At 45.8% G+C, this 72,089-nt stretch overlaps 1 protein-coding gene and 1 long non-coding RNA gene across 4 annotated transcripts; both read left to right on the top strand.

The window, feature by feature from the left end:
- Positions 1-23,969: 23,969 nt before the first annotated feature.
- Positions 23,970-37,710, top strand: LOC122228209. 3 transcript variants are annotated; one of them, XR_006206474.1, is made up of 3 exons: positions 23,970-24,150; positions 25,219-25,329; positions 37,506-37,710. It is a non-coding gene; the product is annotated as an uncharacterized LOC122228209 (long non-coding RNA). The 3 variants fall into 3 exon arrangements; XR_006206475.1 differs by having other exon boundaries at positions 37,503-37,710; XR_006206473.1 differs by lacking the exon at positions 37,506-37,710 and adding an exon at positions 27,803-27,860.
- A 9,649-nt stretch (positions 37,711-47,359) lies between these two features.
- Positions 47,360-50,441, top strand: LOC122225881 (basic proline-rich protein-like). The gene is given in 6 exon segments (XM_042948602.1): positions 47,360-47,814; positions 48,148-48,298; positions 48,482-48,607; positions 48,791-48,916; positions 49,100-49,225; positions 49,409-50,441. Coding segments are annotated over 6 exon segments (2,016 nt in total). The 5' UTR covers position 47,360.
- Positions 50,442-72,089: the final 21,648 nt, after the last annotated feature.

Below are 72,089 nucleotides of genomic sequence, written 5' to 3'. Positions count from 1 at the left end.
TCTCCAGAATTTCTGTCATAGTATTTCTCCCCCAGTAACTATCGGGGTTATAGCGGTCACGTATAGGACGTATAGGCTCATGTGCAGACATATGTAACTATAGAAAGGTAGGCACAACAAAAGCGATCATTGCCCAAGTGTATATTTCCAACATAATGCCAGGAGTATTCAGAGGCAGTGTCCTGCCAGCACATAGCAAACAGGATGACCTTTCCATTCTAGGAAAATATTTCGATGTTTAACCTCACTGCACTCAACCAGACGTTTCCTTGCACAAATTTTCAAGTGAAATATTTCAATCCTGCATTCATCTTGGGGGCCACATGTCTTATCCAAGTTAAATATTTCCAGAAAATAAATGTCTAGACACCGTCTCATATAAATTAAGCACCGGTTTTTAAAAGATTTCTAGCAGACCTCCTTTTTGGTGTGTGGGTGAGTATAATTTTACTCCTGTGAAAAATTCTGGATAAAATCTGATGTGCCTAAGTCAGTGCACCTGCAGGTGGCTCATGAGTGCTGCTTCGTCATTAGTGGGCAGTTACATGGGTTGGCGGGGAGGAGGGACTGGATGGGAAGGACAAGACTTGGGAGTGTATTTCAGAGAAGGGCGAAGATCTCCCTTTTCTTTGCGATCCTCCTTTATCAAAACCTTGGAGGAGGAAGTGCATGAATGTTGACATCTTCCTCGGGGAGACTTACCGTAGGTGTTGAATTCTCCCATCAAAGAATAGAGAATATGTGAGTTACAGTACATGAAAGCAAAATTTTGCCGTATCTCTTAGACTTTCCATTTTATTCATTTGTTTGAGGTTTTTCGAACCGTGGGTATTGTTTAATTCAAGTATACTATTTTTAGTGCTTTCGATAGTTATGTGTTCTTTGATATATACTTCCGTACCACTGTGTTGTAACTTAGTTTTTTCACTAAAAATAAAATCTTTTTTAAAATTTTATTTATTTGAGAGAGAGAGAAAGTGAGTGAGTGAGTGGAGGAGGGGCAGAGAGAGAGAGAGAGAGAATCCGGGGCAGGTTCCTTGCACTGTCAGGGTGGAACCCAATGCCAGGGCTCCATCTCATGGTTGCTGAGATCGCAGTTCTCAGGAACCCTGAGATCATGACTTGAGCTGAAGTCCAGAGTGCCCTCAAAATAAAATCTTTATGAAAGAAAGATCAAATACTTAAAAGAAAGACCAAAAATTGTTTCTTAGACTACTCTTATTAGATCTTATAATGTATGTTTATATTTTACATAACTATTATATTGACATAAATATACATTTTATATTATATAAATATTATAATTATAAACATTATAAAATGTTTTATAAAATATAAATATAATAAATATAAACTTAAATATTTATATTTCATATAAATAATACAAATGTATATAATACATTAAACAAATGTAGATATTTTATATATAAATGAATTACATATTATATTATTTATATTCTTATATATTTTTAGCTACACTTCATGTTATAAAGACAAGAAGTCCATGAGGGAATTTATAGTGGAATATATTTAACTGCCAGAAATTCTATGGAGAGGCAATTCAAGAAGTAGTCACTATATTTTCCTTTTCTAAATTGTTGCAAAATCATGCACAGCACTCTTCTGTGCACCATACTGTTTTTTTTAAAAAAAGAAGAAAATTTGGGAGAGGATTCAAGAAGTGGAGAGGAGAAGGAAAGGAAGTTTACGCTTTATTGGGATCTATGTAAAAACCCTTTATTCTCCTTACTCCAAATCCCACAGATGAGAAATAAAAAGATTTCTGGATATGGCATCATTTTCCACTTATTCATTCAAGGACTGTTTGATGGATGTCTCCTGCATGCCAGGCACTGGGCTGGGTGCCAGGGAGCCAAAAGAGCAAGGTCTGTCTTCGCATGGGCGTTACCACACAGAAGGAGTGAGGTGGAAAAAACAAATAAATAAACTAGATAATTTCAGGTAGTGGGAATATTAGGGCTAGAACAATACCAGATGAGGTACTGGAAAGAGGGGACACTTGAGCATAGGTAATCTGGGAGGGCTGCTCCACAGAAGTGATGTTTGAATCCAGCCCCAGATGGGGAGCAACCCAGCCTTGGAAAGACCTGAGGGAAGGTGGTTGAAAGCAGAGAGAAGAGCTGGTGCAAATGTCCTGAGAAGGGATTTGGGAAAGAACTCATTCTGAGGTCCCATCTTGTGTGAATAGTCTCTGGATAAGGGTTTGGAGGTCAAATGACTGTGGAAATTGGGTGAGGCTGATGATGATGTCTTTTTGCTGGGCTGGCATTTTGTAGCAAGCTCTCTGATAAAAAAGTAGGTGGCCTCAAATGTTGGGGGGCCTCTGAATTCTGAATATGAGATTCTGTGGGAAATTTATTTTTCAGAGATGGCCACAGCAATCTCTCCCATCCTATGTGCTCTTCTAACAATATCATGTTGACATTCATGATTTTAATTGTGGGAGTCCAATTGCCTCCCCTTGGATCTGAATGGGCTTGTGACTCTACTAGAAGTGACCCTATGTGACTCACTTCCATCTGGTTCTGTTGGGTGTTAACTCTTGGAGTCCAGCCACCATGCTGTGCGGAAGCCCAGGCAGCCACTCGGAGTGGCTTCCTGTAGGTGTTCTGATTGGCAGCCTCTGCAGAGTTCTCAGCAGTAGCATCAACCTCAGATTTGTTGAGTAAAGGAGCCTCCAGGCGATCCCTGCTCCCACCTGTCAAGTCACGCCAACCTAGCTCTTCCAGATGAGGCCCCAGACTTTGTAGAACAGACAACAGTGGTACCTGCTCCGCCCTTTCCCAGTTCCCAACACACGGTCTGTGAGCACAACAAAATGATTGCTGTTTTACACTCTCAGGTCTAGGGTGGTTTATTTCACAGCATAGACAGCAGGGCAGCTCCTTAGTGGCTTTGTTGTCAGCTGGGACAGCTGGGAGTGTCTTCAGGCGAGAAGTCATACTGGGAGTCATACTGGGAGTGTCTTCAGGCGAGAGAAGATGCTTCTCAGGTTCTAGTGCCATTCTACTCAAAAGTCAACCTAGTGGAATCCCGGAGCTCAAGTGTTTCACCACCAAGATGGCAGGTCGCTAGACTCTTCGAACAGGCTAAGCTGGGCAGAAAAGAGGAGCTGCTTCACTCCTGGGCACCCTTGCAGGTAGAAAGCTGGTCACCGTCTGTATGCCTGCACCTTGTACCCACTGTCTATTGTGCTGCCCTCTGGAGTGTGGCCCTTCATCCACATGACCCCTTGACTTTAATCTTAAACTAAATTACTTGCCATCCTTTGAGAGTGGTCTGCAGTGTCCCACCCCAAAGGTTTGTTGCAACTCTTCCTCCCATGCCTCCAGGTCCATATGCTGATGCATCGTAGCCTCTGGGGGTATTCTGCCTGGTTCACATCCTTGCTCAACAACGCATTAGATCATGAGCACACTTCTTCAATGTCTAAGCCTCAGTTTTCTCATCTGTAAAATATGGACGATGGCGACACTGCCTATTTCATGGAGATTGCGTGAGGGCTAAAGTTAGTGAGTTTATTTGTGAAAACACTTTATAAAGCATCTGGCTCACAGTAAGCACTAGAGTAAATCTATACATATGCAACATATGTTTATAATATATGTAGAAATGTATAGGATATACATAGGATAGGTATACATAGCTTTGTAAACCTACATAGTTAGTTATACCTAAGATACGCATCTCTCATACATATGTATGTGGAGAGAGAATAAATGTGTATTTATATATTTTAAATATATCTATTTCCTTAAAGTCCTTGCTACCCTCAATGTTATATTAACTGTGTCCTAGCCACATCATTACGTGCATTCCGTATCCACCTACCCTGTAAACTCATTGGTGTGAATGAGCAGGTCCCAGTCATGTTGTTTCATCTAGAACCAGCATCATGCTCTGTTTCCTGCAGGCAGGTTATATGCCTTCCTCAGCACCGTGGCCTCAGAATCCAGCACAGGCTTACTCACTGTCAGATCCCTATACACGTGGCTTAAATCAATGAATGGCTAAGTGATCCATTTGGGATATGTCAGTAGTTTGTGCAGCCTAACACCGTGATGTGAAAAATCAGTGTCCGGGTGCCTGGGTGGCTCAGTTGGTTGAGCATCCCACTCTAGATTTTGGCTCAGGTCATGATCTCACAGTCCATGGGTTCAAGCCCTGTGTCGGGCTCTGGCTGACAGTACGCCGCCTGCTTGGGATTCTCTTTCTCCCCTCTCTCTCTCTGCCCGTATCCTGCTTGCTCTCTCCCTCAAAATAAATAGATAAGCTTAAAAAAAATAATTAAAAGGGGCACCTGGGTGGCTCAGTCGGTCGAGCGTCCGACTTCGGCTCAGGTCATGATCTCACAGTTCGTGAGTTCGAGCCCCGCACCGGGCTCTGTGTTGACAGCTCAGAGCCTGGAGCCTGCTTTGGATTCTGTGTCTCCCTCTCTCTCTGCCCCTTCTCCGCTCATGCTCTGTCTCTCTCTGTCTCTCAAAGATGAATAAACGTTAAAAAAATAAAAAATAAAGGAAAATCAGTGTCTTGTTCCATGAGCTCTCTATCCGTTGTCTCAAATGGCAGAAGGCCTGAGACATCCCAGTGATCTGATAATGTCGGTCTTGGAGAGGGAGCCAAGATCAGAGAAATCTGAGTCCATCATTAACCATGAAAGGGAAGGCAAAGGCAGCGAGAGCTTTTATTGTGCTGTGACATCATCCCCCGTCCATTTATATGGGTGAAAAGGGTTTGCCAGTGGTCCAGGGAATTCAAAAAGAAAAAGTACCTCAACCTTCTTTGTACATTAAAGAATGTAAACGGCCCCAGGAAATGGCTTGGGTGCTGAGGTAATTTCCTAGGTTTGTTGCAAAATTCATTTGTCATCAATTTCGAGGCAAGTGCAGAGAAAGTGGAAACTTGAATGTGGATGGGTCTGGACCATGAAGGGGACGTAGACACCATCCTTAACCACCCTTGGTCTGAGCCGGAACTTTTAAAACATGACATCATAAGCCTTGGACCAGGTCAGGCTGCAATGACAAGGCACTTGAACGTGGAATATGGAAGGAGGAAACGTCTCCCAGGTGGGGTGGAGACCAGTTGCAGTGGCAGGTGGTTATGTGGACTCACGTTCATTTAAAATTATTTTAGTACACACTCTATGCCAGGCGGTGCTGAGGACCCAAAGATCAATGCAATCGCTGTCTCTCAAGAAACTCGTCATCTAACGTGAGCGCCCAGCATGTAAGCAGATAGGTGTGCACTAAGTGTGGTGGGAGAGGAAACAGTCGTTCTGCAGAAGCACAGGGGAGGATCCAAGATCTCACCTGCCAGCCAAGTACGTACAGCCAGTGGTGGCAGGGAACTCTCCACTTACGACATCCCCCATGCCTGCCGGGGTGGGGGGTGGGGGGGGAGCATTCTAAATTGCAAATGTGATCGCATTGTTTCCTTCTTATAACACCTTGTTAGGTTAATTTCTATGGATTGCATGTTTGTGTCTCCCTAAATTCCTATGTTGAAGCCCTAATTCCCAATGTGATGGTATTAGAGGAGGGGCCCTTGGGAGGTAATTAGGGTTTGCTGAGGTCATGAGGATGGGGGTCCCATAATGGGATTAGTGCCCTTGTAAAAAGAGACTAGAGAGCTGGCTCTCTGGCTCTCTGTCCTGTGAGGATACGATAAGGAGGCACGATCTGTAAGCCAGGGAGAGAGTTTTCACCAGAACCCGAGCCTGTTGGCGCCCTGATCTCAGACTTTCAGCCCCCAAACTGTGACAGATTTCTGCTGTTTATGCCACCCAGTCTATGGTATTTAATGTAGCAACCATAGCTAAGACAATAATTAAAAATAATAGCCAACATTTGTTGAAGTTACTATGTGTCAAGCTCTTTTTCTAAGCATTTAAAAAAAAAATTGTACTGACATGACATCTGTAGCTCTGTTTTGCGCATAAGAGATCCTTCAGTTTTCTTTGCAAACCATTCAAGGCTCTTGACGATCTGCCTCTGGCCCTTGTTGTCCAGTTTCATTTTCTGCTACTCCCCTGTGTGAACCTCGAACCCCAGGCATGCTCAGATGCATGCAGTGTCTTCCAGCGAAGCCTCCCTGCTTTGGCATCTGCTGTTCTGTCTGCCCTGGCCGTGCCGTCTCTGCACCTTGTCAGTGGGGCCAATAGTGGACTGGTTGCTTCCTCTGGGAAGCTGTCCCTCATTCTCCAGGGCAGAATTCACAGCCCTGCCCTGTACATCTTTGCTTATGCTGCTCTAGTGGCCTGGAACACTCTTCTTTTAGTGGTTATCACCTTATCAACCTATGTTTCTAAAAACATCTACAGAATGACTGCAGGTATGAAGTCTTTGCTGACTCACCCAAGGGAACTGGCCATGCCCTCCTTCGTGCTCCCGCTTGACAAACTCCTGTTGTTTCACGGTGACACTGGACTGTGAGCTCCTTGAAGACAGGGACTGTGATCCTAGCTGCAAATCTTCAGCTGTTCGTAAATGCTTGCCAAGTGAATGAATGGACGCATTCATCACATCACAGTGTAATTAATCTGCCTGCCTGTCATTGTGTACCACTATATATCACGAGCCCTTTGAGGGCAAGGATTTCTTCTTCTTCTTCTTCTCCTTCTCCTTCTTCTTCTTCTTCTTCTTCTTCTTCTTCTTCTTCTTCTTCTTCTTCTTCTCCTCCTCCTCCTCCTCCTCCTCCTCCTCCTCCTCCTCCTTCTTTTTCCTCTTCTTCTCTCCTCCTCCTCCTTCTTCTTCTTTTTCCTCTTCTTCCCTCCTCCTCCTCCTCCTCCTTCTTCTTCTTCTTTTTCCTCTTCTTTCTTCCTCCTCCTTCTTCTTCTTCTCCTTCTCCTTCTATCTTACCCCTCTCTGTTTTTTCCCCGCTCTGGCACTGCCACTCACACTGAGTGACTAGGAGGCAAGTGCTTGTTAGACAAGTGAATCAAGGCTCAGAATACTCATCTGCCTGTGTTTGGTTTACTGTTTAATCTTTGAGGGCAGTGACACAATTCAGAGTCAAGGGTAGAGTGTAAAGAACCTTTTACCAGAAGCCTGAGGCTCTGGGCTTTAGACCCAGAGTCTTTCCTGTGACCTTGGCCAGTCACTTACTCAATTTGAATCTTTTTTGGGAATGACTTGTCAGCTAGACTAATTATATCTAACACACAGGGTGGTTTTGAAGACTGAACAAGACAGTACACATAAAATGCCTGGCACTTGAAGGTGCTCAGCCAGTGTTAATTTCCTTTTACTCAGTGTCATGACATGACTTCGGTGTGGTCAGTTCCTTAGAAGTAAAGGTCTGTAGGTCTCTAAGCGTAACAGACTAGCCAGGTTATGTCCCTCAGTCAGCTGGCTATCAAACGGTGCGGTGCCCTTGAAACCTGACACTGGACTTTGCCTGAAAGATATTAGCCTGCTCCCAACTTAGACTATTTTGGGATTTGGTGGCTTTGGAAAGAAGATAACAGCTGACTTGCACAGATAGACGGTGGCTGGGCTCTGGAAGAAAGTGCCAGCAGCAACACATGCCACTTGGAAAGAACTCAGAACACTCTGAAGTTAGGCATTCAAAGGCTATTATTTTTATGCCAACGCAAGGGTTTATGCAGGAAGTTGCAAGAAAAAATTAAATTTCATAGTGGGCTCCAGCGGAACTGGAAAATTCTCTCACCTTCCTGTTGATGCCTGTTCAGCCGTCAGAAAGATGGAAAGAAAGGTGTATTTGTCGGGATAGTCTTGGTGATGCTGTAGTTACAAGTAACTTCAACATTTCAGTGACTTAAAAGAAGAAAGATTTGTTTCTGTGAACACTACATGTTGATTATCTGTAAGCAGGGTTTTGTTGTTCTCGCTCGAGAATCGAGGCTGGTGGAGCCCCTCCCAGATGTGATGTTACCCATCATTGTGGCAGGGGTTTCGGGTTATGGTAAATTATGCACTGAGCTTTGCACCTTCTGCCTGGGAGTGACATAGGTCACATCTGCACACACTTCTTTGGCCAAGCACGTCATATGGCCTTCCTAACTTCAGAGAACGAGGAAGAACAATCTTACCACGAGCCCAGACATAGTAGCAAACCACAATAAGAGAGGGAAAAGATTCTCAAGGGACATTTGAGTAGTACAATTGACAAGATGGGGAGGTAGGACTAAAAGGGAAAGAAGACACTTACGGTAATGTCCTGGTTTCTGCTTTGGGTGACCGAGTAAAGCTGGTGCAGTGTAAACATGCCATGTGTAAAGGGTATGCTCGGTTGGGGACATGTAACATTTGCTCAGGCTGCAAACTAGGAGACGTTAGATAAGGAGTTGAATATATGATCTGGAGCTTGGGAGAAAGGTACAAGCTGGAGGTAAACCTTTGGTGGCCGTCAGCTCATCAGTGGTGCCTGAAGCCAAGGGAGAGCAGATAGAGGGACAACCAACTCAGGAAAGTGTGACAGCATCAGTGTTGGTAATTGAAACATTCATGCCGTGATGATGGGAGTGCAGATCGATACAAATCATTTTGAAAAGAAGTTTTCGGTGACCTACTAAAGACGTGCGAAGCCTCTCACCCAGCAATGCTGACCCTGATTATATATCCTAGACATTTTCAGAGGAGATGTATAGAAGTGCATAGCAGCATTATTGTAGTCACCAAATATTGGAAACAACCCAAATATCCATCAACAGTAGCAAGGCAAAATAAATTGTGGAGTATTCATACAGTGGAGTGATGCAGCAATAAAAAATAATGAAACAGAGTCTCAGAAACAATGTGGACGAGCCTCTATCTTGTCCCTCTATCTGCTCTCCCTTGGCTTCAGGCACCACTGATGAGCTGACAGCCACCAAACGTTTACCTCCAGCTTGTATCTTTCTCCTAAGCTCCAGATCATATATTCAACTCCTTATCTAACGTCTCCCAGTTTGCAGCCTGAGCAAATGTTACATGTCCCAAACCAAGCATACCCTTTACACGTGGCATGTTTACACTACACTGAGAACATGTTAAGTAGAAAAAGAAGGTTGCAGAAGAGAGCGTCTAGCATGTTTCTTTTTATGTGAAGTTCAAGTGTTTGCAAACCTACACACATGTGGTAAAATTTAGAAAATAAGTGAGGGAATGGTGAACATGATAATCAGGATCGTGGTGGTCTCTGTAGGGTAAGGGGAGGGGATCCACCTGGTGAACTTGGATGAGAACTTTTGCCTCCCTTGGCTTAAATTTATGCATCTAAATTACGGGAATGATAAAATTGACCACATAGGATTCTTTTGAGAATTAAATGATATGTCATCTAGTTCAAGAACCATTTGTTGCCCTTGACATTGTCAAGCAGGTCTTTCCCAAAAGTTGATAGCCACAGTTAACCAGAAGGGCTCAGTCAGGATAACCTGGGGATGCTGTTTCAGAAAGGTTTAGGGTATAGAACAGTTTTGAGGCCTATGGCTGGTAGATAATCTTGAAAAAACAGAATGGGTTATCGCATAGCGGGGAGAGACCGCATCTTTCCCCCAACTCTGTCTTCCCTCTGAGACTTCTGTCCACATCTGGCTTAGGTCATCAGGCAAAATTAATTTGTTGGTTTCACCCTGTTGACATCTGTCTCTGTCAGTGCAGCCCCAGGCAACGTGGGTGCAAATCAGCATGAGTTCTCCCCGCAGAGACCCGGACAGTATGCCTGGATCAGGAAGGGGATTTGGGGGGGTCAGGGAAAAGCAGTTTCATGATGTCGTCTGGGAATATTTTGCATGTGCTAAGTGGCAAAACTTAGTCAAGGGCTGCCTCTGGATTTTATGATGGAGGTCAACCCTCTCACTTGCAAGTAGTAAGAAAACAAAACAACTGCTTTGTTTCCTTTCTTGTTTAAAGTAGTAAAGTTGGATAAGAAAGTATCAATGATAATAACTACTGTATTTTATTTTATTTTTAAATAACTGTTATATTTTAAATGCACACAGTCTTTTTCTCTGTAAAAGGAACCGTTCATCGTCTCATTTGATATTCACAGCAAATTCTTGGGGTAGATAGGACAGGTATTACTGCCTATTTTACAGCCAAGGAAAGAAACATTCAAGTCCACAAAGGTTAAATGATCTGTCTGACGTCACCAGCTAAGAAGTAGGAGGCGTAGGACTTGACTTCTTGTGTTCTGATTCCAAATCCTCATTGAATGTACAGGGCTGTTTCTGTCTTCCATGTTTTTGCTAGTGTTGTGCCCAAAATAATGTAAAGGGAGAGAGTAACTTCCCTCGGTCAATATCCTCTCTAACAGCCACGTTATCCAATGAAGGAATGAGATACTGAACTCCTCGTTGCTGGAGAAGGGTAAGCAGCAATGTTATAGATGAGGCCCAAGTATCAAATGGTATATTGGATATAGCCCTTCCAAATCTGTGATTCAATATCATTAGCATGAAAGCTAACAATATAATCCTTGGTTGTGGAAACAAGACTGGGAAGGCGGAAGTGTGGGATGGGGATTCTGAACCAGAGGATACCCCCAACTCACAGAATCCCAGAGCACTGTAACCAAAGGAGACATTGGCCCAGCTCTCTGTACCAACTGTGAAACTCTCCTCTCTCCTCTACCACCTGCTAATTAGGACAGCCCCAGGAATTTGAAAGAAGAGAATCTCTGTGTCTGTCGTGGCTCTGACAACCTTTGAAAAGGGTGCCTCTTGGTGGGTTCTAGAGGGGCCCAGGCCTGGGGTAGGAAGCACTCTTTTAGATTCCTTGCCGGACTGAAGACAACTGACGTAAAGTTTTAGGCAGGGAACTTAACAGGGTTCTAGCTAAAATGCATAGAGAGAAAGAATTCACTTCAAAAATTAACCAGTGAAAAGGATATAAATGTTCTCAACAAGAGAGCAACAGGCGAAGCCAACTTATTTATTGGTTCTGGAGCAGAGGTGAAGTGGGTTGGGCGTGGGAGGACTGCACTTTGGAGGTGAATAGATCTGAGTGGAAATTTTGGTTCTGTCACTGTCTCTAGGTGGCCTGGCAAGCTAGTCACCTGTCTTTTTTTCCTGTTTCCTTACCTATAACTTGGGAGATACTCATGTCTCCCTCTCAGAGCAATGCAATGACAAATGGACATGTACATACAAGGCACATAATAGGTGTTCAATAAATTCCAAGTTCTTTTCCCCTTCCCAGATAGGAACAGAATGTCTAATTCTTAAGGAGCAAAATGTACGACATCAAGAGTATCTAAAAACATGAGGCACAACATTTAGGAAATTGTTTACTGCTTTTCTTAGACCAAGTAGTCGAGTGACGACCAAGAGCTGACATTGATCATCCATCATTTAGTGCAATTTGAAACAAAAAATGGGAATCTGTGGGTCATTCCTCTGGCTCAGGGGGTCACCATGCCCAAGGCCAAACCAGTTGCTCTTCACAGCTTTGCCCTCCACTGGGTTTTCCCCTGCGCTCTGGGAGCTCCGTCCCCCTCCCACATCCTCTGTCAACAAGACTGATGAATTCAATATCCCCCTCTCCCCAGCTGACAGCCCAGAGAGCTGACTCCAATCAGCAGGCCCCCCTAGTCGCCTGACTCAGGCCTCCCCAATCAGAGGCGGGGTCTGCCGAGGACAGACAGACAGGTCTGGAGAGGCTAGTAAGTGAGAACTCCCCAAGTGCCTCCGCCAAGAACCGATTTGATGAGGCTGCCAGTCACCCTGTCAGGCCATGTGTGGGATTCATCAGAACCTAACCCGTCTCTCCTCCACCCCCTGTCAATGTGCTCTAAAGGGTTTTTCTTTAAACGTGATTTCTCTGAGGGCATTGGTAAACCCACCGGTTTGTGATCCATCAATGCCTGACAGCCTGTTATTCCAGAAGCGTTTATGCCCCTGAACCAGGAGAGTGGGAAAGGCTTCCTGGTGCCATCATAGGACAGATTTTCACTGGTTTATTGATTCATCGCACAAATATTTACTCAGCCTGCTGTTTGACTGTGGAGATGAAACAGGGAGGAGAATGTTTGCTGGTGGGCCTCCCTATAAGGAAATCCCACTCAATGGAATGGTATCGGGACATTTAGACTGCAGGGCTGTGAATATTGAACTATTAATGAGTATATGAGTCGGCATTTTCAATAAATCATGTAAGTGTCTCTGGGATGTGCCTGTGTGTAATAATACCATCTTTGTTTTATAGATGAGGAAACTGAGGCTCAAGGGGGCTCAATGACTTAATTTAAGTTCCATAGATAGAAAGTGTCGGAAACGGGATCCGATCTGGTCTGGCTCCAGATCCCATGATCCTAATCATTTTTGCTACATTGCCTGTTCCCACATCTCTTTTTTGTGGCTAGGATAAAAGGAAGATAAAGCTGTTTATGGAAGCTCTTTGAAAACCATAAAGCCCTCTGCTAAAAGAGATTAATACTGCGTTGGGTGTAACTTTCAGTGGACAATGGAGCATTTGGTTGACTGCCCTCTCCCTCCAAGTTCAAGAGGCCTCTCGGGTTTCAGTCTTGGCTGCCTCGGGTCACTGCTACTCTGAGCCCTGCCCTTGTGTGCTTCTCCTGGGCTGAGGCTCCCGAGTGTGGCTAGAACCTTGGTGGTACTCTGCTGTCCTCAGAGAGCTGAGGTCAACCCAGACACTGCCCTGGGGTTTCGATCTCAATAACCACTGAAATAGGCTACATTCAGCCTGGTAAAACTGTTTATTTCTTACATGTGTTTGCAGTAAGCTTCCTTTCCAACCTCCTGCTAACATAAGTGGAAAGGGCTTTTCCACGTTCAGAGAGATTTCTCTTGCATTTCTCAGCTAGTCACTGTAGAGGTTGACTTGTTCAGATCTAGAAGGACATGGAGACGGAGGATTAGGGAACCATGGGCAGTAGCAGGAAACGCTCTGAGCTGAGGGTCAGAGTCCAGTGTCCTCATCGATCCACTCACTGTATGACTTGGGGCGAAGTGCTTAGCTTCTGTTTCCATTTCTCCATCTGTGAATTGGGGATGGTAATACTTTTTCATCTTACAGAGTTATTGCCCAGGTCAAATGTGATAATAAATTTCAGTTATTCACTTTGTCATTCATTCAGTAACTGCTGGACAGTTGAGATGGAGAGATGAACCAAAGCCACGGCCTGTGCTTATGGAGCTTCCGGTCCAGTGGGAGAGATAGACATAAATCAACCTTGTTGGAAATAATCACTGACAGGGAAGGTGTGGGAGGAGGGATGAAGAGTTTAGGGTTCCGTGAAGGCTGCGGCTGAGCCTGAGTCTGGAAGAGTGAGCGGTAGGTGGCCAAGTGAAGAGGGAGGGGAAGGGCGTTTGGTTAGGTAAAGCATTATGCCTGAAGTCGCAAAGGAGTTTGGCACAAATGAGAAATGGAGAGGTCACTGTGTAGGGTCCTATGTCCCTGGTTGCTGGGGGCAGTCCCTGTTCCAGAATAGTCATTCCTAGAGCCTTCTCGCACTCGAAAGCATCTCTGTTTGGAGGAGAAATTATAAAGTCATCTCACTAACGTAGCTGGCACGGGGTGAGCAAAGGTGAGCGTTAGACTAGACGGGCACATAGGGACAGACTCAGGCTCCGTAGGCCATATTAGTGGGCTTGGTCTTTACTCCAAGAGGAGGAAGTACCACTCGGAGGGTGAAAAATGGATAATAATAATTAGAGCTTCTGCGTGCCTGCGTCATGCTCCATGCTTTAGAAGAGGCAGTAGGTACTCCCGCCATCCCTGTGTTATATATGAGGAAATGGACCTTTTTAGGCATCAAGGGACTTTGTACAGGGCCATGTAGCTGCTTAGTAGCAGAACACTGATTTAAAGCCAGGCCTCATCCCAGAGCTTGGGACTTTGACCACTCTGACACTGCCTCCTAAAAGGAGAGTCTTTGGGGGCGTCTGGGTGGCTTGGTCGGTTAAGCGTCCGACTTCGGCTCAGGTCATGATCTCACAGTCCGTGAGTTCGAGCCCCGAGTCGGGCTCTGTGCTGACAGCTCAGAGCCTGGAGCCTACTTCAGATTCTGTGTCTCCCTCTCTCTCTGACCCTCCCCCATTCATGCTCTGTCTCTCTCTGTCTCAAAAATAAATAAACATTAAACAAAATTAAAAAAAAAAGAGAGAGTCTTTGGCTTTCCATGTGTTCTGTTCAGGGGCCCTCGCTGCTCTGAATGCTTCTCTGACTTCAGTACCTGCCTGTTGGAATGAGCCGAAGCCTCCCTAGCACCGTTTCCCTGCTCTTCTCTAGGAACTGTGGAGCTGGGTGTTGGGATGGGCACCGAAATACTAGCAGTAATCTGTACTGTGGCATTAGGGTTCGGGATTAAGGCCTCATTCCTGCCAGCTGTGACCTGAGCAAAGCCATTTCATTTCTTAGAGCCCAGCCCTCAGGCCTCCAACAGCGACAAACCTGGTCCTTCACCAGGCTGTGTCCTGTGTGGACAACACAACAGTGGTAACAGTAACCAAGAACATGGCAAACATTTGTTGAGAACTTTCTTCTTACCAACAGACTTATGTTAAATGACTTATGTAATTTTGTTTTCATTGACAATCCCCTGAGGTAGGTGCTATTATCATTGCCATTTAATGCCTGTGTAAATGGAGGCAGAGAGAATTCAATAACTCATCCAAAGTCACAAGGCTGGTATTTGGAGTTGGCCAGGGCTCTTAGTCATTATTTTTTTATTTTTTATTATTTTTTTTTACATTTATTCACTTTTGAGAGACAGAGCACAAGTGTGGGGGGGGGGGGCAGGCAGAGAGAGAGAGGGTGACACAGAATCCGAAGCAGGCTCCAGGCTCCGAGCTGTTGGCACAGAGCCGGACGTGGGGCTCGAACTCACAAACCGCGAGATCATGACCTGAGCCAAAGTCGGACGCCCAACCGACTGAGCCACCCAGGCGCCCCATCATTATTTAAGTAATTAAACAGTTTTATTCACTCCAAAGAGGACAAGGTACCATAAATGGCTCTGAACCTTTTCTCCTAAGAGCGCTTAACAGCCCCAAGATAGGCCAAGGGTATTCAGCAGGAGATGAGCTGGAAGGTGGTGGGGCAGTGGCTGGTGGGGTTCTGTCCAGGAAGAGGCGAGTGACCTTGGGTCAAGGTTTGCCCACAGGGCTCTGAGGGGGTTTTGAGATGGCCCGACAGGGCTGGAGAGGAATCAGTGATGAGACCCAAATCTCTTAGGATGCAATTAGGTCTCTTTCTTCATCCCAATGGCATGGTGAATGGGACATGACTGTCACCGGGGGGACTTCCCAGGTGGACTGTATCAGGGGGGCGTCAGCACTGTCACATGCTTTCTGTTACCGGTCAATCCACAAACACTGCAAAGCTAGGCCTCAGCTGACATTGACTGTCACCTTTGAGATGTTATTACATAACAGCCACTGTTTCATGTTCTTCATGCCCATGACTCAAGGGAGCTTCAAAGCCTGTTTGAAGGATTTATATTCCTGTTTTGCAGTTGAGGAAACTGAGCAGAGAGGGGAGGTCTCAAGCCCAAGGCCCCATGGCTGGCAAGCGGGTTTGAACCCGAGTTGCTCTGTCCTCAGCGTTTGTATGCTCAGTTGCTGGGCAAGGTTGTCTTTGCCGACAGAACACTGTATAGGTACTCCCACCATCCCTGGTCTCCTAGAACCTGGTCTCTGTTCCTTCATCTTGGCCGGAAGTAGAAATAGCCAGAGATTGTTTGGTCATAGAGAACCCTTACAGGCTCTTGTCAATAATATGACAACACTGTATATAACAATAATAACAATACTTACCTCAGAGGGCTGATCTGAAGTAGCACTACCAAGCACTTATTTATTCCTGTTCTAGCCAGGGGTTGGGTACCCTAAAGAAGGCAGAAGACAGGGGGGCCTGGGTGGCTCAGCCGGTTGAGCCTCTGACTCTTAATTTCAGTTCAGGTCACGATCCCCGGGTCATGGGATCGAGCCCTGTGAGGATGAGTACTAGAGCCTGCTTGAGATTCTCTCTCTCTCTCTCTCTCTCTCTCTCTCTCTCTCTCTCTCTCTTTCCCTCCCCCTCTGCTCTTTCCCCCTACTTCTGCTCTCTCTCCCCCTCTTTCTTTCTCAAATAAAAGAAAAATGACTTTTTCAGCATAATTATTTGCAGATTTGCCATTTCATTTCAATCATTCCTTTGTATTGCAGAGTGTTGGTCTGTCGTAAATATTGACCATAATTTATCCATTGACCTGTTGATGAACATTTTGTTTATTTCCAGTTGTTGGCTATTAGAAATAAAGCTGCCAAGAACATTAGTCTTGTTAAACTCTTAAAGGTCACATGGGTGGGTCATATGATAGATGGGTGGGTAACTTTTCCATTAAAAAATTTTTTCTTTTCCAATGTTTATTTATTTTTTGAGAGACAGATAGAGAGTCAGAGCTTGAGTAGGGAAGGGGCAGACAGAGAGGGAGACACAGAATGTGAAGGAGGCTCCAGGCTGTGAGCTGTCAGCACAGAGCCCAATGCGGGGCTCGAACCCATGAACCGTGAGATCATGACCTGGGCCGAAGTCAGACGCCCAACCGACTGAGCCACCCAGGCACCCCTGGGTGTGTAACTTTTTAAAAAACTGGCTGTTTGGCAGAGTGGTTGCAACATTTTCCCATCTCCACCAGCAACCTGTGAGCGTTCAACTTGGTCCTCAGCCTCCCCAACACTCAGTATATCAGTCTTTCAGAATTTTAACATCTAATAGGCAAGTCGCGTGTCTTAGCATGGTTTGATTTTGCATTTCTCCAATGACTAATGAGGGGTGAGCATCTTTTCACATGCTTCTTTAGTACCCACCTTTCCTGGTAAAGTGTTCAAATCTTTCATCCAGTTTTTAAATTGAGGCTGGTTTTTTTTGTTTGTTTGTTTGCTTGCTGTTTTTAAAAAAAAATTTTTTTTAATGTTTATTTTTGAGAGACAGAGACAGCATGAGTGGGAGAGGACAGAGACAGAGAGATGGAGACCCAGAATCGGAAGCAGGCTCCAGGCTCTGAGCTGTCAGCACAAAGCCCGACGCAGGGCTTGAACCCACAAACCGTGAGATCATGATCTGAGCCGAAGCCGGTTGCTCAACTGACTGAGCCACCCAGGAGCCCCTGTTTTTTTTTTTTTTTTAAATTACTGAGTTTTGAGAATTCTTTATGCCTTCTGGATACAAATCCTTTTTCAAATGTATGATGTGAAAATCTATTCTCCCAGTGTGTGGTTTGCTTTTTTTTCATGCTCTAAATAGTATTCTCCCAAAGCTTATTGATGTTCATTGTTTTTCCATTTTTTTTTCTCTCTCTCTCTCTGCTTGATTTCGGATAGTCTTCGTGTTCATTGTCTTTTGCAATGTTGACCCTGCCTTTAATCCCACACTGTTTACTTCTCATCTCAGATGTGATCATTCGCTTTAGGTCTTTTCTACATTTTTTGTGTCTGTGTTCGGTCTTTTCCTCTAGCTTCTTGAATACGGAGGATATATTTGTAATCACTGTTTTAATGGAGTTGTCTACCAATTTTATCATATGGGTTAGTGCCAATTGGTTGATTCTTCTCCTATCAGGCCGGTCCCCCTTCCTGCCTTGGGTAGTTTTCCACCATGCACACTCTGCTGCATGGTTAAGGGGACCATCCGCAGATCTCTGGAGTCCTGTCTCTGTGTGTTGCTCCTTCCTGCACATTGCCCCACGAACTCTGCTCATCTTGGTCTTGCCAGACTTCCAGCCCTGTCTCCACAGATCAGGGAGTCTGCTTGCCTCCACCTGGGTCCCCGTGCTGTGCTGTGGCCCAGAAACTCACTCAGGCTGTAAATGGGATCCGTTCGAAGATTTCCCTCATTGTGTTCCTATCTCTCAGAAATCATGGTTCTTCTTTGCCTAAATGTCCAATGCCTTGAGAACCGTTGTGTTTTCATTAGGCTTTTCAGTTGTTTCAGGTGGTAGGGTAAACCTGGTCTCTGTTCCTTCATCTTGGCCGGAAGTAGAAATAGCCAGAGATTGTTTGGCCATAGAGAACCCTTACAGGCTCTTGTCAAAACCCTCCTTATTAGACATTAGGAAGCTGAGGAATTGCCCTGTATTATCTGCAGTACAGTTTGGGGGTTAAAGGATGTAATGTGCAGTATTTGGTATTGGGGTTGGGGACATGAATGCTTTTGAGGCAGAAGCGAGGTTGTAAAGGATACTGAGTGCTGTGCTTGGAGAAGGGACTGTCCCGTGGTTGGTAGAGGGGGAACTGAAGAATCATTGTAAGTCTATGAATGGTGTTCTCAGGCTGGATAGCCTAATCAGTATTTACACATTCTTTTCTTCCCATAGTTGGGTTACACTCACCTCTCCTCCTGTCAGGGAGTTGGCAGAGGGTGAAACGTCGAGCTTGTGGAGCTCTGGACCACAGTCTGCCCCTATCTGTGTGGCTCTGGACCCATCAGTTCATCACTCTTGGGCCTCAGTTTGTGCACAGCTGTAAAATGAGGATCCTGGTACCCCTGTGCACATCCGCTGGTGGCCTTGAGGATTCGTTGAGATGGCATAGGTCTGACAGGGGACTGACTGTAGGTGCCTGGTGCAGCGCCTGGCAAATAGCCCTCGGTGAAAATGAGCGATTACTAATCGAGAAAGTGAGACCGTTTGGACGTGGTGACAGAGCCAGCAAGGAGCAGCACTAAGCTTCCACTTCGGCTCTCTGATAGCTTGCCATGTCTATGATCCTTTAAAGCACGATGTAATCCAAAAGATGTACTAATGATTGGTTGCGGCAAATACCATCAGGGCCACAAAGATGCACATAGTGGTGACAGAGGACTATCCCCTGCCCTCGGCGTCCCCTGACCCAGCACTTCTAGCCCAACGTGACGCAACTTTTCTGAGTGCTGCATACTGGAAGCCTTTGGATTTCTGCCACACACAGGGTCACGTTTAACCAGCTGGAATGAAAAGCCAGAGCTAGACTGTGGTGTGCAATGGCTCGTGGTCCTATGTTTTAATATAACTTTGGGACAAAATTAAACTGTAAGAGGCTCTATCACAAAATGAAAGCTTTTCTTTGTGTATGGTGTCCCATGGTGCCAGACCTTTGTGGAGGCTGTTCTCACCGCCTAAGGTGCAGTGGCCCATTGATTCCATATTCCCTGCATGTCTGATTGTGGAGCATGTCCTCTTCCTTCAATTCTCAAATACTACTGTTACACCTTTTTTGGACTCCCCCAGACAGACTATATTTTCTTTCTTTTTTAGATCCCTCTGCATGTTGCAAATACTGCCGTTTTTCATAATTGCCTTCTTTTCTCTTCTCTCTTTCTCTCTCTCTCTCTGTGTCTCCCACTGGACTGCAAACCCTCTGTATCAGCAGAACTATACCTCCTTTGTTTATTGTGGTACCCGTGGAACCTAGGGCAATGCCTGGAACTGTCCGTGCTCAACACGTATATTTGGATGAATGAATGAATGGATGGACAGTGGGAGTATAAGGTGAAGTGATGTACGTAAAGAGACTTGCACATAGTAGGAGCTTTATTTTTCCCTCTCTCTGTCTTGTATTAGCCTGAGCTTTTAGGGGCATACGTGATCTTGGTTATCTCTCTATATTTACCCTTATTTATTGTCACAGAATATACTAGGGGCTCAGCAGATGCTGGCCGAATGAACGAACAAATGTCTTTAGCCTTCGGTGCTTTGTCTCTTGCACGAAATGGTTGGATTAGATTTCATATCACTCAACCAGTATTTCCTGCCCCTCTGCCATGTTCCAGGCAGAGACTGCATCAGTCATGAACAATATCCTTAAGAAGCCTACAGATTAGTAGAATCAAGACAGGGACTGTAATGCCAGTAGAAAGTGAGAGGTCACATCTTGGGATGTAGCTGAGACTGATGGGGTTGTCTGAGACTAAACCCAAACCTGTCCTATGGGATGGGCCTGGTGCTCAGGGGTTGGTGTCGCGATAGTTATGAAGAGAAGATCCAGATCTCATCTCTTCCACACCTCTCAGTCAGAAGTAAGCTTTTTCTCATTCATTCTGACTCTAGCTCTTGATCTAACCCCTTTAAAACACCAGTTCCTTCTTGGGAGGGTTAATGGTGATGGTTAATCTTATGTGTCAGCTTGACCCAGCCACGGGCTGCCCTGACATTTGATCAGACATCATTCTGGTTGAGTCTTTGTAAGGGTGTTTCTGGATGACGTTAACATTCTTGAATTGGTAAATTGAGCCCAACAGATTGCCCTCTCTCTTGTGGGGAGGCCTCATCCAGTCAATTCAACAACAAGGTGGGGGGGGACTCCTGCCTGAGGGCTGATGTGGGACATCATGTTTCACCTGCCTTTTCACACAAACTTGAAGAATCAACCTTCCTGGTTCTCAAGCCTCTGGCTTTTGGACTGAAACTTTGCCATGAGCTCTCCTAGTGTTCAGACTTTCAGACTCAGACTGGAACAATATCATTGGCTTTTCTGGGTCTCTAGCTTTCTGACTACAAATCTTGGGATTTCTCAGCCTCCATAATTGTGTGAGCAAATTCCTTATTATCTATCTATCTATGTATGTATCTATTATCATCTACAATATATATGTATTGAGAGAGTCTCTCTCTCTCTTTCTTCCTCATCTCTTACCGGTTCTGCTTTTGTGGGGAACCCTAACACGGAAGGTAAGAAGGTACCTACACGTTCCTGGGTGTGTCTGTAACAGTAACTGGACTAGGTGGCTTTATATCCATTAGCTGCTTATTCATTAAACATAACACCCCTCTGAGGGTGAGTGTAATTTCCAGCTTACGGATGAGAACCTCGAGGCTCAGAGAGGTGAAGCAACATCCCCAAGGACACACGACCAGCAAATGACAAGATCGGTTTAAAATCTCACTCCCTTTGGCACCATAGCTCATGCTTTTTCTCCCCCACTCAACTCCTCCTTCCTTCCCTGTATGTTTTCTCTCTCTAGTATATAGTAAGTTTTTTGTGGACAGAAACCAGGTCCAGTTATTTTCCCTCTGCGTGTCCACCTTTCATTTTTGTGCTTAATGCAGGATCTGGCACATGCGGTGAGGGTGGGGGTGACCCCAGGAATTGTGGAGTGATCTGTCTCGCTCATGGGCCTGCTTTTGCAGGACAGGACTTTAGAGAACGCATAGCTCTACCCATCCCTCCTTCTTCTGCCCTTGTTCCATGGTGCTGTTAATTATCATATGGCCATTCATTCCCCCATGGCAATTCCAGGGTGTTCTCAAGTTTGTGCTGAAAAGCTGAGGATCACGCTCCCCCAGGAAACACTTCCCCAAGCCCCTTCTGGCGCTTTGACTTGCCTGTGCCGCCTGGGCCTGCAGCCAGCTCTGCCTTGGGGCTGGGAGGAGAGAGTGTGGGCTGAAGAGGACAGGGAGACCCTGACAGGCCTGATGGGCCCCTGCTGGGTGAACTCTGGCTATAAATAGAAGGAATACGAAGCTGAGTGTTTTTAATATGCACATTGAATTCATTTATTTAATGAAGAATTTTCCTGGAAAAGAGAGCTGAGCTGTCAGAGCCGAGCTATTTTTGAGTAGGATGTAAAAGAAAAACTCAAGAGAATTATTTGCTGTTTGGATTTAGGCTTTTAAAATAGGTCACGATAAAAAACAACACTGTAGGGGCAAAAAGAAGATCGGTGTTCACCAGGGGCTAGAGGTAGGGGTGAGGGATGGACTGGAAAGAGGCATGAAGGAACTTTCTGGGTTGAGGGTAGCATTTTATGTCCCACTGAGGCAGTAGTTACACACGGCTGTTCTGTTCGTGGAGCTGTTCATTGGAAATAAATGAATTTTACTGTATGCAAATTATACCTCAACAAGCCTGATCTTCAAGGGAGGAAGGGAAGGAATGGGGAATGAAACTTTTCAAGGATCTACTTTGAGGGGTGGAGTTCTCTGGAGCTTCTTTAGATACTTTATCTTCTTACAAAACCATGGAGAGAGATCATTCTGTGCCCTTTGCAGATGAACCCCGGAGATTGGGAGAGCCTAGGTTAGTTGCCTCGGGTCACACATAAGCTGCCGCTGGACCTCTTGAGGAGGTTTCAGAATTCCATGGCGCCCTCCCTCCACCTATCCCGATGTTTGGAGAGAAGGAGGCAAGAAGTCTGGGAACAGACAGAACTGGGTTTGTGCTCCTCATGTTAAATGCTTCAGACAACTCTATGCTCTTTATCCAAAATGTTCCCCCATTCTGTATTCTTTGGCTGTTTCTGGCTGCATCTGGGAAAAGGTCTTAATAAGGTGCTAATGGTCTTTAACAGCTTTATTTAGTACCCTTGGACCTCCCTTTTTATCAAGTGTGCTTGACTTTGGGCAGACTTTGAAACCTGAAAGGGGGTGCGGTGTGCTCCTTAGGGCCTGCCATCATTCCTGGATCCCATTCCCGTGGCTGACATCATTAATCAATCACGATACTCTATGTACTCTGACTTGCTCTTGCAATCCTTCGTGACATGGTCTTCTGAGCAGTAATTACTAACCCATTCGAGTTGGCCCTCAAAGTTGAAAGGCTATGTGCCATTATACCTGTGTTATGAGCCTAATGGAGGTGCATTTGTAAACTGAGGGTGAAATCTTATCCTTTCCTCTCCTCAGACCTGGAACCCTGAGAAGAGCTGATGTGTGGATCTAGTGGCAAGAGTAGAAAAAGCACGGATTAGACAGCTAGAGTTGGATTTGGACATCAGCCCCGTACCACTGCCTTCCCATCCCAACATTCATTTTACTCATTTTCGAGATGAGGATATCAATAACAGCTCTCCAGAGGGGTCATGGTGAAGTTGAAATCAAATGAGATCGCCCGTAGGAAATAGAACTCACCAGGTCCTCAGCTCCATGCTAAGGACCATTGCATGTGTTATCTTGTTCAACCCTTGCAACAAAGTTGTGCATGAGAAACTTTTCAACCTGCATCAAATAGTACTTTATTCAGGTCACACACGAAAGAGTGAACTCAGATCTGAGTTGAAGACTCCTACAGTTAGTTACAAGCTACAGTTTGTCTCGTTCTAGGCAAGGGACAGCAGTACTTGGGGTGCTGCGTCCTGTTTTGGAGGACTGAGTTGACTGGCAAGGACTCACACAGGAAGTGGCTCATACACCAGCCTGGTAGAGGGCCTGAAGAAATAAAGAAGGCCTCTGCAGCAGGGAATTCTGGGAGTGGTCAATGGTACCAGTACTGTTTTCAGGATCCTGCTGGTCTGTTTGGGGTCTTTGCACAAATTAGGAAAAAGTACCTTATCTGGGCTGAAGAATTACGAAAGTCACTCCCTTTGGGAAGACACAGTTCAACAGGAGGCAAAGCTAAGAGTGTTTGGATGAAAAAAAATGGGGTCCCTTCCTCTGGGTGGAGGAATTAGTACAAGGTGGGATCTCAGCAAACATTCAATCTTTTGACTGGTATCTTTTTGCAGTACACAACCTGTACAACAATATAAGATGGACTGTATCTTGACAGCTGGAAAAGGCAGTCTTAGGAACTTGGAAGCAGGTGAGAGGTGAATGTCCCGATAGGTAATTTCATCAGGCAGGTAACATCATTGGCCTGAGTCAGAATTAGAATCCAGCTCTGAATGTTTCCAAAGCCAGACTGACTGATCATAAGAATTACTGGGGTCGGCGGGGCACGGGGAGGGACTTTTAGTAAAAATGCAGATTATCAGCCCCTGAATAATCAAACTTAGTAAATCTGGGATGGGCAATTCTTTTTTTTTTTTTTTTAAGTTTATTAAAAAGAGAGAGGGAGAGAGAGAATCCTAAGCAAGCTCTGTGCCATCAGCTTAGAGCCCGATGCAGAGCTTGATCCCATGAATCATGAGATCGCGACCTGAGCCGAAATCAAGAGTCAGATGCATAACTGACTGAGCCACCCGTGTGCCCCTGGGATGGGAATTCTTATGGCCAGAAAAGTTTAGGAAATACTGCTCTATTCCATGCTCATCACAATGTGTTGCAACTGTCTCTGTTGGTGGCCATGGTAACCAGCTGGCCTGCTGGTCTGTCTCTTGAGGGCAGTACCACATCTACGTCCATAGCACATAGAGCAATGTCTGGCACGTACATTGAATAAAAGAGTCAATCAACGGAGAAACCATGCATCATTTGAATGACTTCACAGTCCAGAGAGTTCTGGCTTACTCATCATGCTATTACTTCCTGCCAAGGTAGCTTCACCTACATGTATGTATTCCTTCCCTACTTCCTCCCTTCTTCCTAGTCGCCTAATCACCACCTGTTTCTCAACCTAACCCCACAGGACAGGATCTATCATTCTGGGAGACCCTTTCAGACTTATCTAGAGCATGGCATGTTTCCTGATAGCCATACCTACTTTTGGGTCTGGCTGCTGCTTTTAACTCGTTGTGTGTGTCTTTAAGCCTCATTTCTTCCTTGATAAGAGGAACGGTTTTTACTGTATGATTTCTGAAGTCTCTTCTAACTCTGGATTGCTGGAATCCTGTGACTGGAATCTAAAATTTCTGGTAAATTCTGGGGGCACCCGGGTGGCTCAGTTGGTTAAGCATCTGACTTCAGCTCAGGTCATGATCTCACAGTTTGTGGGTTTGAGCCCTGCACTGGACTCTGTGCTGACAGCTCAGAGCCCTGAGCCTGTTTCAGATTCTGTGTCTCCCTCTCTCAGTGCCCCTCCCCTGCTCACGCTCTGTCTCTCTCTGTCTCTCAAAAGTGAATAAACATTAAAAAAAATTAAAATTTCTGGTAAATTCTGTAAGATGAGAAGGATGTATTAGAGACCTTCAAATTGACATCATATAGTCTGTTGGTCGGAGCCTGGGTGATGAGCAGCTGTAGTCTGGGAATTTCTGGAGATCTTGCTTTGCTGGTGGGAGGCTTTCTATCATGGGCATGCTCCAGCAGATTCTGGCCACCCCCATGGGCGACTCAGTAAATACTGGCTGCCTAATGGATGTGTTGGATGGGAAGCCAACTGGATGCGTGAAGGGCCCTGGAAAACATGGCAGTTCAAAGGCAGGCGGCTGTGCTGAGTAGGTTTCCAAGTGCGCTTACCCTCCGAGGCTTTGAATGTGAGCTCCATCGGAAAATCACAAGTGTCTGCTTCCAAGGGAATGGCTTCTAGTAATAATAATAATAAAAAGGGGCTTTGAAGGCTTCTTGGAAATCAGCTTCTATAAAATAGTGTGTTGAGAAATTGAGTTGCAAGTCAAGCAGAAACACGGGTTGAAATTCTCCCTCTGCATCCTCATTCTTTTAAAATGTTTTCTTTTTAAGTATGAAAATAATGTGTGCATCTGGCTAAAGAATCCAAACAGCTCAGAAAAGTGCAAAACACAAAGCAGAAATCTCCTTTCCCCGCTCTGTCCTCATCTTCCATCCCGCGAGGTAACAATTTATTTCTCTTTTTGTGTGTGCTTGCTCTGTGAGTTTATAAAAATTTAAAAAAATGTGTTGTGGTAAAATGCTCAGAAGATTTACCATTTTAACCATTTTTAAGAAATTTTTATTTAAACTTGAGAGAGAGAGAGGGAGAGGGAGAGAAAGTGGGGAGGGGCAGGGAGAGAGGGAGACAGAGGATCTGAAGCAGGCTCCACATTCACAGCAGACACCCGGATATGGGGCTCAAATCCACAAACTTGCACGACCGTGACCGGAGCCAAAGTCAGACATTTAACCGGCTGAGCCACCCAGGTGGCCCACATTGTAACCATTTTTAAATGTACAGTTCCGTGGCATGAAGTACACTCCCGTGGATGTGCAGCCGTCACCCTCTCCTGTCTCTACAACGTTTTTCATCTTCCCCCGAGTGAAACTCTGTACCCATGAAACAGTAACTCCTCATTCCCCCTCCCTCCGCCTCTGGCCACAGCCCTTTACTTCCGGTCTCTATCCATTTGTCTGCTCTGGGTAGGGGGAGTCAGGCAGGGTTTGTCCTTTTGTGACTGGCTCATTTCCCTTAATGTAAACGAGCTCTTTTCGACTGGTTTTTATTTCAGGCCGGGCACTACTATAACTCTTAACTCAAATGCTTGTATGGTGTTATTTAATCTCTCAAACTTCAATAGTATTTGTTGATTCCTGCAGTGAAAGATTTAGGTCATTGCTCTACTTCCAGAATCCCTTCTTGCTCTGCATCTCTCATGCTATCAGTTTTAGTTCTTGAAGTGATTTTTAGCATTTCAAGTAAGTGGCCCTTCTCTACTGAACCCCAGACTCGTACATCCAACTGCTTGCTTGAGATCTCCACCTGGGTGTCTAACAGACATCTCAAACTTGAAATTCTCTCCTGTGAAACCCATGGTCTTGGGCCCCACCCCTCCCTGCCCCCTCCAACCCACTCCCCTGCCCAGTCTTCCCCACTCAGTAAATGCCAGATTCGTCTTTGCAGTTGCTAAGTGCTCAAATCTTACAGTCATCTCCCTTTCCTCACTCCTTTGTGACCCCCTCATGCCTCAAGCCCCAAATGATGGAAAATCCTATTGACTTTACCTCAAACTATACCCAGACCCCAGCCACTTCTCATTACCTCCCCTTGTCCAACTCATGGTTGTCTCTCACTTGAATTATTGAGATATTTTAACTTGTCTCCCTGCTTCCTCCCCTGCCCTCCTGTAGTGTAAGCACAAAATACTAGTCAGAGAAGTTCTTTTAACATGGGTATCAGATCAGGTTACTCCTCTGTTCAGCCAGTGGTTGATTCTTTTTTTTTTTTTATGTTTATTTATTTTTGAGACCGAGAGAGAGCATGAACGGGGGAGGGTCAGAGAGAGGGAGACACAGAATCTGAAACAGGCTCCAGGCTCTGAGCTGTCAGCACAGAGCCCGACGCGGGGCTCGAACTCACGGACCGTGAGATCATGACCTGAGCCGAAGTCGGCCGCTTAACCGACTGAGCCACCCAGGCGCCCCAAGCCAGTGGTTGATTCTTATTCAGAATAAAGGCCGGAGTCCTTAAGATGGCCAAGGAGGCTCCATAGGGTGCTTTTCAAACTTTAAGGTGCATAGGGTTCACCTGTGGGTCTTGTTAAAGTGCAGATTCTGGGGGCGCCTGGGTGGCTCAGTCGGTTAAGCGTCTGACTTCAACTCAGGTCACGATCTCGCGGATCCATGAGTTCGAGCCCCGCGTCGGGCTCTGGGCTGATGGCTCAGAGCCTGGAGCCTGCTTCCGATTCTGTGTCTCCCTCTTTCTCTGCCCCTCCCCCATTCATGCTCTGTCTCTCTCTGTCTCAAAAAATAAATAAACGTTAAAAAAAAAATTTAAAAATAAAAAAAATGCAGATTCTGATCCTGGGTAATGAGTCCTGCTGGCTGACGACTACACTTTTACTGCAGGATTGTCCCCACAACCCACATACTCATCCTCCCTCGCTTCTGGGGCCTGTGTCTTATACTCCACTTCCCTCCTCTTGTTCCCAGCCTCAGGGTCTCTGGTCTCTAGGTTGCATGCTCCCACCTCCTTCTTTGTACTTGCAGTTCCTTCTGTCTAGAACACTCCCCAGGTATTTGTAAGGCTCACTCTCTTCCGTCCTTCAGATAATTTCCCGAGTATCATTTCTCCGGAGACTTTCTCTCCTCTCTGTATTTTAAATGGCAGCCCATCTGTCTATGGCTTTCCCTAGCGCCTGTCCCTCTTTGCTTTTTCTGTATAGAAAAGATATACAAAGTATGGCCTCTAGGCCATGGATCAAATCCGGCCCACTGCTTACTATTATAAATAAAGTTTTATTGGAACAAAGCCACATACATTTATTTATGTATTGCTTACAGCTGCTTTCCTGCTATAATGACAAAGTATTTGTAACAGAGAATTTCTGGCCTGCAAACCTAAAATATTTATTCTGTATCTGACTTTTGACAGAAAAAGTTCACTGACTCCTGCTTTGCAGCATTGATCGCCATCTAACTCACTAGATAAGTCATGCATTTATTTATAATCTATCTCTCCTCACTAGAATGTAAACTGTGATAAAAAGGGTTTTATCTATTTTGTTCGCTGTTAGATTCCTCATGCACAGGAAGGTGACTAGCGGAGTCACTCAATGAATGTTCGTTAAATGAATGGTTATGAGTTAAAAATATATATACTTATGTATATACAATTATACATACAAGCTGGGGGTTGTCAGAGGTGGGGGTGAGGGTGGGTAGGTGAAATAGGTGAAGGGGATTAAGAGGTACAAACTTCCAGTTATAAAATAGATAAGTCATGAGGATGAAAAGTACAGCATAGGGAATACAGTCAATAGTATAGTAAAAACTTTGTATGGTGACCGTAGCTACACTTATCTTGGAGAGTGTTTTGTAATGTATATAGTCGTTGAATCACTATGTTGTATACCTGAGACTAATTTAATATGGGATGCCAACTGTATTTTGCTTAAAAAAATCTATCCATCCTTAAACTTTTATTTTATCAGTCATTTAGATAGTACTCCTGACTTCCCATCATGTAACAGGAGGACACTATTGGACCTATACTTTCTGCCCCCTCACCTCCCCCCTGCCCTAACTCCCGATGGCCAACATTATTTTCATCTTGTCAGTGTTGATACCGATTGTGTTTGGTACTATAATTATAACTAAATCTCACCTGCTTTGTCTGTAGGTTAATTCTAATCACCCCCGCCAAAAGCATCTCAAGTATTGTAATTGGGTAAATAGTAGTTGATATAGAATATAGAAGTGTTATTGAGCCCATGGAGAAGAAATGGTAATTCTAAGCTATGGTGCATGAAAAGAAATATTCCTGTCCTATTGGGTAAATAGATGATCTTTTCTTACTCTCTTTCGGTTATTTAATTTGTGTGTATTTGGATCATGACTTCTGTACAACTTTTGATTCTTCCCAAAGTTCCTAGTGCATCTTTTAAAAAAAATTTGTAGAATATGCAAATGTAGTCATCACATATTTGAGGTCGTTGGGCCTCTTCGTCTGTGATTTTGCTGTGGAGTTCACTCTCTCCTTAAGATATTTTTTTCGCAGAGCCTTCTGGCTTTCTCGTCTAATTTTGATAAAATGCTTGCTGGATTTATTGCACAGCTGTAAATCCACCTTGTCCATTTTACTTCTGGATTAGTTCCACTGTTTCTTGCATCATATTTGTTTATATTTCTTAGCTTCCTTTTTCATTCTGCTATAGTATATTCCTAAGTAATTGTTTTCAGAAGAGGAGTGTGGGAGGGAACTGTACAGTTTCCTGTTGCTGCTGTAACACATCACTGCAAACTTAGTGACTTAAAACAACACACATTTATTATCTTAACACTTCTGTAGGTTAGATGTCTGACATAGGTCTCACTAGGCTAAAATCAAAATATTGGCAGAGCTGGATTCATTTTTGGAGACACTCAGGGAAAATCTGTTTCCTTGCCTTTTCTGGATTCTAGATGTTTCTTGCATCCTTTGGCCCTGGGCTGCATTCCTCCGTCTTCAAAGCCAGCATTGTGACATCTCTCTGACCATTCTTCTCCAGTCACATCTCTCTCTGACCACGAAGGAAAAGGTTTCCCACTTGCAGTGACCCCTGTCAGGGTCCTTAATTTGTTTATATCTGCAAGTCCGTGTGGGGTGACATAGTCATAGGTTTCCGGAATTAGGATGTGGACACCTAATTGTGGGGAGAGTCATTCTTCGCCTGGTATATAATCTTTTGGATTCCCTCCCCCCACATTTTGGAAATTCTCAAATTAGTTTCACACTGCTTATAAAGTTCTAGATTCAAAAGCATGTTCTCTCATAACTTCATAGACACTCCTCCATGTCCTCTGGGGCCAATAACTATTGACACAAGATCTGTACGCAGTCTGATCCTTTGTCCTTTTAGGGTGCATTTACTGCCAGATCCCCTGGCATCTTTTAGAAGTCTCTTGCTTGAAATTTCATCAGATCATGATTGGGAGTGCATTTTCATTTTTGTTGTTTGCTTTGTTTATATCTATCATGCTGATATGATCCTGAAATGATCCTTTCAACCTAAGACTCAAATCTCTTTTTAAGGACAAGGAGTATGTTTTCTTTCTTTATTTCTTTTTTTTTTTTTTCCTATTTTTTTTCTTCAATATCAGCACCACTCCGTGGCTTTCACTAACATCTCCTTAGAGGAATTCTGAGTCTTCTGGACCCATTCTCCATTTAGTTTAACTTGTAATTTTCTCATATTTCCCTCCTCCTTGTCTTCTGGTACCTGTGTCATGGGATTGCCTTGACTTCATCTCCCAGAGGACTCATTTGGTCTCTAGCCATTACCAACCTATTGTTTGGCCCCACTGCTAAATTTTTGGCATGTTGATGAACATAGTTCACATTTCCAATGACGCTTCACTGCCTGTTTCTCATGGTGGCACTAACTTTTCAAATTCCTGTGAGCTTTCTGATGAAATGTGCTTTGAAAATTCTCTTCTGTTTCTTGCTTATATCTGTTGCCTCCAGGATCCACTCTGTGCATTTTTTCAGTCTTGGGATTTCTCTTTCTCATCAGTTTTCCTCAAATGTTGACCTAGTTGGCTTACATTTTTTTAATTATTATTTTTAGAGGCGGGGGGACAGAGAGTGTGTGTGGGGGGGGCGGAGAGGGGCAAAAGGTAGAGAGAGAGAGAGAGAGAGAGAGAGAGAGAGAGAGAGAGAGAATCCCAAGCAGGCTCTGTGCCCAGTGCTGAGCCTGATGTGGGGCTCAATCTCATGACCCTGGGATCATGATCTAAGCCTAAATCAAGAATCGGACGCTTAACCAACTGAGCCGTCCTGGCACCCCCAGTTGGCTTACTTTTATTTGTGACTCTCATAGGCAGCTGGATGGCACAGTTTCCCTTAGTGATCGTGGTCCATTTATCCAAAAAGCTCTGCGTAGATGAGCAGGTCCCCTTGAATGGCAGGCTGGTCCTTATTGGGCATGGTGGGGAGCAGAGCAGGTTGCTTGAGCTCCCACAATTTCTGTGGTGAAAGGGAGTGCGCTGTGGGGTTTGAGCACCGCAGCACATTTCTGACTTGGGTAGAACATCTTTCTTCTTTTTCTTCAGCTCAAGATGGGCTTGTGGATTTACCCTGAACTCTTCCCTGCCCTCATCCCCAGCCCTCATGCAGACTGTTGGCCCTTCCCTGGGTAGTCTTGATTCTTTCATCATGGCCATCCCACAGCCCTCTCTGGTTCCCCAGGCCTGCTCACTTCTGTTCTAAAGCCTTTCTAGGGCTCTACTAGGTTACACTGGGTCACACACTCACTCCAGTCTTCTGTCTGTGTCTGTCACAGACCTCTTGTGCTCTAGCTTATGCCTTAGTAATTCCATTTGCTTTCTACCCTTCAGAGATTTGTGTGTGGATTGTACCTGCTTGTTTTGTTTTGTTTTGTTTGTTAATCAGTACTTCCAAGGATTTATGTATTCTATTTTGTACATCTTTGTTAGCTGTTCAATGGGGTCTTGTCTGGGAGCCATGTCCAGTCTGACATCTTGAACCGTAGACCTGAAATTCTAAAAGTCCAAATGCAATTCATAAAGGAAATAACTTATATAATCTCCTCTTGGAAGTGTTTTTTGCCCCTCTCTCCCAACTGAGATTATTTAGGGCCTCTCCTTGGGACTCTAGAGTCACATGTCACATTGTGTTATTATTTGCCTCTGTATATTGGCTGTGCCTCCAGGCTGTAGGGGCTTTGAGTACAGCCTATCTGTTCATCTCCAGATTCCTAGTTACGTACATGGTAGGGAGTCTGAATATTTATAGACTGTGAGTGCATATACACCTACTCTGTGAACATGGGAGTCCGAGGTACTACTGCATGGCTTTAGCGTTCGAGGGATTCAAAGCATAGTGGGGACAACAGACATGTGCACTGATAATTCTAAAACAGTGTAAACAGAGTGGATGCCAAGTGTGTGGGGACACGGACAGGAGAGCAGATAACTGTGCTTGGGGGTGGAGAGAAGTCAAGAAAGGCCTTCAGAAGGAGATTATATTTATGTAGTTGTGAAGAGCACATAGGGCTCTCAGGTAGTTCCAGGTGTATTAAGGCATTCCAGGAGCAAAACAGTCATTCAAAGTGAATTATGGCTGGGGTACAAAGTGTAAGTGGGGGGGGCAGTGGCAGAGGAGGGATCTGAAGAGATAGATGGGGGCCAGAACATGCCCGTTGTCCGCGGTGAAGGTGGGCATTTTGTACTCGATCCCGAAGGGAGCCACTGGGAGCTTGTAAACAAGGGGTAGTATGGTCACGTTGGTGTATCGTAAAGATGTTGACTGCAGTATAGAGGATGGACGAGCAGAGTCCAGAAGATTTGGGACTTGACTGCAGTAGTCTAAGTGAGAAGTGTTGACCAAGGGAGCAAAAGCTGGAGTAAAGTTGGAGAGATGGGTTTGGGAAACGGCAGGAGGACAGGATGGTGGACTTTGGTGACTATTAGATGTGAGGGGTTGATGGGGAAGGAAGAGGCAAGCTTTCGGAGGCGCTTCTGGCGCTGGGGCTCTCGGATCCAGTGATTACAGGAAAGGACGTGAGTGCTTTTGTTTTTTGGTAAATCTCAACTGAAAGGCAACGAGGCCATGGCAGCAGTGATTTATGAGACTCAACCCGGCTGTTTCAGTCCTTTCTGAAATGCGTATTTCAGCTGAAATGAGGGAAAGGCGTGTCTTCAGCTCTGGCTTTGACAGCCAGGCTCCCTGTTTCCTTCCCAGGAAACCGAATGGGAGTGGGATGTCCTGATGAGCTACATGAGATCAGCTTCTTGTCAAGTTTGGATTAATTTTTAAAATGGAATTAGCATCCAGCTGAAATGGATGTCAACTGCTTGGAATGCATCTTTGGATCTGAGTGATTTTGATATGAACCAAATGTGATCGCCTCGTAAGGTTTTTGTCTATGCAGAACCATCTTGATATTTGAACCCCGCCCCAAGTTTAACTCTTAGGAACCCTCCAAAAGAAGGATACATGTCACTTGTTTGGCCTTTGTGCATCTCTACCTCATTCTCTGTCTCTCTCTTTAACATACTCTTTAGCTCTTCTTAACCATGACAACACAATTCAGAAGCATTCGGGAAAAGTGGGGGAAGAAGTCTTACCAGATACGAACACTTTCTGGGTGTTGGGCATACCCACCAGCGGTACTGCATGGACCTGTGCAACCACATTAAACATAAGAATCACAATCCCCTTTTGGTAGATGTTGAAATCAGACCTCAAAGGGGCCTTCAAGTTAGTAACTAGCAGAGGGGATTCAAATACAGTGCTATCTGGTGTGCCGTATGAACTACCTGCTGTGGCCCAGTGTTATACCTGCAGTACTCCATTTAATCCTCACAGCCATGGAAAACTGTAGAAACTTAGAGAAGACTAATAAAAAGAGGCTTAGCAAGATTAAAAAACCTTTCCATGGTCACTCCCCATCAGGGAGACCTGAGATTTTGTTTTCCTTCTTTATTTGTAGGCCAGCGGTACGCATTATAGGTCTAAGAGGTGTTAAGAGACGTATAGGCAATATTATATGGCATTGCAGGAAAACTTCCCATAATGCTATTCAGATAAAGAGAGAACCTCTTTCGAAAGCTGTTTTCTGGATGGCCATACTCAAAACCTTAGTGATGGGGAAGATGGGAGGGGAGTAACTTGTTCTGCGCCCTGGATTGGACCGTTCCGTATTCCACCCTTAATTCTAATACTTCAAACAGCCCTTTGAGGTGGGTGTAATGATTCCTGTTTCCTAGATGAAGGAACTGAAGTCCAGAAAGGTTAGGTAAAGGTTAAGTAATTCACAAGCTTTCTGCCCAAGTCCAGCCGACCCAAAGCTACAGGTTTTCGGAATAGCGCTAACCCACTTGGAGGGCCGTTATTTAGAGAAACACGTAAGGAGGAAGAAAGTGATGAGGACACAAGCCCTGCCATTGGTATTTCACTTGGCCCATTAAGTTTCCCTAGGTGGTGAAGAGACACCCTTTGATGAAATTTGCAGATGATGCTAAATCAGGCCCTCTGTAAACATGAGTAACACAAAAAAGCAATACAAATGATCCCAAATGAAGGAGGTTAGTAGTGCAGGCAGGAAATAACAAGATGAGATTGATTACCACAAGGGAAATTCTGAATTAAAACATCTGTGCCAGCCAATGTGACTAACATAAGCACCTTTCAGTAGCTCAGAGCTCTGCAAGTTGGAAGGGCAGGAGTGGTCACTGTATCCGGCTCCTTCACCTACAGATAAGGAGACTCAGGCTCAGACAGGAGATGGAAATGATCCAAGGCCACAGTCAAATTAATGACAGAGTTGGGATGAACCCCACGTCTCCTGTCTTGTGACTGACTTCTCCTTTCATTATGGCCCATGGGTTTTGGAGTCAAAGTTACTTAAACTTAACTCCACCGTTTAGATGCTGTGTGTCTTCAGGCGGGTTAGTTAACCTGCTTGAATCTGAGTTTTCCTATCTGGAAGAATGGTAAAGTGATACATATTCCTGAGGGTTATTTTGGGAAGTAAGTGAAATGGTCGGTACCTGACATATCGAGGATTAAGACAGATTAATTCCCTCTATTTGCAGGAGAGGAACCCCTTAAGGGCAAAATAGCTATGGTGCAGGGTACGTGGTCTCCACTGCTCCATGCATGAATGGATGCTAAATGAGCATCTTCCAGGAAGATGGGCAGTGGATACAGTGGGAGCAGCTAATGCCATATGGCTGCAGTCAACAGTGTCTTCAAGTTGACCGATCAAAAATTAATCACGCAGGGCCTGTTACACGCAAGGGAGATTTGGTGCCACCTCGCAGGATGCAGGAGAGTAGTGGGGCGGAATGTCACCGACTGCTGAGACCGTTGGGAGAGACAGCCTGAGGAGGTGGGACTAGAGCCAGAAAGAATTGTTTTCAGAGGAACGAGCCCACGTGAGCGCCGACTTGGAACATGATTGCCACACAGGGTGCTGCCTAACGTGAAAAGTGGGGGCACACGTGCCTTGTTTATAGGAGAGGGTGTTCAGGTGGAAATGGGCCATGGCACCACGACACGTTAAAGGCTGCATTCACCAAGTGTGGAGTTTCCAAAGGAGACAGCCGTCAATCAGTTCTTTGGCTCTTGGATCCTGCGTCACACTGGGGACATAGAAGATTGGAGATGAAGATTGCAGGCTAAAAGAGGATTTGTGAGGAAAACGTCTTTGGTGTGAGGGGTGCCCTGAATCCCAATCCCGCAGGGGTAGGGTCAGGGAAGGGCACATCACCCTTCCTTCAAAACCAGTGTGAGGGCTTCTGTGGGGCCATCTGGAGTGATTGGTAAGAGTCCTCTGAAGTGACAGTGACAGAGGGGGCTGGCTCTGCCTCCTGCCTGGGATAGCTAGCCGCTAGTGGCCATGGCCATGGAGAGTAGGGCTGGTGGCCCTGGATTGGCCTGCCTCTCCGATTCTTTCAGGTCAGAGCTGCTGGGTATTTCTGGAAGAATATATATAGACCATGTGGGAGAGAATGCAGGCCTGGAGCCATGCAAAGTTCTACGCAAACCACCTACTAGGGAGGGAGAACTAACTAGGGAGTCCGCATGAACCGGATTGCTGGAACAAGGGGACGGGGTGTGGGAAGGGGACAGCCAGCTGAGGGGAACCTATCACAAGGGTCACCTAGTGCTCCCAGTGAGGGTCTAAAAAAAGGTTGCAAATCCCAGTTCTTCTCCCAGCTTTAATCATCTTTTTTTTTAATTGTTTTTAAAATTTATTTATTTTGAGGGAGAGAAAAAGAGCAAGCAGGGGAGGGGCAGAGAGGGAGGGAGAGGGAGAATCCCAAGCAGGCTCCACGCTGTCCACGCAAAGCCCGACAAGGGGCTCGAATCCATGAACTGTGAGATCATGATCTGAGCCAAAATCAAGAGTCAGATGCTTAGCCAACTGAACCACCCAGGCGGCCCCCAGCTTTAATCGTCTTTAATGAGGCACCAGGAGCAGAGAGTGAGCACTGGTTTATGACAATACTTGTGAAGTGGAAGTTCTCCGGTGCTGCCCTTTACCATGTTCTCTTCTCTCTTTGTCCCTCTACCAGTCCAACCCCAGGATGTGTCCGCAGACCAGAGGTAGCAGAGTTATGGGAGGAGGAGCTGGGATATGAAAGGGTACAGTCCCCTGGACTGCAGTAAACCAGAGACAGAGGAGGAGAAAGTATTCATGTTCTACAAAGTTGGAAGCTTTGCCTATTACATTGACTTTACTGAAATGAGATTTTACTTAAGGATTTGTAAAACCCAGTTTATTATTCTTTTTTTTTAGTATTCTTTACACCCAACATGGGGCTCACCAAGATCAAGAGTCACATGCTCGTCCGACTGAGCCAGCCAGGCATCCCTTATTTAAGGATTTTAAAGGACTACTGAACATTCGATTATCTAAGAGTGAACAAGGGAGTCAGGGGCCTGCCTCAGCTTTCATCCGGGAGTATATAGGAAGGATTACCCCATGAGCAGGGGAGAGATATACAAAGTTCCTTTTTCAAATGCAGCTCTCGAGTCCCCTATGTGCTCTGGTCACATTTACATATTTGATTCATTGGAGTGTAGTCTTTACATTGGCTTGTTTGATTTCTTACCAGATGGTGAGTTCTTTGATGCACTAGGACTTATGCTTATAAAAATAGTACTAAGCACAGAGTAGGTCCTCAACACATAGTGTGGACTGAGATGCCTAGAGGAAAAGTTACTTGAGTGGCTGGTAGAACAGAGACTTCTTCCCACATGCTGACCTCTCTGTTTGGTTGTCCAGGTTCCATCCGTTCAGGGAGCACTTGCTGAGTGCCTCTTATGTCCTTCCCCACATAGTCTTTTCTCGTGTCACAAGCGAGTGTGACACCATTCTAATGGTCTCACCTTCGGGACTCCTGATAAACAACACACTTTTATTTTCTCCTCTTCTATCATTATTTGTCTTTGTTCTCTCTGAGGGCCAGACAATGTCGTTCACATCTCTGAATCCCTAGCACAGGACTGGCACCTCACAGCTGCTCCATAAGAGTGCAGTGAAGAGCTGGACAGAGCAAATCCGAAATCCTTATAGATGATGTGGGGGTTTGAGTAGGAGCTGTGACTCAGGAGGGGCCTGGGTCCCGGACCCACCAGCTACCTGGGAAATATATGGTCTTTTCTAAGAATTGGTTTTAAGCGTAATAATTAGGGCAGTAATACTCATCATAAGTGGGACCTGTGAAGGTATCTAGTAAAAGGATCTCTAGTTCGGTGCCTTGTAAACAACAGGTGCCTTGTAAACAACAGACTTTCTCTTTCATGTATGTAAATGTGTGTGTGTGTGTGTGTGTGTGTGTGTATGTATATATATGTACAAAATTATATTTATATAATTATATATAATGTATATATAACTTATATTTAGAAATACATAATGTATAAAAAGGTATATATTGTAGTAATAATATAATAATATAAACATAGTATGTATTTATAAATTATGCATTTTATAACACATAATTATATATAATTATATATGTTTGTATAAAAATACATAATGTTATATAATTATACATTTTATACATATATATAATTTTTTAAACCCTCTTTCTCTTTATCTCCATCCTTGAAACCCAAGCAGCATCTGGAGGCAGGAGTCATGGAAATGGTTGGTAGTAAAGGTCAAGATCACATTGGGGGAGAGCTGAAATCGAATAACATTATCTGATACTGTGGTGCGAGAACACGGACATCCGAGGGAGAGAATGTTTGGGTTTGGGTTGGAGTCCTTTCCCTGTCATGTATCCACTCACAACCTTAGCGAGTAAATGACTTTTCTGAGTTTCCTTTCGTGTGTCTTTAAAGGATGTCAGTAAGATGGCTCGGCCCTTCTAGAGGGCAAAATCTGTGTCTGTTCATCTCCATGTTCTTAGCAGCTAACAAAGCACATGGTGTTCAATCATCATGATCATATAATAACTGGTAAATAATAATAAATAACTCTTCTAAACCTTTGAATGTATTAATTCGCTTAATCCCAACAGCAACACAATGAGGTAGGTACTCTTAAATTTTCGTAAATACTTGGGGAATGGAGTTTCACTCACATATCAGTAAACCAAATCAAATGCGACAATGTCCAGAAACACTAATGTATGCTATGAAAATATAAAGTAGCATTTGGGTTTTTCTATTTCTCTACTTTGATGTAGGGGACGTGCTGCTCGAGCTTATCATAAAAAAAGGGAGGGCATCTTTTAAAGAGATTTTACAAGCATTGCCCTTTGTGCGATTTCATTTAACCTTGAGTATAGCTCTTTGAGGAAGATAATAATTATCTCATTTTGTAGATTTGGAAGCTGAAGCACAGAATAATAATTAGGTAGCTTAGTGACTTGCGCAGTGGCTGTGCAACTATTCTGTGGAAAAGCTATGATCCAGATCAGAGTTGACTGTCTGCAAAACCCAGGCACTGGGAGAGATGGCTAGGTAAGGGAAGAGGGGGGAAATTCAGAGGGAGAGGAGGCATCCGCTGAGTTTGCAGTGGGTTAAAACCATCAAAAGAACTGAAGTCCTGTCCCCTGTCCCCTCCAATGACATCCAAATGTTTTTCTCATTTTGACAGTCAGAAGTAGATGTCCCTGAAGTACCGCTGTTCCCAGGGAAAGGCCAAATGATACGTCTGCTGGGAACTGCACAGGATGAAGAGAGTCTGTTATTTCCAGAGAAATCTGAGAGGTCCAGTGGAGGTCAGGTGTTGAGAGGTGTGCCTTCGGGCTCTCTTACACGTGAACACGCTTATTGCCCTGGCTGGGTTATACTTTTTTTACTCTTTTCCCAAATGCTAGGAAGGCAGCACCGAGGTGGGGGAGGCAGAGCTAGGAGGTAGGTAGGAACCCCTGGGATGGGAGCTTGGCCACCTTGCTTTAGTGTTCTGTCCAAGTCCTCCCCTCTGGATCTCAACCCAATAAGAATGGGCTGGGGCAGCTGACATGGGGAAGCCCTTCCTGTTCTATAGTCTAGGGTCTGAATTTACTCTTTTTTAGTCTGACTTCCCACATCCTAGGGAGGGTGATTCGGTTCTAACTTTGGGAGAGGATGTGCATGACAGACTACTATTTTTGAACTTTACATTTAATCGTGTCACTTCTACACTTAGCCCTCTTGTTTGGCACGTTTGCAGGTTTCCCAATTAAGGTGCCCACTTGTTCTAAATATATCAGATGCTTATGCTAATTAATTAGGTGGTTAGGTGGTGTGTGTGTGTGTGTGTGTGTGTGTGTGTGGCTGGCAGGGAGTGGATTACCTGACTGACAGGTGGAGTCCCTGTGATTCAAGTCTACCCAGAACTGTGAAATCTTGAACCAGTTATTAACCTCTCTGGGCTTTGATTTCATGCTCAGATAAAGAGAGTCCTAATAGTGCCTACATGATTGGGTTGTTCCTAGTGTTGAGTCCATTTCTGAAAGGCACTTAGGAGAGTGCTGGAACTACAGTGAACACTCAGTGTTAGAAGTTATTTTTGTGAGTTCTCACTGACTCTCTCTTTTTACACATGAGAAAATGGACCCTGAGTAAGTTTAAGCAACTTGCTCAAGGTCCTACAATAAGCACTTGTTAGGAAGAGGGGTAAGAATTTGAGGATGTTAGGATTGTGTCTCCACCTGGGACTCAGAATGGGCTGGGTTCTGCACTGCTGTTCACTGGCCCTTCCTAACGGTGGTCAGTGGCAGCCTCGCACCTGAGGCACGTGGTTACAGAAGGAAGCAGAACACACAGGTATGTGCCTGCCCTTTGAGGCACAGCTCTCAACCCAAGAGCAGCACACTCCACGAGTAGCCTCGGACCAGCCTGATGATTCCTTTCAGGAGCCGGGAAACTGGTGGGCAGAGAGGGGGAGGCCTGGGAAAAGGTGGTCTTTCCTCAACAGCTGTTGTAATCGAACTTCATCTTGGCCGTGTTCAAGGCCATTCACAAACTGTCCGCATTCTCGCTCATCAACCTCATTTCCAAGCTGTTTGTATTCCAGCCCCGTCTGGATATTCTGTATCCTGGGTCCTCTATACGCCAATCTGCTCCAGCAGGAAACGAGTGGCTTGACATTGCCCCCCCCCCCCCGCCACCTCCTTTCTAATCCTTCCTGTTGTGACCAACAAAATCCTGATTAAAATTTTCCATCTTATTTTTAGTTTAGATTAAGCCTGACCAAACGATCACAATGTGTTGGTGCCATTTGCAACTGCAAAATCTTTCCCAGGGCACATTGAGCTTAGATAAGCAGTCGACCCAAAATGGAACCGGAAGTAATTCAACCTACATATGCAAATCTTTGTTATTGAACCAAACGCCAAAAACTATATATGGAATAATCGTGGTTTCTTGTCAAAGTTAGATCTGCACTATATAATGTGAGAAATTGGATTTGGGAGGAATTATAGCCACAAAATAAAATTCACAATGACCGAAGCTATAATTAATTAAATGAGGTACAGACAATACACTGATTCAGGAAATCGAACCTGTATAGGATTGAAATGAAAATTTCATTTTGAAGAACGTACAGTGAAAGTGAAAATGTAGAAATTAAACACTGTCTACCTGTGGTGCAATAACGATTTAAGTGTCTGTACCCTTGAAGTAGATGGGGTCAGAATAACTGATGAATCCAAACGACAAAATCAGTATCTAAAGGGTCAAAATGAATTCCACTTAGCCCGGCACAGTGACATGTTTGTGTGACATGTTTGATGACACATTTCCCTAGAAGCTAAGACAGCCCTGGCTGGGTGATGAATCTCCCCTTTGCTACCTGCAATGACCTGTATTTTCTGAAATGATCAAGATCTTTTTCAGTGCTGTTAGCAACAAATGAATAGAATGCAAACACCAAATGAACATAGGTTTTGCCATGTGCTTCACCTCCTGTGGGGCATCCCCAAAGTGTGCTGGTCAAGCCATTCTTCCTGGGCACTGTATATCTTAGGCGTATACAAAACTTTAGGGGCCAAAGTAAGTAGCTTTCAAAAACTGACTTTAAAAAGTACCTAAATTGGCCCATAAAACTTCTTTCTAGAAAACACCTCCTTTGTCCTTTTGTGATGTTAGTCATCTCCCAGTCATTGACTACATGGGACACTGGATGCTTAGATATGGTTCGTGCCTCCAAAGGAGGCAAGACATAGTCACTCCCACACATATGTACAGCACAGTGTGCTAAGTTTAATAATAGACTCTATCTACTATGCAGAGGATATGATAATCAGCTTTGCTAGGCCAGTGTCAGAGGGGCTGATACTTAAGTAAAATCATCAAAGTCCAAGGAATGAATGCATCTAGTTGGAGGTGCAGCATGGATAACGTGGTGGGGAAAGTATTTCAGGCAGCTGGGCGTTGGCAGATGGAGAGCAGGGTCTGGAGGTGAGGGCTCGTGGGAACTCTAGTGGTGACCACGGCGGCCTCTTCTTCCCACATCACAGTAAGCTCCTGTGTCCAGGCATGGGTGCTCTCCCCAACTGGATATCCACTGCTTCCCATAGGGCTAATGGGTGTTCTGAGACGTTGCAGAGTTATCTGAATAGCCTCTCAGGGTCGCTGCGCGATTTTGGTTTGAACTTACGGCACAGGTGGTTGTAGATCACATTCATTCCGTGACTGTCTAGCAGTTTGCAAGCTGCTCGTGAGGGGCCTGGGGGCAGGAGGACATGACCTTAACTCAGACGTCAGGCTGATGGTCTTCATTCTGAGGTATATGCCCCCTTAGAGGTGCCTAAAGACTTTCAAGAAATGTGCAGCATAGTTTTAGCGGAATCGATTTCTAGCACCTTAACTTCCATGTATGTTCTTTCCTACCATTGATCTCCCCAACAGCTTTCCTGCTGGCAAATTCTCTCCTTCACAGTCTCCCTTCCTCTCCCTCTTTTAAATAACTGTCGCTTTATCAATTTTAAAATTTACACACACTCACACATGCACACACACTTCACAGAAGTACTGGATGATCAATGAATGACTAGGTTCTAGCATAAAAATCGAACACATTAGGATAAAATCCTGTGGGAGAAGTGACCTAGACACAGGAGCTCAAGGGGTTTCTGGAAAATAAAAAAGAATAATGTAAAATTTCCAACTGCTAAGGAAGAACTTGTTTCTACATTTTTCAGATGGATTGTGGTGGGTTTTAAGTAACTGGTATTTAGATCAAATTGGGTACATGCAAAAGAGCAATGTCACAATTTTATTTTAAAATGTCAATATTTACAACATGTTGTTTAAAGTTTCCATGAAGACTTTCAGATGTCAACTTAAAATGTGTGAGGGGGTACAGAGCTTTTTGAAAACCGTTTTAAGGGTATATGAGGAAAAAGTGAGCATGCCTGGCAAGGCATTCCTGGCCCGGGTACTGGATTCTGTTCTTGGGACCAGCACCTATCCCACCCCGCTATCTGTTACCCTCAGGAGTGGGGTCCAGAGTCTAGGACCCAGAGCCCCATTTCAGGGTCCCTGGAGCCTGGGGAGTCTCCTTCCTGGGGACTTGTTACCAGTTCTCAGGGAACCTCACACACAAAAGCCTTCATTCTGCCTATTTTCTCCCATTATTATGTTCAGTGGTCCACTAGTAAGAGATTAGTTCCTTTGAATAGAACCCAAACCCTTAGGAAAACAAGCTTTAGATAAGGAAAGCCACACCTTTAGAAATAAAACTATAGTAGTCTTGATTCTCTCTTTGGAGAGAGAAGTGTTAACCATCTTCCCAGACCAGACCCTGCAGAAGCACGCAGGCCAGTGTTGGGTGGAGAAGGAGCGTGCTCTTTTAGCCTGATGATCCCACCCACCACTTCTGGGCTGTGAGACCTTGGGCAAATTCCTCACCCTCTCTGAGCCTGACTGTGGTACTCATGGAATGAATGTGATCTACTCCCACCTGTGCCTTCAGGTCAAACCAAAATCGCTCAGCGACTCTGAGAGGCTACACAGCTCTGCAACGTCTCAAAACACCCACATCTGGAAGGGGAGATCAAAATGTGATCCTCTTACACTTTTCATAGATTAGAGGAGCTATTTATGAAAGTGCCTAACCTAGAGTGCGAAATGTAGTAGACAGCCCATGAGTAATTATTCTGAGCGCTGACTAATAAGTGCTATTTCTTTTACTGCATGTGGGGAAACGAAGGTGAAGAGGTTGGCCATATATCTGGGTGAAGTTTGCAAGCTCCCGAGAGCCAGGCAAATGGAGCAGGCAGCCAGAGTGGTGCAGCAGGGGACGCTTACAAGGACAGAGGGGAAGGCAGGCTAAACGACCGGATATGCAGAAGACTGGAGGACCCGATCTGGTGTTGGTGTTGGGGATAGCTTCTTTGAGACCACAACATCTAAGAGAGGAAATGAAGGCCCAGAAGGAGTTGGGTGGGCACAGAAGGGGAAATACCATTGTGGGCACGGGGGAAGTCCGAAGCAAAGGCCTGGAGGCAGAGATCTCGGGGTGGGGTGGGCTGGGAGTACCACAGTCAGGCTGGAGAGGTAGAGAGGGGCTGTGTGCCAGGCTAAAGGGCTGAGGCTTACTTCCTTTCTTTAAGGGGTTGCCGCTATAGGGTTTAGTCTGGGAATGCCCTGGCCTGCTTCTCAGTTTAAAAATCTCCCAGGGCGCCTGAGTGGCTTAGTCAGTTAAGCGTTCTACTCTTGATCTCAGCTCAGTTCATGATCTCATGGTTCCTGGGATGGAGCCCCACATGGGGCTCTGTGCTGACAGTGTTGGAGTCTGCTCGGGAATCTCTCTCTCCCTCTCCCCGTTCTGGTGTTCTCTTTCTCTTTCTCTCTTTCTCTCTGTCAAAATAAATAAATAAGCATAAAAAAAAAAAAAAAAAAGAAATTTCCTGCTGTAGTAAGGAGCAGATAGCAGGTGCACATCTGGAGATCAGGAAGACCAGTCACTCTTCTAGTCCAGGAGCTCTCAAGTGCACAGAGAAATGTTTGTAAATTCAGGGCCCAGGACAGTGGCTGTTACAGAGTAAGAGTTTGATGCAGTGTTTGTTGAATGAACTGGCCAGTGACTCGGCAAACTAATTTTGCCAAATTTTACATTAACCAGGGTAAAAATGACTGCCGAATGTAGTTTCTCATCAATGTCCCCTTCCATTGTCCCCTCAATGCTCTCAGCAGATCCATGCCTGCAGACAAAGCAGCTGAAAAAGCGATTGCCTGCTAGTGAGCGCAGGAATTGCCCTACGCGTCCCTCCTCACATCCACTTGAACCCCGAACCTTCTGTCTCACCACTGCCCTGCTCCCTGTCTTATTTGTCCTCATAAGTTCCTTGCTGAGCCCTGTTCAGTCTGACAAGTCCCCTTTTATGGTGTGATTTACCTGCCTCCAACCTGGTTTTCTCAGAAGGCGCTTTTCCCTTCTCCGGAGAGGCCGTTCCCACTTGCCCCGGGTAGGTGATCAGACAAGCAGCATGCGGTTGGTTTGTAACAGAACCGCCCAATGGCAACAACAAAAATCCCTTTTCAGTTCACCTCGCCTGGTGGCCCTATCATAGGTACAGTGCGATTTCCCTGAAGCTTTGTGCAATTTTGAGAGTTAGGACCCCATGAGCTATTCCACTTTGGGGCATTTTCTCTAAGACTTGCTTCACAAGTCTGGACCTCAGGGCTTGTCATTATGCTGAGGGACAGCAGGAAAGCAGTTGAGGAGGAGAAATCAATGAAAAGGATTCTTATCATAAGCTCCTTCTCTAATTTGGGGAAACAGAAATCTCTGCATGTTTTCTCAATAAGCACTTCATCAGAAGCCTTCTTATCCTGACAGGCTTCACTCTTTCATAAACACAGCAAGAATAACCTCTGGACGCTGGCCTACCATAGTCAAGTATGAAAATGTGAATTCCACGGGTCACTGTTTGTGCAGCCGCCAGATGTGGATGAAAGGAGAAGGGTGTTTTATTGTGTTTTCTTAAGAAACAGAGAAAGGTCTGTCCTGAGATGGGCCTGCTTCCCTCCCACACAAGTGGCCACCATGTGGCCAGAGGACAGCTAGCTAATTTGCAAGATTAAGCTTTTCCAAATATTTAGAATTGGTCTATTCTGTCTTCAGCTAATAAAATGGATTTCTGCTCCAAAATGGATTTAGGAAGCAGACACAAGAGCTCCTAAGGGCTTGTTGGCAAGTTACCTGTTAACAAGGTCCATCTGTCAAATGGATGTCCAATGGGTAAGCTCTACGTGGATCTCCTCCTTGTCCTCCCAAGGACGCCTACATTCGTGCCTAGGTTCTGCTGAGGACAGATGGAGGCCAGTGCCAGCTGAGGCCGAAAGATGTTCAGGACGTAAGCTTCTGTCCTCTGTCACACGTTCATCCCCTACAAGTGCATAAAGAACAACCATATGTTGAAAAACAAACCCACGCACCAAATGAAAAATCTACATTAATTGCAAATGTCTTTATTCAATTCAATGTTTCATTCACTAATCTAATGTTGAGTGTTTACAATGTGCCAGAGGCTTTAGGTACTAGGGAAATAGATGAAGTAAAATGTAGTCTCTGCCTTAAAGGAGCTTGCAATTTATGTGGGGACACAGAGTTAAAAATCTATAATGTAAAGTACTGTAAAACATGAGCTATAAAAGGAACTTAGGAGAAGGTGGCCCAGAGTCTCTCTGGGGGGAGGGATCAGGGAGTTTCACAGTGGAAGTTACTCTTGAGCGGAGCCTTAGAGAATGAGTAGGAGGTTTCCAATGGGGGAAGTGTTCTCAGGACAAAAGAATAGACCCTTTATGGACAATGCTGTATTCCTGGAGTGACATGTGTTCATGTGGCTGGATTGTGAAGTAGGAGGAAAGGGAGAGGTGGCCCTAAGGAAGTGAGGCAGGCAAGAGCCCAGTCACAGGGGCATTATTCATGCCAATACATTTATATTTATCTGTAGGCAACGAGGGGGGGACACACTGGGGCCATGAAGAATGTTGATTGAAAGCAAAGTGGCCATGTCATAGTGCAAAAGATGGTTTGGAAGTGAGTGAGACAATACATATTTAGTCTAGAAGGTGAAACATACCTGCTGATAATTAACCATAATAAAGGGTAATGAGCTTTAATAGGGTGAGATGGGGCTCTCTCTTTGCCCTTTCAGGTCTGCTCTCCACCCTTCTCTACCACACCCTGCACCATAGGATGCCGATCTGTATGAACTGAGTCCGTGGGTTTCCTAGTCCCTGGATTTAGCTGAGTTCTGCTAATGGAAGCCTGGGTAGGAGATGGAAAAGACAAAGACGAATAAAGTCAAGGTATTATTCTTCAGGGGTTACCTTGACCTTGAGAGAAGTCACAGCTCCTCTCCACACGACCCTTTCCTGCTGAGTTCCAGTAACCTCGCCCTGTCCTCACTCTTTCACACATAGGGGTGTCAAAAGCCTTGCTGACCCATGGACACTGGCTATTTCTTAGAGTTTCCTTACATCCTGCCCACGGATTCCCAAAGAATCCCTTTATTCAATACTTCTGAGTCATGCAGATATGAGCAGGCCGTCTGTTTCGTGCTGGGGCTCTCTACTATTCCAGGTGGCACAGGGGTGGAGTGGGCAGAGCACTTTGGTTCTGCCTGGGGCAGGGAGAAGGAGTCAAGAGCCTTCAGGGCAGGGGCGGCATTTGAGCCCTGTCTTGACCAATGAGATTGAGTGTCCCAGGCATCAAAAGTGTGAAAGGCATTCTGGACTGAAGGAGTAGAATCCACAGATGAATAGCAGAATGCAGGAACTGTGCGTATGCAGGGTGCTGCGGTTGACTGGAGGGGAGGGTGCCTGGAAAGTGAGGTGCGATGCGGTAGACGAGGGGCAGAGATAAAGTAGGTCAGAGGGGAAGAATCTGGAGTGCCAGCTTAAGAGTTGTCCCCAGAAAAGGGGCAAGAGTGGTGGCAGCACTGGGAATTGAATTATATGAGGAAGGTGGAAGGGTCTGGGAGTGTTTAGCTTATAGAAAAGACAGCATGATCATTGTCTTCAGATATGTGAAGGATCTGGATAACAATATGGCAATATGTATTGTGAGTTCATATTTTTTGGCCCAGTAATTCTGTGTCTAGGAATTTAGCCGAAGGAAGTAATCCAAAATGCAGACAGAAATGTTCACTGCTACATTATTTGTAATAGTCAAGAATTGGAAACAACCTAAATGCCTGGTAAAAAGAGAGTTGTTAAATAAATTATGGCAGATCTTTACAATATCATGTGGTTGTTAAAATAAAGTGTATACAAAATTTAAAGGCATGGGAATATACTTTTAATATCATGTTAAGTAAAGAGGATACAGAATGTCTGTACAGAATGATGTCAGGGACGTAAAAATATACGGACAAAATAAAGTTGTGAAACTCTTATTCATAGTTATTGCTATTGATGAGTTTGTGGGGGAGGGACATTCTCAGGATGTTTCAAAGATCATTTGTAAATAGGAGTTGGGAGGTGGTATATTGTGGAGATGAGTACACAGCCTCTCAAGTGAAAAACAATGAAGGAGCCCGCCCCATTTCAAGATACAGGTTGTGCTGTTTGTTTACCTTCTCCACCTCCTCCACCTCTACCACTTCCTTCACCTCCATCACCACCACCTCTGTGACCTCCACCTCCTCCACCTCTACCACTGCCACCTCCACCATCTTCACCTCCATTACCCCCACCTCCACGACCTCCTCCACCTCCTGCACCTCCACCACCACCTCCATCACCTCCACCTCCTCCACCTCCACCACCTCCTTCACCTCCATCACCACCACCATCACCCCCACCTCCTCCACCTCTACCACCTCCTTCACCTCCATCACCACCTCCATCACCCCCACCTCCTCCACCTCTACCACCTCCTGCACCTCCATCACCACCTCCATCACCCCCACCTCTGCCACCTCCTCCACCTCCACCACCTCCTCCACCACCACCTCCATCACCTCCACCTCCTCCACCTCTACCACCTCCTTCACCTCCATCACCACCACCATCACCCCCACCTCCTCCACCTCTACCACCTCCTTCACCTCCATCACCACCTCCATCACCCCCACCTCCTCCACCTCTACCACCTCCTGCACCTCCATCACCACCTCCATCACCCCCACCTCTGCCACCTCCTCCACCACCACCTGCATCACCTCCATCTCCTCCACCTCTACCACCTCCTTCACCTCCATCACCACCACCTCTGTGACCTCCACCTCCTCCACCTCTACCACTGCCACCTCCACCATCTTCACCTCCATTACCCCCGCCTCCACGACCTCCTCCACCTCCTGCACCTCCATCACCACCTCCATCACCCCCACCTCTGCCACCTCCTCCACCTCCACCACCTCCTCCACCACCACCTCCGTCACCTCCACCTCCTCCACCTCCACCACCTCCTCCACCATCACCTCCACCTCCTCCACCTCCACCACCTCCTCCACCACCACCTGCATCACCTCCACCTCCTCCACCTCTACCACCTCCTTCGCCTCCATCACCACCACCTCTGTGACCTCCACCTCCTCCACCTCTACCACTGCCACCTCCACCATCTTCACCTCCATTACCCCCGCCTCCATGACCTCCTCCACCTCCTGCACCTCCATCACCACCTCCATCACCCCCACCTCTGCCACCTCCTCCACCTCCACCACCTCCTCCACCACCACCTCCGTCACCTCCACCTCCTCCACCTCCACCACCTCCTCCACCATCACCTCCACCTCCTCCACCTCCACCACCTCCTCCACCACCACCTGCATCACCTCCACCTCCTCCACCTCTACCACCTCCTTCGCCTCCATCACCACCACCTCTGTGACCTCCACCTCCTCCACCTCTACCACTGCCACCTCCACCATCTTCACCTCCATTACCCCTGCCTCCACGACCTCCTCCACCTCCTGCACCTCCATCACCACCTCCATCACCCCCACCTCTGCCACCTCCTCCACCTCCACCACCTCCTCCACCACCACCTCCGTCACCTCCACCTCCTCCACCTCCACCACCTCCTCCACCATCACCTCCACCTCCTCCACCTCCACCACCTCCTCCACCACCACCTGCATCACCTCCACCTCCTCCACCTCTACCACCTCCTTCGCCTCCATCACCACCACCTCTGTGACCTCCACCTCCTCCACCTCTACCACTGCCACCTCCACCATCTTCACCTCCATTACCCCTGCCTCCACGACCTCCTCCACCTCCTGCACCTCCATCACCACCTCCATCACCCCCACCTCTGCCACCTCCTCCACCTCCACCACCTCCTCCACCACCACCTCCGTCACCTCCACCTCCTCCACCTCCACCACCTCCTCCACCATCACCTCCACCTCCTCCACCTCCACCACCTCCTCCACCACCACCTGCATCACCTCCACCTCCTCCACCTCTACCACCTCCTTCGCCTCCATCACCACCACCTCTGTGACCTCCACCTCCTCCACCTCTACCACTGCCACCTCCACCATCTTCACCTCCATTACCCCCGCCTCCATGACCTCCTCCACCTCCTGCACCTCCATCACCACCTCCATCACCCCCACCTCTGCCACCTCCTCCACCTCCACCACCTCCTCCACCACCACCTCCGTCACCTCCACCTCCTCCACCTCCACCACCTCCTCCACCATCACCTCCACCTCCTCCACCTCCACCACCTCCTCCACCACCACCTGCATCACCTCCACCTCCTCCACCTCTACCACCTCCTTCGCCTCCATCACCACCACCTCTGTGACCTCCACCTCCTCCACCTCTACCACTGCCACCTCCACCATCTTCACCTCCATTACCCCCGCCTCCATGACCTCCTCCACCTCCTGCACCTCCATCACCACCTCCATCACCCCCACCTCTGCCACCTCCTCCACCTCCACCACCTCCTCCACCACCACCTCCGTCACCTCCACCTCCTCCACCTCCACCACCTCCTCCACCATCACCTCCACCTCCTCCACCTCCACCACCTCCTCCACCACCACCTGCATCACCTCCACCTCCTCCACCTCTACCACCTCCTTCGCCTCCATCACCACCACCTCTGTGACCTCCACCTCCTCCACCTCTACCACTGCCACCTCCACCATCTTCACCTCCATTACCCCTGCCTCCACGACCTCCTCCACCTCCTGCACCTCCATCACCACCTCCATCACCCCCACCTCCACCATCTCCTCCACCTCCACCACCTCCTCCACCTCCACCACCTCCTCCATCACCTCAACCTCCTCCACCTCCTCTACTTCCACCTCTTCCACCTCCATCTCCTCCACCTCCTCCGTGTCTATCATCACCACCTCCTCTACCTCTACTATCTCTATCACCTCCACCTCCACCACTTCCACCTCTGCTACCTCCACCACCACCACCTCCACCTCCACCATCTCCACCATCACCTCCGCCTGCATCGCCACTGCCACCACGAGAACCACTTCTACCAGCAACACCTCTACTTCTGTCACCTCCACCACCTCCACTCCACTGCCTCTACTACCACGACCTCCATCACCACCCCCACCTCTACTATTGCCATGTCCATGACCACCTCCACCTCCACCACCTCCACCATCTAATTCATTGATCATGTGCATGTATATACCAAGCGTATAACACACATTTCTCTGCATATTTTATCTCTTAATCCTCTCACCTCTGTAAGGCAGGTTTTATTTTTACTCACATTTATCAAACGAGGCAACTGCTCAGAGAAATCAACCAGCTTATCCACGATCACACGGCAAGCACACTTCCAAATTGAAATTTGAACCCGGGTTATTGGACTCCAAACTGTTGTGCCATCCTGCTAGTGCATCACTTCTGTGTAGTCGTATCACTGTCTCCAGTCACGTATCATTGAGTAGACGTTTTTTGCAATAATGAACTTCAGTGCTGAAAATGGCACATCTTCTTGGTGTTGGCTCCGTTTATTTATTTATGTTTATGTATTTGTTTTGAGAGAGAGAGTGTGCACAAGTGGGGGAGGCGTATAGAGGGGTGAGATCATCCCAAGCATGCCCCATGCCATCAGCACAGAGCCCCACGTGGGGCTCAAACTCACGAACTGTGAGATCATGACCTGATCCGAAATTGGACGCTTAACCAACTAAGCCACCCAAGGGCCCCGAGAGATATTGGCTGCCTTTAAAGTAGATGATGTCAGTGAGAGAAAGTCCTATGACACTTATTTAATAAAAGCAAAGAACTATAAATAAATAAATACATACATTCATACATACATAAATAAATGTAAATAACTCCTCTTTATTGAGACCTTATCCTGTGCCCAAAAATGTTTTAAGTCTTTTACATGTACTAATTTAATTATTTCAAACACCATATGAGTTTAGGGAGGCTCTGATCTTCATTTTACACGTGAGGACGCGGACTTTACGGAACTTGCCTATGTTCTCACCGCTAGGCAAGATACTGAGCAACAAAGACGAGACATACAGTCCACTGTGTTCCTTACCATTACTGGTTCTGTGTATGCGTCTAATGAAGTGATTTATTTATTTCTGCCCTTAGTGGCTAGAATTCCTCTCAGGGAGATAACAGTCTTTCTTATGAAAATACCTTGATACACTATTTGGGAAGCAAGGCGTTATCAGGAGTTTCCGCAACACAAGAATAGTCAAACCCCTCTGCCTGAGAATGTGAGAGGAATTTAATTTTTGCTCCAGAGAAAGAGAAGGGAGGGGAGGAGCAGAGTGCTGTAGGAGAGAAGAATCGGCTGGGGTGGGGCATGGAATGGCACCTGGTGTTGTGCAGGGAGGCCAAGGAATGTTTAAGAACAGGCTATATACCTTAATGTCGAAGTTCTTAATGTTTTAGATGTAAATCTCTCCCTCCACGATGCCCATAAGTAGTACTATGTTCACAAACTCTGAATGATTTTATTGTGATGATGGTCATTATTATTATCGGCAGAAATTGAGGAAGGGCCCGAATCTCACATTGGGCTCAATGCTGTGTGAAACGGAATCAGCAGATTTAAAATAGCCTAGAATCCTATACGTATGAGCAAGGGTTGCCCCTGGAATTGCAGACCCTGGAGGAGGGCTTCAGACATTCACAGGGGACTCCAGCCATTCCTTTCACGATCTCTCCAGGAACAGAAGCACCAGGGGACACCTGAGTTACCTACTTCAGCAGGTTTAAACCTCCTAACAATCCTATCATTTCTTACTCTGGCCATTTTCTTTCCGAAACAAAGAAACAGAGTTCAGAGAGAGTATGGAACTTTTGGGTCTATGACAATAAGAGAAACCCAGGATTCAAAGCCAGGTTGATTTCAAGTCCCGTGAACTTCCCAGGACTTCTCACGGTCTCACCTGTCTTGGTGTTTTTCTTCTGTGTTGATCCTCTGTGGGAGAGCCTCATAACTTCAGTGGTGGGGATTCTGAATCTCCAGGGCTTAGACCCAATTCAGCAACCAGGGTGGACTTCTGCATCTGGTTCTCAGTAGGGCAAGGGAATCTAGACCACCCCCGTGGGGGTGAGCCAACGACTAATTTAAAGTAGTGATGGGAATCGACCTGAATGGGAGTAGTAATAGTTTCCCAGTCTTAAAAATGTAAAAGTCACTTTTTCCTAGTTTTACGCATGCAAATTTTTATTAAGATCTGCTCAGCCTCATAACAGAATTCTCATCATTTTATAGTATTTTTAAAACTAAAGACGAATACATGTTTATTGTAGAACATGTGTTAACTGAAAATTTCTTTCTGCTCTCCTAAATTGCCTTTTCGTTCCTTTATACACTTTCTTTGGATTTGATTCTTACTTAAATGTATAATAGAGTTGTATCATAGCCTCAAAAAGAGGTGATTATCCGACTACCTTAGCATCTCACTTCTGTAACAACTGTCTTTCTTGGCTCTCCATCTAAAAAGTGAGGAGGAAGTGCATGGGAGCACTTGTAATAGAGAACAGTGTTTCCCAAATTGTGTTTTCTGGAAAAATAATCCTAGGAGATGTTAATGGATGTTGTGGGGAGGAGAAAGGCTCAAATGACTTGGAGAATGCTGTATTAAATTTAAAAAATAATGGTTTCTAAATTGCAGCTGAACGACAGGATTTTCTATAGGCTTTGGGGTTAACAGGGATTAAGGCTTCTCTAGAAAAAGGTAGAGGAAGACAGATAACCTTTACTGAGCACTCAGGAGCCTGTGTCCTTTGGGCAACCCTGGTGTGAAGGGAAGAATATGGGACAGGGTAGCTAGAGGCCTCTCTTTCTCTTAGTTTGCCTCTGATGTGCGTTATGACCTTGGGCCAACTCCAGCCATCCAATCGTTGGTAAAATAAACAAGGATATGTTTGAGGTGGGGGTTAAAGGATGCATGATATTTTGATATGAGGAGCAGAGATGGTCCAGGTGGAGACAACTGAATGGGCAAAGTACAAGGCACTTTCCTACCCAGAGTGATAGGAAACCAAATAATTCTTCCCCTGTTTTGTAACAACTCTACCCTGCGAGTAGAAAAGACAACTGGCGTATTTATTTCTGAGAGATAGACCTTCACATTCTTTTCATTTGTTTTAATGTTGAGAAACCCACCTGCCTTTTCCTAAGTGTTCCTGCCCACATCATAAAAATTCATGTTTGAAATAAGAAACCTCACTACTTCCCTCATTTTGACAGCCAGACTTTGGGTTTATGGAGAAATTACAGATGAATGTCTTCAAAATCCAGTGAAGGACTTTTATGGCCCGTTCCTTGAATGGCAGGTCTAGAATTTTCATACATGGCTTATTTTTACTAATTGTATAAAACATCTGTGCACACTTGTTAGAAAAGTGTTCGTTTTATTAAGAGCAAAAACAGCATGAACCAGAACATTATTTGGATTCTAATTGTGAAATAAGTTACTCACTTAAAAAAAAAAAGTCTCGAATTTGCAGCAGATCAACATTTCAATTCACCACCATTTCGTATGGGTGGAGCTGCAGAAATGACTACGGTAGGCATTGCGCTATCAAGGAGCTCACAGTTTGTGGGGAGACAGACTACGACACAGCTGAAGATGATAACACAGTGCCCCCGAAGCGACGCTTGTGTCCACAACAAAAACCCTGCAGATCGCAAAGGGAAGAATAACGGTCTTGCTTATGGAGACTTAGGCAGCTTCACAGACGTGGTATTTGAACTGCTTCATGTAGCCGAATAGGATTTTGTCTCTAAGAGGAAGGACATAGAGGCAATGCTACTCCGAGAAGCCTTCCTGACGTCCATAACCAAATCAATTTCTTCCACGATGACTCTCATAAACAGTATTCTGATCCTGTGTCGCATGTACAACCTCCGATGTTTCCGGTTTTTTGTACCATTTTTTGGTTCCCGTTTGTCTAGTTAATCTGGTTGATGTTAGATTATAGGCCTCTGAGAGCAGGGATCATGTCTTTCTTTTTTCTCACTACTTGGAACCCAGACCAACATGAACAAAGACAAAGAAGCAGGAGGTAAGGGCATTTTAGGGGAATGCACGGTAGCTCATTCAGCACGGCTAGAGTAGGATGCAGAGAGGAATCAGAGACTGGAAAAACCTTGAGCCAAAATGCGTTCGCTTGTAGCTACCAATTTCGAGCTAAAGTAACCAGATGAAAGTGAGTTAGCCAACCAGCATTCCTAAATAGCCAGTTTGACTCCCCCCCCCCCCCGCACCCCACCTAATTAATCTATTGTTTCCAATGTCCCATGATTAAAAGTCATTGTTTACTCCAAAGCCAGGTAGTCGGGCCTCAGAGCTTTTTTTCAAAAATTCTTTTGGGGGTGCCTGGATGGCTCAGTCAGTTGAATGTCCAGCCTCGGCTCAGGTCATGATCTCGCGATTCGTGAGTTTGAGCCCCGCGTCAGGCTCTGTGCTGTCAGCGTCCCCCTTCTCTGTCTGCCCCCCTACCCCCCGCTTGCACTCTTTTTCTCTCAAAAATAAAATACACATTAAAAACAATAAGTAAATAAAGTCAAAAACTCCTCTTGGTTCAAAGACCTCTCATTCTGTCTACTCATTCAGAGTGAAGAGGAACTTTGGGATAACACAACCCTTCTCAGGCTCCCAAGTCAAGTTCGATGTACTGCCTCGCAGAATCCTGGAACCTCTGGACTGGAAGGGACATCAGTTGGAGAAATTGAGGCTCAGGTTGAGGAAGTGACTTGCCGGGGACCACACAGCCAGGCAGGAGCAAAGCTGGGCCTGGAGCCCAGATGTATGCGACTCCACTCCATCTCGTCATCCCCTGCTTTTCTGAAGCCACTTGTCTTTCATTCAGCAAACTTCTGCACTTCCAGGCTTCCTGCCCCAGAAGAGTTTCCTGTTTTACCTCCAAAGCCATCAGCAGCCCTCGGGCCCCTGCCAAACATCTGGCACTTGACAGGGATGTTCCCTGCTTCCCCCTCTCTGCAGGGTGCTGAAGGGGTGGGTCGTGAATTATGCCTTGATTCCATCCAGCTAAGCAGAGTGTAAATAAACAGAAGCGTGGAGAGCATGTGTGTAGATGGATAGCCAGCGTTATGTATCCCTTTCTGTGCGGCTATCTGCAGGAGAGTCCTGGCAGCCCATCTCTGGGGATGCCTCAGGCTTCACCTCTCCCCTCGGCGGGGGCTCCCTGAGCCCCGGCCACTCTCTGTGCCCTCCATTTCTACCCCTCAAAACCCTCTCTTAACTCTCCCGTGATACAGAACTGCATATACGCCCCACAACATGCCATGTTCTTTCATGTGCCGCTTTTTCATTCTTGCTTTGTCCTTTGTTGGGCGTTCTCTCTCCTGATTTGTGGGCCTTTAAGGAAGCTCAGTTGAAGAGGAACTTCGGTGAAGCGTCCTTGATTCCTCCAAACTTAAGAGCTGCTTCACCTGTTCTCATTCTGCACGTTGAACCACTTTATACTTTCATTGTAGCATTTATCTTACTGGATTACGCTTGTCCATCTCCCCCACCAAGAATATAATATTGATACCTACAATGTATTAAATTTTTGTTTTCGTTTTATTTAAATCCAAATTAATTAAGATGCAGTACAGCAATGATTTCAGGAGTAGAATTCAGTGATTCACCACTTACATAGGACACCCAGTGCTTATCCCAACAAGTGGCCTCCTTAATACCCATCACATATTTAGCCCGACCCCATCTTCCTTATCCATTCACCTGTTGATGCACATTTGGGCTCTTCCTATGCTTTGGCTATTGTTGATAGCACTGCTATAGACATTGGGGTGCATGTGCCCCTTCAAAGCAGCATTTTTGTATCCTTTGGATAAATACCTAGTAGTGCAATTGCTGGGTCATAGGGTAACTCTATTTTTAATTTTTTGAGGAACCTCCACGCTGTTCTCCAGAGTGGCTGCACCAGTTTGCATTCCCATCAACAGTGCGTAAGTGTTGCTCTTTCTCTGCATCCTCGCCAACATCTGTTGTTTCCTGAGTTGTTAATTTTAGCCACTCTGATAGGTGTGATGTGGTATCTCATTGTGGTTTTGATTTGTATTTCCCTGATGATGAGTGATATTGGGCATCTTTTCATTTGTCTATTAGTCATCTGGATGTCGTCTCTGGAAAGTGTTCACGTCTTTTTCCCATTTCTTCACTGGATTATTTGTTTTTCAGGTGTTGAGTTTGATAAGTTCTTTATAGATATATTGGAAAGTAATCTGATGTACCATTTGCAGTTTTTTGCATCGGAGGTTGTACATGCAACACATTGGAAATTTATCTGATGTACCATTTGCAAATATCTTCTCCCATTCTGCCAGTTGCCTTTTATGTAATACCTACAATTTAATAAGCACAGACAGTGTGCTAGGAAATGTGTTTAGAATTTCACTCATGTTGCTGTGGTTAATCTTTGGAATAACCTTGTGAGTCTGGTGCCCTAATTTGGGTTTCTTGCAAAGCCAAGCCTGGTACGAGACTTGGGTACCAGTACAGGGGATCCCAAGAAGAACGAGTGAGGGAACAGAGAGAGGGAGACAGGGAAGGAGGAAGAAGCAAAATAAGTTTGTGTTTTTGAGGTCTCTGCAGTAGGCAATGGGGGTTCAGTTCTGTCTCCTAGAAAAGTGGGCAGCTGCAACATTTATCCACCAGAGACATCTGCTTTAGCAGATAGCCCCATTTTGCAGGTGAGGGAACCAAGGCTTCTGCCTTTAAAGCGTGGGCTCTTCACTAGCATAACTAGAGTCTGAGCGCCCTAAAGGCATGGATCATGCTTCCTTAGTCGCTGCAGCTTTAAGACCTACCAAAGGCTCAGCACCTTATGGGAACTTAGAAGGTGAGAGCTGAGTAAGCAAAGGCATTGGCAGAGTGGTAATTTGGGGATTTGCAGGGTTGATTCTTTCTTCAAACATTCATCCAATTTACAATAAGCAACTCAAGGAGCTTATAGCCAAGAAGGGAAGGCAGATAGTAAACACGTATTAAAAAAAAAAAAAAAAAAGATCTGATGAGTGTTTCAAAAGTAGAACTGTGTGTTATGGGAACGGAGAAGGAAGCTCATCTAGTTTAATGGTCAGAAAGGCCTTTTAGGGAAAATGAGATTTATCCTCGTACTCAAAGAATAAGTAAGTTGTGGGGGAGGTGGGTGAGTGGAGAAGAGCATGTTAAGAAGGGCTGGAAGCATGGAGAGGTTGAGGAACTAAGGGCAGACAGTATAGCTGTTGGGTGGTGGGAGTGCAAGAGATGACTGGTTATAATAACTAAGGTTGGAGAAGTTGATGGGACCAGATTATGGAGGACTACATTGTAAGCCAAGTTAGGAAAGACGATTCCTTTTTTTTTTTAAGATTGAGCCTTATGACTTTTTAAAAAATGTTTTTTTCATTCTTTATTTATTGTGAGAGAGGCAGAGATACAGAGCGTGAGCAGGGGAGGGGCAGAGAGAGAGGGAGACAGAGAATCCCAAGCAGGCCTTGCATTGTCAGCTTGGAGCCCCACGTGGAGCTCGGATCCACGAACCTTGAGATCATGACCTGAGTGGAAGTCAAGAGTTGGATGCTTAACCGACGGAGCCACCCAGATGCCCCTAGGAAAGACCGTTCTGATTATGGCAAAAAAAAAAAAAAAAAAGAAAAAAAAAAGGATCAGGGCAAAGCAGGCTGGGAAATGGGAAGCCTGGGTAGGGGGCTGTTGGGTAATGTCTGGTGGAAACATAACGGTAGCATAGCTAGGGTCCGTACGGTGGTGAGGTTGAGAAGTAGATGGATTCTGGAGATATGTCTGAGGTTGAGTGGTTAGGGCTTGTTGGTAGACTGGAGGGACGTGAAGAGAGGGTAACATCAAAGATGAGTTTCAGGATTCTGGATTGAACAGCCAGACAGTGGCAGGCGGTAGTATTATATTCCCTGAGATTGGGAGCACGGCGGGGACAAGGTTAGGTGATGGAAGGGGATGGGATCTATCTTAATCATGCTGAACTTGAGAAGCCCGTGGAATATTTTGGGGAATTGATGACAAGTCCACAGGCCCGAGGGTCAAGAGTCAAGACGTAAAGGAAGGCACAGGTGGCCCATACAGAGCAAAATTTCAGGAGGCACTCACTCTCAGTGCCCTGCAGAGACAGGGTCAGCACTTGAGAGTGAGTGTGTCCTTAAACTGTGCACCCTAGGTTCCTTGCCTGCCTCTCTCCAGTGCTGGCCCTGTCTGAGCCACAGGAGAGGGTTCCTGCTGGAGTTAGCAGTTTGGATAATTTCAGCATACAGGTGATGGAGTGGACATTTACTATTGTTTAGCTTCCCAGTATTGATTTCTACTTCCTAACAGTACTTAATTTCATTTTGGGGAATTTGTGTCCTCCATTGTGTGTGTGTCTTGACTGGACATTGTGGGAAGTAGGTGCTTGCCTCCCACAATAGAAACCTAAGAGGACTGGAAGCACAGCCTGTGACCATTAGCGTCCGTTGTGCTGGGTGTGAATCCACATGTAATGGCTCTAGGTAAACATTAAGCAAGGTGTTCAAAGAAGAAAATGAATAACCTCAGGTAGGTCACGTAAGTTTGCTAGCTTATCTTTCTGTCTTCATGTGGTGTCCCTCTTGCCCTTTTCAATGCTGACAGAAGAAAACATCTCTCTTCTCTAGACTGTGTTGTGTGAGAATTTGAAATGTGTATTTGTTGAAGCAATTTTTGTTAGGCTAGGGGGAGCTCCTGAAGCTATTTTAGGGCTGGGGTTAGGGTGGGGTGGGGGCGTAGGGACCAGTTATGGGAGGGGGCACGTAGAGTCTGAGAATAAGACACCATTGGAAGCAGATCAGAGACAACGAAAGGAACTACCAGATCCGTGGTGACACGGTTGGAAACTGCTGGATCAAGCCACACCTGAAGTGAATTGTGTTAGCAGGTGAAAGGGTATGTGTGTTGCTACAACAAAGACTCTCCAGCAAGAGGACTTCGATAAGATAGGAGCTTGTTTCTGTCTCCTATCACAATGCGGAGATAAGAGGTCCTGGGCCGCCAGACTAGCTCTGCCGTTCGTAGCAGGTGGCTTCCCTTTCTGGGGAAGAGCAAAAGAAGCTATGGAGAGCAATTTAGTTTCTCTTTTAAGGAAGTGACCCGAGAATTGCACTCCTCTCCGTCACTTACGGTTTGCTGCAGGATCACGTGCGGATGCAAGGCAGGCTGGGAAGTGTAGTCTCTGGAGTGTGCGTGGAAGAGAGGAGCATAGGCTGTGTCTGTCACTTGGAGACTGGGAGCTCTGTGACTGAGAGACTAGGTATTAGGAGTATCCGTCAGGTTAAGGGAGGCAGCGGGAGGGAAATAACGTGAGATTATACCGTGTGCCAGCTACTCTTCTCTGTCCTTTATGTATCTTCGATCCTTTAATCCTTTCTTTTTCTTTCTGTCCAGGTTGCAGGTGAGGAAGGGGGGCTGGTACATAGGTAAGTCATGTGGCTGCCATACGACCCGGGTCCTTCTGGTTTGAGAGCCCTTGTCCTCCGCACTCCGTGCCCGCTGTGGCACCATGGTGTTGAGGTGCGTGATGGTGTAAGAATTAACGGGGCAGCGGGGGACAGGGGACGATTGGCAGTGGGGAGCGGCATAGGGTGTGAGAGCAGGGAACAAGAAGGCCACCTGTGGTGTGTGTGTGCGTGTGTGTGTGTGTGTGTGTGTGTGTGATATGTGTATGGTGTGCGTTGTGTGTTGTGTATACTGTGTGTTGTATGTGTGTTTGTGCGGTGTGTGGATGGTGTACGTTGTGATATATGTGTGTTGTGCATTGTGTATAGTGTATATGTGTTGTGTGTGTGTATTGTGTGGCATGTGTCATGTGTGTGTTGTGTGTGTTGTGCATGTGGTTGTGTATCATGTGCATGTTGTGTGTATGTTGTGTGTCATATGTTGTGTGTCGTGTGTGTTGTGTGTATGCTGTGTGCGGCTGTATGTGTGGCATATGTGTGATGCATGTTGTGTGTGTTGTGTGTGTGGTTGTGTGTCATGTGTGTGTTGTGCGTATGTCATATGTTGTGTGTTGTGTGTCATGCATGTTGTGTGTATGTTGTGTGTGGCTGTGTGTATGTGTGATACATGTTGTGTGTTGTGTGTGTGGTTGTGTGTCATGTGTGTTGTGCGTATGTCATATGTTGTGTTGTGTGTCATGCGTGTACGTTGTGTGTCATATGTTGTGTGTTGTGTGTCGTGCGTGTTGTATGTTGTATGTATGTTGTGTGTTTTGTGTATGTTGTGTGTGGCTGTGTGTGTGTGTGATGCATGTTGTGTGTGTTGTGTGTGTGGTTGTGTGTGTGTGTGTGTGTGTGTGTGGTGTGTGTGTTCCTGAGTGCTTGCTCATCCACAGAGATGGGGAGGCAGTCGGTCAGGAGGGAGATAGTTACTGAAAGGACTGGTGGGAAATCAGCCCTAAACAGCCCTCCCTTTCCCAGGAGCCCCACGAGGTCAACCACACTCCTGACTCCCCTTTGACAAGACATTTGCGTGCTGACCCCGTGTTTATTTGCACAGGGTTCTGCAGACCCAGAGTCTTCCTCCCGGCGACAGGCTTGGGGAGGCTGGTTCAACAAGGGCCCCGATTCCCTGGAGTCTGGACTTGAACATGCAAAGTCTCTTCAGGCCCATCCGTGTTGTGAAGGCTGCCTGGGAGGGTGCTGCACTGCAGAGAAAGCCGCAGCTGTAAGTGTAGGGCAGGTGGGGGTAGGAGTGGGGTGGGGGGGTGGGGGGGGTGGGGGGGGGAGGCAAGTTGTCAGCAAACTAGATTTCCTGGAAGGAAAGCCCACCCTCCGCCCCAAGGCTGAATTAAGGCTGCCCTGGACGTCTCATTCCTGAGAAGTCTCCCTGGGAAGAATTCTATTGTCTGCCCTTCAGGAACAAGGAAACTTGTTCCTTGGGGGCACAATGAGGACACCCAGCAGCCAAGGCCACAGGGAGGAAGCAGGGAGTCCTTGAGTTCTCCAGATTCTGCTGGAGATTGCCTTTTAGCAAGTGTTCAGGGAGTGGTGCTCAACACTTAACCTAGAGGAGCAGCCGGGGCCCTGGGAACAGTGGTGAAATGGGGAGTCAGTTTCAAGATGAGATGACACTTCCCAGCCCAGGCTGTTTGTAGCCTGGGGTCACCCTGACACTGTACCCAGGAGTGTCCAGCCTCATGTCTGCCACACCCCAGGATGCCCTCTTCTTAGCCAGGTGGAACTGCCCACTCTTCTAGATAAACATCATACCCTTTCCTCATCCCAGGTTCACTTGATTGTCCGTTCTTTCTCACCTCTATCTGCTTATCCTTCAGGGCCTGATGATCTGTCACTTCTTTTGGGAAGTCTTCCTTGATTGCCTCAGGGGCTTATGCCGACTTTCTGCAAGCTTGCATTATTTTCACCTGCATATCTGCACCTCTGACAAATTGTTTTGCATAGATTAGTAAAGGAATAGTCCTGATTTACTTTAATGTTCTTATTAGTGATAAGGGTTTTTATACATGAAATCATTAAATGATGTATATGTTCATGGATGAAATTCAAAAGATCTTTTTTTGAACTTGGAGTTTTAGTGTTTTGGTCGGGGTGTGCGGTTAAGGCACCTATCCACACCTGCATTCGGGTGACAAGTAACATGGCATGAGTGATGTGTCCCTTGGCTATGACTGTGTACTCTTCGGCAAGCCTTCTCCCTTTCTGATTTCCTCCCTACAATAAGCGTTTGGTAACAGCTGATGCTGAGGCTTCTTCCAGCTGAAAAAAATGCTATGGGTCTAGGTTGTATCTAAAATGTGATCTCATAGGAACATTTGTATTTTTTTTTTAAATTTTTTTTTAACGTTTATTTATTTTTGAGACAGAGAGAGACAGAGCATGAACGGGGGAGGGTCAGAGAGAGGGAGACACAGAATCTGAAACAGGCTCCAGGCTCTGAGCTGAGCGGTCAGCACAGAGCCCGACGCGGGGCTCGAACTCACAGACCGTGAGATCACGGCCTGAGCCGAAGTCAGCCGCTTAACTGACTGAGCCACCCAGGCGTCCCGGAACATTTGTATTTTAAAGGGGTCACTTGACTAGAGTCATGGTGGGACTTCACTGGAGGATGAAATAGCAGAGGTCCGAAGGCAAAGATTTGCAGAATTTTCTACGGAGTGACCAGGTAAAGAGCCTTTATTCAGCTTCCTTTGACTATCATCACTCAACTCGGTGTGAACATACCGACCCTTGATTGAGACACGGCCAAGGAAAGACATGGGGGAAACTCAAATGCCTGCTGCTAAGTGAGAGAAGCCGGTCTGAAAAGTCTACGTGCAGTTTGACAACTGTATGACATTCTGGAAAAGGTATGATTACAGAGGTGGTAGAAAGATCAGTGGTTGCCAGAGGGTAGGAAATCGGGGGAGGAACAACTAGGCAGAGCACAGAGGATTTTTAGGGCAGTGGGACTATTCTGTATGATGTAGTAATGGCTGGTACATGACATTATGCATTTGTCAAAATGTGTAGAATGTACAACACGGTGCGTTCGTGTATATTGTGGACTTCAGTTAACAATATGCCGATATGTACGAAATGTGTCACCCTAGTGCAAGATGCTAATCATAGGGAAAATTGTGTGTGGAGGGGAGGGGAGTGTGGGAACTCTCTGTACTTCCTGCTCAGTTTTTCTTTAAACCTAAAACTGCTTAGAAAGTCTGTTAATTAAAAAAAATTAACCATGCATCTCCTTAATCATAGCTAACATTTATGCAACACTTAGTACATACTAGGTGCTGTTCTGGGCACTTTGCATATGTTAACTCTTTATGAAAATTCTCACATCAAGCTTGTGAACTAAGTACTATTATTCTTCTTTTGTGGGTGAGGAAACTGAGGCACAGTAAGGTTAGGGGAACTTGCGCTGGGTCACGTAGCTAGTAATTGGCAGGGCTTACTTTGACCCCAGGCAGTCTGGCTCCAGAGTTCAGACCATGCTGTACTACATGCTTCTGTCTCAGGTGTCCTCAGGTATCTGCTCAGGTATCCCTCCTCCAGGAAGCCTTCCAGACTTGCCACAGGCTGGGGTAGGTGACTCTCTCCTGTGCCCTCATTACACTCTGGCCTTGACTCTGTTGAATGTGTATTAAGTAATTGCCAAAGAAGGGTTTGGCCTGTGTTTGGTCAAATCTCAGAGAAACTGTGGACTTTCACTAAACTGTCCACAAAAAGGCAGCCAGGTGAGTGACTTGTTCTCCTGGTCACTACCTCTTCCCTCTCAGATGTCCTGAGGTTTCCCTCTTGATCACCTCATCTCCATCATGGCTTGGTGTCAGTGTCGAGGTCATCAGTGAAGTTTCCTGTGTCTACTCTTGTTGTTGAAAATAAACATAATGTTGGTCAAACTCCTATCCCTCAACTCTTCTCTTGCTCTTTATGTTTCCTCAAAACTTCATCTGCAGAAATTCTCAGTACTGGGACAGAGTTTAATCCAAAGCAGAAGACGAGGACTCAATTAGGGGCAAACAGAGGTCACTTATGGTGTGCCTCACTCTCCTGAAGGTCACTTCTCTTGCCAGAAAAGATACAGAAGAAGAGTAGAGGAATGTGGCTGTCCCTTGCCATTTCTGAAACACTATGTCACCAGCGTCACTCAGGAGACCACCTTCATCTCCCTAATTCACAATGATTCTTTGTTCACAGGATTCAGACCCTGGAGACACAAGTGGGTGTGGCCTCAGTTCCCCTCCCTGACAAGTGGGACCCTGGAAGGCGTTGGCTCCCCTGGGACTCTGAAAGCTGGGTTGGAACCGGGGTCTCACCGAGGACTGTTGGTTTCCAAGCATGGAGCCAAAGAACGTCTGGAAATTGTGTGCACCCTAGCCAGCTGGAAGGGAGGGATGAGGGCAGCCTTCCCCTCCATCAGCTGGCTGTGCATCAGCCCGGGCTTACCTCTTTCATGCCTCATTCCCCGCAGCCTAGTTATAGTCCTCTCCTTGTGGGTCCCTTGTTTCCTGCTGCCACCTCCTTAGGTTAACTCAGCCTTCTGCTCAGTCCCGGCTGAAAAGGCAGTTTCTCCAAAGACCCTCTTCAAATATCTCTTACAGGTTGGACTGCCTGTGGTATCCTCACAGGGTCCTGAAGGTCCCCTAGCACAACCCTCACTCATCCCGCTTCATTGTAATAAAAGTCACGGTCTGGCTTTCTAGTTAGTCAATAAACTGTGTACAGGGAGAGAATGGCACTGTTTTATTTGCTATTTTAGCCCTCACCACAGTGCCTGGGTTAGGGGATGTGCTCATTAAGGGTTTGTCACATACATGAATGACCCCTAAAGCACCCGTGTAAAGTGGGAGTGTGAAGAGATGGCCCCAGATCCAAAGTCACCATCAGGAGGGCAGCAGAAGCAGTCTGGGCGTTAAACGTTCGGCACCCCATCGATGGTATGTTTAATAAATGAAAGAACATTGATTTCACTGTGCTCGGAGGTGGTCCCTCCCACCCCAGATTAAGTAAGTCTTCATGAGAGCAGAGCATTTCTCCCCCAAGAATCAGAATGGCCTGTGCTAATAGATTTTGGGGGGAGCTTTGGCTCATAGATTAAAAAAAATGAGTCTCCCCCTTCCACACCACTTCCTTGAGGATGCACTGAATCACAATGAATGCTCAATTGAAGCTGCCAGTAGGCCCCTTAGAAAGTGGGTTTTCAGAGACTCATATTACGTAGGATTAATATTAAGCATCTCTGTCTCAGCCCAGTGAAAGGCCTGAAGTGTCCTTGGAATTGCAGCGACCTTTCCCCATCAATGACGACATTGTTCTGTGGGCCTGATGGCTTAATTCATAGGAAATGCAACACACTCCTCCTCCTCACTGCCCACCACATCTGGGATGGGGGTCCTGGGTGCCTGGGAGCGTGGAGCTCCAGGCACCGAAATGTTACATTTCCCTGGCACAGCCCTGCTCCCCCTTCCCCACCCTGGGCATCAGGGGCTCCCGATAGTTTTCCACATCTCTCCACAATCTTCTCAATGGTCTTAGCTGGCAATGAGGAGGCGGGGACACGGGTCCTAGCTGCCTTGCAGGTCTTAAACCTGTCATCAGCTGAGCTCCTCGGGTCCAACAGGGTGAAGCTGCTGACCAGAAAACCTCCTAAGAACTTAGGCAATAGGACAGGATCTAAGCCCAAACAGACCACTTTCATTTAGGGAAGGCCCAGTGGAACCAACGGGCTGTTGACATATTTGTTTCTAAATCCCCTCTATAACCTTCCGAGTTTGTTATGTTACTGCCTGCCGCTTACCGATGAGGGGGCTGTGGCTCAGAGCACACAGTGGTTAAATGCACTGCTGGAATTCAAGTTCAGTTAAGAGGCCTGTCAGACTTCAAAAGGCTGGGTGGGGGGTGGTCGCATCTGTCGAACACCTAGTGGTGTTACACAGCATATTAGGGCTTCTGCATTCTGTTTCTTCCACTTGCCTCCTTGCAGCCTGGCGGAAAGTGCAGTGAAGACAGAGCGTGCTAATTCTTTTCCAGTCGTGAGGCAAACTTCTCAGCAGTTTGGCAGTCAGAATCGCGAGGGTGAGCCACTGGGTGGGGCAGATGAAGGGTCTCCAGGCTGGTGAGAGGACGATCTAGGCTGGCCGGGAAGGGGCTGAGGGTGGTCTGTGAAAGCAGGGATGGGTCTTATTCATGGTGAAGCTCTCATACCAGGGTCATGACTGGCACTCAGAAGGTGTCTGTTGAATAGGTGTGTGAATGCTAGCAGGTGACCGATGGACAGTCACGTCAAATTCCCGGAGGGTCCAGTGGGGCCATAGGGCAGTGGTTGTGTGAGCGAGCTGCCAGAGCTGAGAAGCTGCCGGAAGGGTAGTGGACTTTAAGAGTCTCAGAGGGCTGCAGTGCCTGGGGCGCCCAGTCCATTAAGCGTCCGACTCTCGGTTTCGCTCAGTTTATTCATGATCTTGAGGTTCCTGAGTTCGAGCCCCGTGTCTGGCTCCACACCTGCAGGTGCAGAGCCTGCTTGGGATTCTCTCTCTTGCTCTCTCTTTGCCCCTTCCCTGCTTGGGCGGTCTCTGTCTCTCTAAAAAATAAATAAACTTAAAAAGTCTCAGAGGGGGAGCCATTGGAATGATGACAGGGCCACTGTGGGCCACGACTGGGTATCTCCACAAGCATGTGTCAATGGCCACTGGCATTGAGGAATAAGAGGCCAATGAGGTCAGAGTGTGGGCCAATTCCTGCTCATTTCCTGGGTATTTCACACTATTCTGGGTGGTTGTGACATGTAGGGATTGGACAGATGCGAGTCTCCGATCACTTTGAAGGGTTGGGTGTCCACCTTCTCCAAAGTGCTACATCCAAGGGGAAGAAAATGTTGTAAACATCTCTGTACCCAGATCCACTTTGCCCTTGAGCCCTGGGTATTACCTGCAGTGTATCAGGAAGCTCAGATGTGGGCTGTGGTGCCTCTCACTGTGGTTTTCTGTGGATTTGGTCAGTAAAGATGGAGCTGATCTGTGAATACGTTTTCTTTTTTATTCGGGCACTGCCTTTACCCAATCAGCCCTGGCTTCCTGCAGCAGAGGTCTGGGCTGTAATAGAGCCAGTATTATTTTATTTTTTATTAAGTTCATGAACTTTGGAGGAAGGAACTCGGAAAAAAAGGTCTCATTACCTCAGGAATGAAGGCTCATGCTTTTTTTTTTTTTTTTAAATGCCAGGCGTGGCGTGGCCTTGCTTGTTATAGCCACAAATAATTCAGGGGTGGAAAATTGCAGCAGAGTGGCGAGGAGAAAACAGGGTAGCTTTTTTGATATGAAGCAGGTGGGGTGGGGAAGAAGAGGTCAGTGGAGGGTCAACCTAAGATGGCAAGATCCTGAGTCAGGCTTGCGGATTTCAACTATGGCTACCCATTTGTATGGACTGACTCTCTCTGAGGACAGGCTCTACCATAGACCCTTCCAGAAGCCAGGAGACTGGGAAGAGCATGGACTCAGAATGCATTTGGTTTCAGATTGCAAGTTGGCTACTCACTATACACCGCATGACCTTTTTCATGTTTCCAGACTTGAGTTTTGGTTTCCAAATCTGTACAAGGTAGAAATGTACTGTCTTGCAGGAAGGTGGAGGGGATTGGATGGGAGAGTGTAGGAAAAGTGTCAGTTACTGGGTCCATAAAGAGAAATGTGCTACAAGGTTGCCGACCCACAAGTCACATGTTTTAAGGGACTCTATCTTGGAGTTATCCAGGGCAGTGGTTCATATGATTTAATTGTTAACTGACCAGAAGGCTGATCTCTATGCGGGAGTCAGCCTCCTCTGCAGATTGGTGGGAGGGGCCCTGAACTTCCGCACCCAGGCTTGCCCAGTGTTTGCCAGGCGTCTCTGATAATGAGAATCTCGTGGGGGTACTTCTTAACTATTGCTAGTTCCTGGCTTCATCTCAGACCCATTGGATAAGAACTTCCAGGAGGCCCGGGAAGCTGTGTTTTTAATATGAGCCCCAGACAATTCTTATCAGAGAATTTTGGGAAACACCATTAATCCTAGCTATAACACAGATTGATTGGTGATAGCCAGCTGATTTTTTTTTTTCCTCTTTAAGAGTAAAATAAAAATTTACTGCAAAGATGATGTCTAAGATCCAGACTTATTTTTACAGAAGGCATCCTTCCATTGATATTTGGGGGAAGAGGGTATCATCATGTTTTCAGGAGAAAGATGCCGTTTCCTTCCTCCCCTGCTTTAGCTGTCACTTTCCTCTCTGCTTGAAATTCTCTCACTTCTTACACCTGGAAAACTCTGCTCCTTCTTGAAGAGTCAGTTCGGCCAATCATGCCCCCTGAAAACCTTCTGTGACTCTCCCAGCAGAATCAGCTACTTCTTCCTCCATGTTCCTTTCGTGCCTTTGTCAAATGTCTAAACTAAGGTAAATCACACCGTATTGTATGTTTGCTTTCCTGTTTCTTTTCATGCCAGTCAATGTGTGTAAGGGCCAAGAGAGTGGGTTCTGGAACCACAGTGCCTAGGTTTATTTTTAGTTTTTAAAAAAGTTTATTTATTTTGAGAGACTGAGAGCATGAGTGGGGGACGGACAGAGAGAGACGGGGACAGAGGATCCGAAGCAGGCTCTGTGCTGAAGCACAGACAGCACAGAGCCTGATGTGGGGCTTGAACTCATGAACCATGAGATCATGACCTGAGCCAAAGTCAGATGCTTAACCGACTGAGCCCCACAGGTGCTCCAAAAATAGTGTTTTAAATTGTTTAACTGTAAGGAACCTGGATTAGTCCTCAGATATCGCCTGTGTGTGATTTTGCAAAGCATGATGTAATCCTGTGTGTGAAAAGCTTTGGCTTCAGACATACCTGGTTCAAAGCATGCCTCTCCCACTTATCCCTGGAAGGCTTTGAGCAAGTTAACTTAGCTTCTTTGAGCTTCAGTTTCCTGTGTGTAAAACAAAAAATCAACACTGTTTTTTAAAGTTTTATTTATTTTGAGAGAGAAAAAGAGAGTATGTATGCAAGTGGGGGAGGGGCAGAGAGAGAGAGATTTCGAGAGAGAGAGAGAAAGAGAGAATCCTAAGCAGGCTTTGCACTGTCAGCTTGGAGCCTGATGCAGGGCTCGTACTGGCGATCCGTGAGATCATGACCTGAGCCGAAATCAGGAGTCAGGCACTTAACAAACTGAGCCACCCAGGCATCTCAGAGAATTAACATTCTTTTCCTTTCCTTTTATTCTCCCAAAGTTAAAAGGGGTGATTAAAAAATAGACAACAGAATAAAGATTTTAGAGTAATCTTCATAGACCAGAGCACTGGGCTAATACTATTCAAGTAAAATTTTACAGTGATAAATGTCAAGTCCAGAACTTAAGTTTATATATAACATAGAAATACTGGTTTGAGGAGAATTAGTTTGGCAGCAGCCCATGTCAGAAACACCAGAAAAAATTGTAGGAAATCAAGTTCAATCAGCTTCTACAGGGTAGTGGGACACTAAAAAATGTGCTTTTTACTTTGGCATCATAACTAGGTTGGCAAAATTATTTTAGCTATGTAATATCAAGTGTTATCAGAAACCCTTATGCACTGCTGGTGGGGGCATAGATTTGTGTAGTCCTTCTGGAGATAATTTGGCACTACTCGGGCACATTAAATTCATATGTGACCATGACTCATGAGTCCCACTCTTGGTTTGTGGCAAATTCTAGGGAGGGATATTACAAAAAAAAAAAAAAAAAAAAATGAATGCCTATGGGGAGGGATAATAGGATGATTCGGGGACCACACATGTGTCACGAAAGCAATGGTTGAAGACCATGGGGATATTCCGGCTGGGGAAGAACAGGGAGGAGGGGAGGGGGACCCATCATCTTGGTTTGCCGGGAACTTTACCAATGTTAGCACTAAAAGTCCTATATCCTAGGGAACCCTTGAGTCGTGGACAAACCAGGGTAGTCGGTCACCCTGGGGAGACATCATTGCTTTCTTCAACTAACTAAAGAGCTTTTCCAGGGAAAGATAGGAGGTAAACTGATTTTACGTACCTTCAGAGGGCAGATTTTAGAACACTGGGAAGAACAAAGTGAGAGGAAGGAGAATTTTGGCTCCGTACCTGGAGGACTTTCTAACAACCAGCTCATGAGTTCCTGCTGGGTACATAATCGCATTAAGTCTTTGCAGCTGCATTGAACTTAGGCATCAAAATAACTTTCCCAAGGTCAGACAGGTAAGAGTTTGAGTACAAGACTGACTCCAAAAAGCCCAGGCTCATAACTCATGCCTTTTAAAATAATCTGATCGCTCTTTCTACTCTAAGAGGATGAAATTCAGTGCGAGATTGTGTGTTACGGGCTAACAATGCTTAGAAGTTCAGACGTGAGGCATTTCAATGAAAGCTGGTCTAGCTAGGCAGGCACTCATCGTGACTTGATTTCGAAACACTTGATTCCCCTAAGGAGTTGAGCAGGGACATCATCCTGAGAGGCGGGAACTCTCAATGACACTCGATAAGGGAAGAGCTCTGCAGAGATTTACAATGTGCTAACTACAGTAATCCAGCACAGACCCTCCCATCAGTGAGCCTTAAAAAGCAGGTGCCGTTCTCTTTCTAGATGCAGGTTGGATAACCAGGATCAGCATAACTGGGCTTGTAATGATAAGAGTAACTGCCAGGTTTCGGGTACATCTACTACGTGCTAAGCACAGTGCAAAGTGCTTAACCACGCCTATCCAGAGCCTATCATGAGAATATGGCAGTCACTCATATATCTGATAAATGTAGGATCTCCATCCCCGGAGATCCTACACAGCTCTTTGTGGCGGGTTCTATTATTATGTCCACTGCATGGATGAGGACACTGCGCCTCAAAAAAGAAATTGTATTGCCGTGGTCATACTCTATTTTTATCTCCTACTGTAGTAAAGATAGTAAGTTACAGAGTGTGGGGATATGCCTGCCTTTTAACAGACCTGTCACACCAGATCACGTACATTATTGTTGTTTAATCGGTTAGGCCCAAGTTTTGCATATTTTAATATCACTAATCATTACATGTCTCCTAGTTTTCAATCCATTGTTTCTGCCAGTGGAGGTATTCTAAAGTGTTGCTGTTATTTTTTTTTTTTTTACCTTAATTACCTGCATTCATTTTTGGATAGAGATATTTTAAACTTGATTGTGTTGTCTGCCGTGGTTTCCCAGATCTTGTCTGGTGACAACAAAGATTATCTGGAGCTCTTCTTAACAGTAGTGATTTCTAGGTCAGCCCCTTGACCTTCTGCTTCAGAATCTGCGATAGCATCTATCACATTATATAGTATAATGAGCTATTTACTGTGCAGTGACCTTCTCAAGGGAAAGAACAAAGTAAGTGCTCAATGATTTTCCATTGAATGGATGAATGTATTTAATAAGCTTATCTTATGAATCTTTATCAAGTAATTTCTACACTTGTCAAACAGGAAAGGCAAAGAAATGAGGACAGCACTCTCCCTCCGGACAAATCTTGAAACATTCATTAATACATGAATTTGATCAGGTGTAAGTTTGTCTAAATGGCATTATCTTCCAGCTAATGTTTTTCTCTTTTCACATGGACATTATATAAGATTTGCCAAATGCTCGAATGGCAGAGAATTTGTCAGGATTTATGATTTGAGATGCTATTTATATCCCAGTGATCACTTCTTCATTTTTCAAATGCTCCTAAATTTGGTAGTGATCAGTTGCACATCAGCCTGTCCCTGGTTTTTTAAATTCACCTTCAATTGCTTTTTGAGAAACTAACACTTCTATCCATTTCATGTCTTATGGCTTTTCTCTAATTCTCTGATATTTTAAAAATTCCTGAAAATGTTTCTAGTATTTCAACTTGAGGACATACTTCACTTGAATAGGCTAGTGGAGTAACTCAGACCTGTGGGTAAAGAGCTTATTCATTAATTCATTCAGTTAGTTGTATTGAGTGTGTTTGAGTATCTATAATGTGCCAGGTTTGTGCAAGATACCTGGAATACAACAGAGTGAGGTACAGTTCACACAGATGAGGCAGAGAAAACAAAATGTAATGGTTGATTATATTAGGATGGAGATAAGGTCAGGCTGCTTATAAGAGAACAGCGGAGGGACTTTCCATATCACCCTGGGGTCAGAGGAACCTTCCCCACACAGCTGATCCTTGGGCTGTGGCTCAGTAGATGAGCGGGACCTGGTCAGGCAGAGACGTGGGAGAAGAGCCAAAATGCAGAAGCAGAACACTTGCCAATCATGGACACAGGGAGGAACAAGGGGGCAACTGAGAAACAGAGTTCCCAGGAATCTTGGGCCTTTCTCCTG

This window comes from Panthera leo, chromosome C1 (genome assembly GCF_018350215.1).
Source record: "Panthera leo isolate Ple1 chromosome C1, P.leo_Ple1_pat1.1, whole genome shotgun sequence".
Taxonomy (NCBI): Eukaryota; Metazoa; Chordata; class Mammalia; order Carnivora; family Felidae; genus Panthera; species Panthera leo.
This window is presented reverse-complemented; position numbering and strand designations above follow the sequence as displayed.